The sequence below is a fragment of the Chiloscyllium punctatum genome, chromosome 34 (assembly GCF_047496795.1).
Source record: "Chiloscyllium punctatum isolate Juve2018m chromosome 34, sChiPun1.3, whole genome shotgun sequence".
NCBI lineage: Eukaryota > Metazoa > Chordata > Chondrichthyes > Orectolobiformes > Hemiscylliidae > Chiloscyllium > Chiloscyllium punctatum.
Genome location: NC_092772.1, coordinates 42,199,456 through 42,271,544, shown reverse-complemented (window position 1 = coordinate 42,271,544; position 72,089 = coordinate 42,199,456). Strand labels below are relative to the sequence as shown.

Genomic DNA, 72,089 nt, shown 5'->3' with positions numbered 1-72,089 from the left:
TTCAGAGTCAACCACATTGCTGTGGGTCTGGAGTCACCTGTCAGCCAGACCAGGTAAGGATGGGAGTTGCTTTGTTTCAAGGGCATCATTGAAGCCAATGGGTTTTTCCAAAAATTAATTCATGGTCATCATGAAACGTTTAATTCCAGAGTTTTTTCATTGAATTCAAATTCAACCATAAACTCGACAGGATTCAATGCCAGCTCCCCATTACCGGGCTCTCTGGATTACTCGTCCTGTGGTAATACCTGATCAGGGGCTTTTGCCTGAGACGTCGATTTTCCTGCTCCTCGGATACTGCCTGACCTGCTGTGCTTTTCTAGCACCACTGTAATTTAGACCCTGGTTTCCAGCATCTGCAGTCCTTATTTTTACCTGTGGTAATACTGCTTGTCCATTGCATCCCTTCAGTGTAACTTTGGGCGTTGCATGAATCTGTGCTGTGGAATACCATACCTCAGAGGTTATATCTGGCTGGAAGTATTTGCCACTGTCAAACTGGGTTAACTGTGGGTCAGTCAGCACTGCCTTCATTGGGGATTATCAGGATTTTTGTTAGTTTTGATTTGATCAGTTGTGGGTGGATCACAGTGAGTTGATCACATGCAAGGACGTCTTTTTCTTATTTAACAAATGTAATCCCCTGCAAAGTGGATTTGAGTTTTGAACAAATGTGGTTGTCTTTCAATGAATAGTTTCAAGGAAGGAGCACCAACATTTCCTCATCCCAGTGAGTTAAACATCACCAGGACTGAGTCTTCAACATAATTAGTGATTTGAAATGTAGCATAGATTGGTTTGAAGTTGATTAATCCCATTTCTCAAGAACATCTTCATAATCAATAGTTTGTAAATGCTGTCTTTAAGGATTTGTCTATTATACCAAATGAATACGGGACATAGTTATTGATCACTCTACCTCTGCAACTAAATAAAATCTGACTGGCCAATTCCTCTCCGTTACTCACACTCTCCCCACACGAGAAACCTTCATGGCATGTTGTCTGTGCTCACTGTATCAGAAGACACATACAGAACAGAATAATACACCATTGCAGTTTTATCTCATCTTAGCAGAGATCAGACTTGTAATTATGAAATCAATATTGCATATTTTTAGCACATGATGTACTTTAAGGTGCACAATTCTAATTTAACAACTATCTTTGCAATTAATTGACAGTGCAGGAGCAAATTACATCCATCTGAGAGCTTCCAAATCCTGCTCGAATGCGATCTGCATTTTTTTGTTTCAGTGCTTTGTTGCTTCAAATATCAAACCTTCCCTCACATTTCTCGAAACAATTTGTCTTAATAACTCCAAGTGTAAGCAAGGACAATGTTCTCAAAACTTTCTGATGAAAGTAATTTCTCACGATTGCCGTATCTAATCTACCGTTTTCCATTTCATGATCGCATCCTTTTGTAAGGAAACTTAACTAAGCTATATTTATATAATCATTCTTTGAATGGCTTTAAAGTGCTTTGATTGGTATTTGTCAATGAGCAATTTACATAGGAATCAGGAATGGGAGCAGACCATTCAGCTCCCACTGAAGGTATTATGCCTGAATCGTCAGTTCTCCTGCTCCTCAGATGCTGCCTGACCTGCTGTGCTTTTCCAGCACCATACTCTCGACTCTGATCTCCAGCATCTACAATCCTTACTTGCTCCCCAGTTAGTTTATCATACACCTCGATCAGACTCCCCCTCATTCTTATGAATTCCAGCGAGTACAAGCTCAAATCATTCAAATGCTCCAATTAAGTCAGCCCTTTCATTCTGGGAATCAACCTGATGAACCTCCTCTGACCTCTCTCCAGTACCACACATCCTTCCTCCTTTAGTAAGACAACATCCAATCTCTTCAGTCTGTCCAGATCGTTATAATCTGTCAGTGAGTATTTATTCCTCTATAATGACCTGCAGCTTCTCAAGTGTCAGAGTGCATGATACTGCATTATGGTTTCAGAACTGTACACAGTGTGCTGAGTGACTGACAAATAAGTTGCAGTTTCAATTTTATGCCAAATGTCACTGTTTTTATTAGTTTACTGTCCAAATTGACGGCAGCATTAGGTTTGCATTTTGCTCCATGTGTTCAGAAGCAGAATATGGTGGATGCTGGAAATGTGAAACAAACATGGACAGAAACACACAAAACACATACACAGTTCAGAAGTGGTCGAAATTTTACCAATGTTTCTCTCTCCACAGATATTGTCAGACCTGCTGAGGTTCTCCAGCATTATCTGTGTTTGCTACATACATTGATATGTACATTTACTTTCAACAAAAACTGTGTCTTTGTAATTCATTACATATTTGGTTATGTTACCATTTACTTCCTTGTTTGTAATTTCAATGTCTGAGTTTTTTTTCATGAATTGATCCTTAGTTGCTGTCAACACAAAGTTCATCACGTGGTCAGTATCTCTCCAGAAGCTCAGACTGGTAGATCCCACTTGTAATTTCTTACCTCAGTCCCTGAAACCCCCATTCCTGTTGGAAAGGGCAACGTCCTGACCAGCTGTGTACATTTTCACATGAGCAGTGTCCTGCTTCATCCCTGCTACCAATGAAATGATTGTAAATAACATACTATTTAAATAATCTTGTCACTTTAAGCTGAGGTGTGATTGTGTCCGCCAGTACAGGTTGAACCCATTGAGGAAGAGCTGAAACATGACGTTTTTCCTCCTACTTTGTCAATGTTGTCAATTCGTTCTTTGGTCCTGAATGAAAGTAATCTCAAATTTGCCTTGAAATCCCCCCTCGCGTTCCCACCTTGATTCGTGCTCACCTATTCCCAGCTTTCCCATTTCAGTTTCCATGGTAAGCTACTGACCAATATCTCCCATGAGCTGACTGGTTCTGCTGTAGCTCTGACTCAGCTTCCTCACCTCCCTCACTTCCTGCAAGGAATCTATTTCGTTTGTCCTTTTTTTTTACATCTGAACAGAACCAGCGTCTATTGGACAAACATCTGAGATCCCTTTCAATCTCTTTATCATGTGAAAGAATTATTCTTTATGTCTTTTCTTTTTAAAGGTACACATTGTTAAACTGCTGAACAATCTACTGCTTCTTTTGGTTATCTTCATGTTCATTAATGATCCCATTTATTTTGTACCACATTTCAGTTTCTCAATGGATATCCCTTACCATCCATGTGATCACACACCACTGTCCCACTTTCCAATCCCCAGTTTGAGGTCCCCTCATTGGTAGGTGCTTGGATATAATCACTTTTTAGAGGAGGCCACTGTTCCAAAATTGAGATTATTTTTACATTCTGTTATTATTCTTGACCATTGTATGCTAAAACCTAATCATTGCCATCTCAATTCATATTGAATACTGTTTAACCTGCAATTTCTAAACTAATTTCCGTACTTCCTCTTACAGTTAATGCACTGGCGATTATGATCCTGTCCCTGGGAAAATGTGGGCTTTCCAGGTGCACGACTCATTACCTCGTGGCCATGGCAACAGCAGATCTGATGGTCATCATCACTGATGTTATATTGTATCAGCTGAATAATTACTTTTACCAGGGATCCTTCCTGCAGCGCACATTTGCCTGCATTATGATCAATTTCCTGCTTTTCCTGAGCTCTGACTCTTCTGTCTGGTTCACCGTCGCTTTTTCTGCTGATCGGTTTGTGGCCATTTGTTGCCAGAACCTGAAGCTGAGATATTGCACTGTGAAAACAGCTGCTGTGATTCTATCAACAACCTCCACTCTGTTCTTTGTAAAAAATGTTCCTATTTTCATTACACGGGAGCCTAAGATTGTGGTTGACAATGTTCAGTGGTCTTGTCAAATGAAGCCCAGCTATTTTACCGAACCCAGGTGGATGGTTTATGACTGGCTTGATAAGGTGTTAACACCATTACTCCCATTTGTTTTAGTGTTGCTCTTCAATGCTCTGACAGTCCGATACGTTTTAGTGGCTAATCGGATCCGTAAAGGATTGAGGGGTCAGAACAAGGAAGACCCTGAGATGGACAGCAGAAGAAAGTCAATGATTTTACTGTTCACCATATCTAGTAGCTTCATACTTCTGTGGTCACCCTATGTAATCAATTTCTTATATTATCGAATTGCAGCAATTGATACCAGATCTTACAACAACAGTTGGCACGTATTTGAAAGAATTGGATTTATGCTGCTGAGTTTGAGTTGCTGCACAAATGCATTTATTTATGGAGTAACTCAGTCAAAGTTCAGGGGACAGTTCATTTACGCAGTAAAATACCCACTGATTTCAATCAGCAGAATCTTTACTTTGAAAATGAATTGATGACAATCTCGAAGACAGTACCATATCCACCTGCTTTCATGGGGCAGTATTGAGGAGAAAGCTTCCATCAAATGGTTTGTGTGAACAATGTTTGTTTATGTGAAAATATGAAGAGCAATATTGGCTTATTTTCCATTGGGCATTGTTTTCTTTTGGATTGCCATAATATTGAGATAAGATTTTTAATCTTCAACTGATGGAAGTTTAATATTAATTTGTTCAAAAAGGTATAACATTGCAACATCCACAGAAATAAAGCAAGATTCCGAAAACATCAACGGGTCGTTTGGAATGAGGGAGATTGGATTCCATTAATCTGTGTTGTATTGTAAACGAGTCCACTCACATTTTGTCTGCCTCATTTCAGTTTTATTTCACATTAACCTTTCCTCTCACATCCTTATTTCATTCACCTCAGAAATGATCTACTAGGAACGTGAATGATGTTTCTTCTGGACAACTCAGATTCAAAGCAGCAATCTGGATCAGGTTTATTTTATCTTCTCATTTAACATGGTACCCTTTCATTGAAAGATAAGTGTCCAATTCTGCATCCTTGGTGTTAGCAATGAAACAGGAGAGTCTTACTCAAGGAAACAACAAGAATGACGAAGTACCTCTGCTCTTCACATATAACATCATTTGAAAGTTTTCAAAGCACATGGCAAAAATATACTCCCCACTGTCACAAAGTCATCACATTCCAGTATTCAGGTACCTTGGAGAAAGTTTCATTCTGTATCACACACGCAGCTAACTGTCGACCTCAGTGTCTCATTCACTTTGTCGTCTTGAGAGATTGTTCTTCTTTCCCTTGACACAATTGAGCCTGAATATTCTGAGCATCAAATGACCCTATCTGATTTATAACCGAAGACGTCTCATCTGGAATTTTCTTACAGTAGGATAACTCTGTTTTAAATTGTTCTAAATTAACTCCTTTCTGGAGAAGAATCTGTTAGTCTGCATCCAGTCTTCCTGTCTGCCCATGAATTGTTGCAAATACTTCACCATCTATGTTTACATTGCAGAGGAAAATCTTTCTTCTTCAAAACTAAAAGCCACCAAATGCACGTCAAGGATTGCCTTCATTGATCATTAAATGCTCACAATACAAACTATCTTTCAATATCCCACCAGTGTCGCCCCAATGAGGTAATTTCTGACACACAATGGTATGAAATGATGGCTGCAGAAAGACTAACATATCACTTGTTACCCTTCATGCAGATGGACTTAAACTCATATCTCACTCGTTCAAAAACAGAACCCACAAGTACATTATATTCTAGGGGTAGGTTTGCTCACTGAACTGTAGGTTTGATATCCAGAAGTTTCATTACCTGGCTAGGTAACATCATCTTTGGCGACCTCCAAGTGAAGTGAAGCTGTTGTCTCCTGCTTTCTATTTATATCTTTCTCCTGGATGGGGTTCCTGGGGTTTGTGGTTATGTCATTTCCTGTTCATTTTCTGAGGGGTTGATAGATGACATCTAGATCTATGTGTTTGTTTATGGTGTGGTGGTTGGAGTGCCAGGCCTCGAGGAATTCTCTGGCATGTCTTTGCTTCGCCTGTCCCAGGATAGATGTGTTGTCCCAGTCGAAATGGTGTTTTTTTTTCATCCGTGAATAGGGCTACGAGGGAGAGAGGGTCATGTCTTTTTGTGGCTAGTGGTGTTCATGTTCCTGGTGGCTTCCTGTTGTCCAATGTAGTGTTTGTGGCAGTCCTTGCATGGAATTTTGTAGATGACATTGGTTTTGTCCATGGGTTGTACTGGGTCTTTTAAGTTTGTTAGTTTTTGTTTGAGAGTGTTGGTGGGTTTGTGTGCTACTCGGATTCCGAGGGGTCTTAGTAGTCTGGCTGTCATTTCTGAAAATTGTTTGATAAACAGAGGGGCAGCCGGGAAGGAGAACGGTGAGTATAAATACTCCCCCTTTAATTCACCAACGGTCATTTGAGTGGGAGCAGCGGCCGAGGAAAAACGAACCCGGGAGACTACAGCTAAGGTAAGACAGTTTGTTTCAAAATTACTTACCTGTAGCGGGCAGCGGAAGTGAGGTTGGAGCGCATAGCTGGGCGGGAAGGTAAGTGATTAGTATTTGAGTGGGTGTGTTCTAGACCCCAGGTCCTACTTTCGTAGGGCCTCCCTCCCACCCTCCTCCTCTAACCTAACTTTAAAGTCCACAGGTTATTGACTCAGTGTTCTTGTTTTTGGAGACAGTGTACAGTCATGGCAGCACAGGCGGTGGAATGTTCCTCCTGCAGGATGTTTGAGGTAGGGGTGACCACCGATACTCCTGCCGACTTCGTGTGCAGGAAATGCAGTCAGATCCTGATCCTCACCGAACGAGTTAGGGAACTGGAACTGGAACTGGATGAGCTGAGGATTATTAGAGAGGCTGAGAGGGTGATCGATAGAAGCTACAGGGACATAGTTACGCCAGAGAACAGAGGTAGCTGGGTAACAGTTAGAGGTGGGAAGGGGAAGAAACAGGCAGTGCAGGGTTCCCCTGTAGTCGTTCCCCTAAAAAATAAGTATGCAGCTTTGGAAACTGTTGGGGGGGACAGCCTTGCAGGTGTAAGCTGCAGTGAAGGGGTCTGTGGCTCTGAGATTCAGAAGGGAAAGGGGGAGAAGAAGAGAGCGCTAGTTATAGGGGACTCTCTAGTTAGAGGGACGGACAGGCGATTCTGTGGACATGGGCGAGACTCTCGGATGGTTTGTTGCCTCCCGGGTGCTAGGGTCCGAGACGTCTCGGACCGTGTCTTCAGAATCCTTAAGGGGGAGGGTGTGCAGCCAGAAGTCGTGGTACACATTGGCACCAACGACATAGGTAGGAAGAGGGGCGGGGAGGTCATTCAAGAGCTCAAGGAGTTAGGCTGGAAGCTAAAAGCTAGGACAGACAGAGTCGTCATCTCTGGGTTGTTGCCGGTGCCACGTGACAGAGAGGCAAAGAATAGGGAGAGAGTGCAGTTGAACACGTGGCTGCAAGGATGGTGTAGGAGGGAGGGCTTCAGATATTTGGACAATTGGACTGCATTCTGGGGAAGGTGGGACCTGTATAAACAGGACGGGTTGCACCTGAACCAGAAGGGCACCAATATCCTGGGGGGTAGGTTTGCTAGCACTCTTCGGGGGGGTTTAAACTAATTTGGCAGGGGGATGGGATCCGGACTTGTAGTCCAGCAAGTAAGCTAGCTGTGTGTCAGGATGTCCAAGACTGTAGGGAGGCTGTGGAGAAGGTAGCACTGACAGGGGCTACTTACGGACACAGAGATGGGCTCAAGTGCGTATACTTCAATGCAAGGAGTATCAGAAATAAGGTGGGTGAACTTAAGGCATGGATCGGTACCTGGGACTACGATGTTGTAGCCATCACGGAAACATGGATAGATGAGGGACAGGAATGACTGTTGGAGGTTCCTGGTTACAGATGTTTCAGTAAGATTAGGGAGGGTGGTAAAAAAGGAGGGGGGGTGGCATTGCTAATTAGAAATGGTATAACGGCTGCAGAAAGGAAGTTTGAGGGAGATCTGCCTCTGGAGGTAGTATGGGCTGAAGTCAGAAATAGGAAAGGTGCAGTCACCTTGTTGGGTGTTTATTATAGGCCCCCCAATAGCAGCAAAGATGTGGAGAAACAGATTGGGAAACAGATTTTGGAAAGGTGCAGAAGCCACAGGGTCGTAGTCATGGGCGACTTCAACTTCCCAAATATTGATTGGAAGCTCTTTAGATCAAGTAGATTGGATGGGGCGGTGTTTGTGCAGTGTGTCCAGGAAGCTTTTCTAACGCAGTATGTAGATTGTCCAACCAGAGGGGAGGCCATATTGGATTTGGTACTCGGTAACGAACCGGGACAAGTGGTGGGCTTGTTAGTGGGTGAACATTTTGGTGATGGCGACCACAATTCTGTCACTTTCACCTTGGTTATGGAGAGGGATAGGTGCACACAACAAGGAAGTTTTTACAATTGGGGGAAGGGAAATTACGATGCTGTAAGACAGGATTTGAGGAGCATACGTTGGGAGCATAGGCTGTCAGGGAAGGATGTGGTGGAAATGTGGGACTTTTTCAAGGAGCAGATACGACGTGTCCTTGATATGTATGTACCGATCAGGCAGGAAAGAAATGGTCGTGTGAGGGAGCCTTGGTTGACGAGGGAGGTTGAATGTCTAGTAAAGAGGAAGAAGGAGGCTTACATAAGGTTGAGGAAACAAGGTTCAGACAGAGCAGTGGAGGGATACAGGATAGCCAGAAGGGACCTGAAGAAAGGGATTAGGAGAGCTAAGAGAGGGCATGAAAAATCCCTGGCGGATAGGATCAAGGATAACCCCAAGGCATTCTATGCGTATGTGAGAAACCTGAGAATGACGAGAACGAGGGTAGGTCCGATCAAGGACAGTGGTGGGAGACTGTGTATTGAGTCGGAAGAGATAGGAGAGGTCTTGAACAAGTACTTCTCTTCAGTATTTACGAACGAGAGGGACTGTATTGTTGAAGAGGAGAGTGTGAAACGGACTGATAAGCTAGAAGAGATATCTGTTAGGAAGGAAGATGTGTTGGACATTTTGAACAACTTGAGGATAGACAAGTCCCCCGGGCCTGACGGGATATATCCTAGGATTATGTGGGAAGCAAGAGAGGAAATTGCAGTACCGTTGGCAATGATCTTCTCGTCTTCACTGGCAACGGGGGTGGTACCAGGGGACTGGAGAGTAGCGAATGTTGTGCCCCTGTTCAAAAAAGGGAATAGGGATAACCCCGGGAATTACAGGCCAGTTAGTCTTACTTCTGTGGTAGGCAAAGTAATGGAAAGGGTACTGAGGGATAGGATTTACGAGTATCTGGAACGGCACTGCTTGATTAGGGACAGCCAGCACGGATTTGTGAAGGGTAGGTCTTGCCTTACAAGTCTTATTGAATTCTTCGAGGAGGTGACCAAGCATGTGGATGAGGGTAGAGCAGTGGATGTAGTGTACATGGATTTTAGTAAGGCATTTGATAAGGTTCCCCATGGTAGGCTTATGCGGAAAGTCAGGAGGCATGGGATAGAGGGAAATTTGGCCAATTGGATAGAAAACTGGCTAACCGGTCGAAGTCAGAGAGTGGTGGTAGATGGTAAATATTCAGCATGGAGTCCAGTTACAAGTGGAGTTCCGCAGGGATCAGTTCTGGGCCCTCTGCTGTTTGTAATTTTTATTAATGACTTAGATGAGGGAGTCGAAGGGTGGGTCAGTAAATTTGCAGATGATACAAAGATAGGTGGAGTTGTGGACAGTGAGGAGGGCTGTTGTCGGCTGCAGAGGGACTTAGATATGATGCAGAGCTGGGCTGAGGAGTGGCAGATGGAGTTCAACCCTGCCAAGTGTGAAGTTGTCCATTTTGGAAGAACAAATAAGAATGCGGAATACAGGGTTAATGGTAGGGTTCTTGGTCAGGTGGAGGAACAGAGGGATCTTGGGGTCTATGTACATAGATCTTTGAAGGTTGCCACTCAGGTGGATAGAGTTTGTAAGAAGGCCTATGGAGTATTATCGTTCATTAGCAGAGGGATTGAATTCAAGAGTCGTGAGGTGATGTTGCAGCTGTACAGGACTTTGGTTAGGCCACATTTGGAGTACTGTGTGCAGTTCTGGTCGCCTCACTTTAGGAAAGATGTGGAAGCTTTGGAGAGGGTGCAGAGAAGATTTACCAGGATGTTGCCTGGAATGGAGAGTAGGTCATACGAGGATAGGTTGAGAGTTCTCGGCCTTTTCTCGTTGGAACGGCGAAGGATGAGGGGTGACTTGATAGAGGTTTATAAGATGATCAGAGGAATAGATAGAGTAGACAGTCAGAAACTTTTTCCCCGGGTACAACAGAGTGTTACAAGGGGACATAAATTTAAGGTGAAGGGTGGAAGGTATAGGGGAGATGTCAGGGGTGGGTTCTTCACCCAGAGAGTGGTGGGGGCATGGAATGCGCTGCCCGTGGGAGTGGTAGAGTCAGATTCATTGGCGACCTTTAAGCGGCATTTGGATAGGTACATGGATGGGTGCTTAATCTAGGATAGAAGTTCGGCACAACATCGTGGGCCGAAGGGCCTGTTCTGTGCTGTATTGTTCTATGTTCTATGTATGTGAAGGTGGTTAGAGTTTCTGGCTGTGAATGGTCTGCTTGTCATGGTTTGTTCTTAGGAATCTGTGCACTGTATTTCTTTTTGAGTATCCATTCTTCTTGAATACGTTGTTTCTCCTCTGTTTTCCAAAGTTCGTCTATGCTGCAGTGTGTGGTGGCTGGTTGGAATAGTGTTCTGATACAGCTTTGTTTGTGTGTGTTGGGATGGTTGTTGGCACTCTAACCACAACGTTAATGAATTGGAGGTCAGAACTGATGATTACTAACCAGGTAATGAAAAGTCTGGATATCAAACCTACAGCTCAGCGAGCAAACCTACACCCTAAACTTCAAACTGAGCTACAAACCTTCCCAAACCTTGCACATTATATTCTAGTAACATAAATGGCACCCCTCATGTCATGTGCATAAGTTTTTATTTTGCTGCGCTCATGTTTTATTTTCGAAACTTCCACGTTCTGTTTATTTTGATAAATGATTTCCTGATTTTCTGTTGGGTTTAGTGGCTGGTATTTGCTGAGTAAATTGTTTTGCAGATGTCACGTTTTGGTGTCCATTAAGCTCTCTCCACGTCTGTCTGCCCAGAAAATACAGAATGGAAAGTGACATTGTGGGCGGCACGGTGGCACAGTGGTTAGCACTGCTGCCTCACAGCGCCAGAGACCCGGCTTCAATTCCCGCCTCAGGCGACTGACTGTGTGGAGTTTGCACGTTCTCCCCGTGTCTGCGTGGGTTTCCTCCGGGTTCTCCGGTTTCCTCCCACAGTCCAAAGATGTGCAGGTCAGGTGAATTGGCCATGCTAAATTGCCCGTAGTGTTAGGTAAGGGGTAGATGTAGATGTAGGGGTATGGGTGGGTTACGCTTCGGCGGGGCGGTGTGGACTTGTTGGGTCGAAGGGCCTGTTTCCACACTGTAAGTAATCTAATCTAATCTAATCTAAAATTATTTGGATGCGAGCATAAGAAGTACAGTTAGTTTGCAGATGAGACCAAAATTGGAGGTGTAGTGGATGGTGAAGTGGGTTACCTCAGATTACAACAGGATCTTGACCAGATGGGCCATTGGACTGAGTAGTGGCAGATGGAGTTTAATTCAGATAAATGCGAGGTGCTACATTTTGGGAAAGCAAATCTTAGCAGGACTTATACACTTAATGGTAAGGTCCAAGGGAGTGTTGCTGAACAAAGAGACCTTGGAGTGCAGGTTCATAGCTCCTTGAAAGTGGAGTCGCAGGTAGATAGGATAGTGAAGGTGGTGTTTGGTATGCTTTACTTTATTGGTCAGAGTATTGAGCACAGGAGTTGGAAGGTCATGTTGCGGATGTACAGGACATTTGCTAGGCCACTGTTGGAATATTGTCTCCATCCTATCGGAAAGATGTTGTGAAACCTGAAAGGGTTCAGAAAAGATTTACAAGGATGTTGCCAGGTTGGAGGATTTGAGCTATAGGGAGAGGCTGAACTGGCTGGGGCTGTTTTCCCTCGAGGATTGGAGGCTGAAGGGTGACCTTATAGAGGTTTACAAAATTATGAGGGGCATGGGTAGGATAAATAGACAAATAGCTGAGATGACTGACCCTCCACAACCACAACCATCTTCCTTTGTGCCAGGTATGACTCGAACCAGTGGAATGTTTCCCCCTGATCCCCAGGGTTTCTTAGTGCCATACTTGGTCAAATATGGCCTTGATGTCAAAGGCTGTCACTCTCACTTCCCCTCTGGAATTCAGCTCTTGAATCCAGGTTTGACCCGAGGCTGTACTGAGATCAGGAGCTGGGTGATTCTGGCAAAACCCAAACTGGGGGTCACTGAGCAGGTGCTGTTTGATAGCATGGTTGATGACCCTTTCCATCACTTTACTGATGATGGAGATTAGACTGATTGGACAGAAAGTGGCTGGGTTGGATGTGTCCTGCGTTTTGTTTACGGGACGTACCTGGGCCATTTTTCACGTTGTCGGATAGATGCCAGTTTTGGAACAGTACTAGAAGAGCTTGGTGAGGGGCGTGGCAAGTTCTGTCACATAAGTCTTCAATACTATTACTGGAATGTTATCAGGGCCCATTGCCTTTGCAGTATCCAGTGCCTCCAGAAGTTTCTTGATATCACGTGGAGTGAATCGAATTGGCTGGAGACTGGTATCAGTGATGCTGGGGAACACTGGAGTAGCCCAAGATGGATCAATCACTCGACACTTCTGACTGAAGATTGCTGCGAATGTGTCAGTCTTATCCTTTGTGCTTATGAGCTGGGCTCCTCCATCATGGAGGGTGGGGATATTTGTGGAGCCTTCACCTCCTGTGAGTTGTTTAATTGTCCATCACCATTACGACTGGATGTGGAAGGACTGCAGAGCTTAGATCTGATCCCTTGGTTGTAGGATCACTTAGCTCTGTCTGTGCCAATTGGCATGCCAGTAATCCTGTTTGGTAGCTTCACAAGTTTGTCACCTCATTTTTAGTAATGCCAGATGCTGCTCCTGGCATGCCCTCCTGCACTCTCCATTGAACCAGGCTTGGTGGTAATGGTTGAGTGGGGGATATACCAGGCCATGAGGTTACAGATTGTGCTGGAGTACAGGCCTGCTGCTGTTGATGGCCCACAGTGCCTCATGGATGCCTGGGCTTGAGCTACTAGATTGGTTCAAAATCTGTTCCATTTAACACGGTGACAGTGCCACACAATACGATGAAGGTTATTCTCAATGTGAAGGCGAGACTCCATCTCCACAAGGACAATGCAGTGGTCACTTTTACCTGTACAGTCATGGACAGATGCCTCGGCAGACGGCAGATTAATAAGGATGAGATCAAGTATGCTCTTTCCCCCACCCCCACCCCCTTTTTGGTTCCTTCATTACCTATCACAGACCCAGTCCATCAGTGAAATCCTTTAGGACCAGACCAGCTCAATCAGTAATGTTGCTGCCGAGCCACTCTTGATGGTGGACATTGAAATCCCTCAGCCAGAGGACGTTTTACACCCTTGCCACCTTCAGGGCTTCATCCAAGTGTTGTTCAACATGGAGGAGTACTGATTCATCAGCCGAAGGAGAACAGTACATGATAACCAGTAAGAGATTTCCTTGCCCATGTGCTGGGTCTGTCCTACCAGTGAAGGGGTGGTAATGGTGGTGTCTGGGGTGTTATGTGTAAGGTCTAATTCCGTAAGAATGACTGTGTCAGGCTGTTTCTTGACTGGTCTGTGAGACAGCTCTCCCAATTTCAGCACTAGCCCCCATTGTTGACAGGGCTGTTTGTGTTTTTGCTGTTGTCTTTTCTGGTTCCACGGTCGATGCCAGGTGGTCCGTCTAGTTTCGTTTCTTTGTTGTTTTTTTCTCACGATTGATGCAACTGAGTGCCTTGCTGGGGCATTTCAGAGGGCAGCTGAGAGTTAACCACATTGCTGTGGCTCTGGAGTCACATGTACGCCAGACCAGGTAAGGATGGCAGATTTCCTTCCCTAAAGGGCATTAGTGAACCAGTTGGGTTTTTTCGACAATTGACAATGGTTTCATGGTCATCGGTTGACCCTTAATTCCAGATTTTTTAAAATTGAATTCAAACTCCCCCATCTATGGCAGGATTCATACACAGGTCCCCAGAACATTATTCTGGGTTTCTGGATTAATAGTCGAATGATAAGACCACTAGGCCATGACCTCCCCATAGCCTTGATTAGTCAAGGCATAGAGCTTCAGAGCAGGGAGGTTATGTCAGAATCATAGAGAGCCTTGGTGGGGCCACAGCTAGAGTATTGTGTACGGTTCTGGAATCCATATTATAGGAATGATATGAACAGGAGAGGGTGCATGGAAGGTTTTACAGGATATGCTGGAGAATGGTCACTGGACTCAAAACGTTAACTCAGCTTTCTTTCCACAGATGCTGCCAGAGCTATTGAGATTTTCCAGTAACTTCTATATTGGTTTTGCAGGATTATGGAATCTCTACAGTGTGCAAACAGGCGATACGGCCCAACAAGTCCACACCGACTCTCTGAAGAGTATCCCACTCAGATCCATTCCCCTACCCTACGACTTGACATTTCCCCTGACTAATGCATCTAGCCTACACATGACCGGACATTATGGGCAATTGAGCATGGCCAATTCACCCAACCTGCACATCTTTGGACTGTGGGAGGAAACCCATGCAGATACGGGAAGAATGAGCAAACTCCACACAGACCGTCACCTCAGGCTTGAATTGAACCCAGGTCCCTGGCGCTGTGAGGCAGTAGTGCTAACCACTGAGCCACACTGCTGCCCCTAGGCCGTTGGCACTCACAAGGATGTTACCGAGACTGGAGGGTTTGAGCTATAAGGAGGGACTGGATAGACAGACTCCCACTAGTTCTTCCTTGGAGTATCAGAGGCTGATGGGGGACTTTATAGAGGTTTATAAAATCATGAGGGGCATGGATAGGTTGAAGAGGTGAAGTCATTGCTCCCGGGTGTAGGGGACTCCTAAATGAGAAAGCATAGTTTGAAGTTGAGAGGAAAAGATTTGAAGGTTTAAATTTGAAAGAGCGGCAACTGTTTCACATGGAGGGGTGGTGTATGTTTGAAATGAGCTGGCAGAGGAAGTAGTCTAAAGATGTGCAGATTGGGTGAATTGGCCATGCTAAATTGCCCATAGTGCCGAGTGATGTGTAGGCTAGGTGCATTAATCAGAGGTAAAGACACAGAATAGGGAGTGGAATTGGTCTGGGTGGAATACTCTTCAGGGGTAGGTGTGGTCCTATTGGGTCATATAACCTGTTTCCACACTGTAGGGATTCTATAATCCTGGTAAACCAATACAGAGGAAGAGGCTCATTTAAAACTCATTTGGATGGGTCCATGAATAGGAGGGGTTGAGAGGGATGTGAGCTAACTGCTGGCAAGTGGGACGAGGTCGGAATGGGACGTCTAGTTAGCATGGTGGGGTTGGACCGAAGGTTCTGTTTCCATGCTTTATGACTGTTGACTCAATGATTTCTCCAATCCATCACTCACAGGGATTGTCCTATTATTGGGTCACTCAAGCTGCAAGGCTTCTCTTTGGTGTTTTCCTCTGAGGTCTCAGAACTGAAACATTCTAATTTGCGACTTAATATCTCTGTGGGAATATATGTTCCCAACCAAAACTGAAATAGCAATGATCCAACTTGAAAATTCCCCTGGGAATCTGAAACAGTATAACACCATGTCCCTGAATAAAGCAATACTGTGTTTAATTCAGAGGTTTTGGCTTCAACACCCAGGAATAGATCCTTCATATGCAAAATGCTGGAGTTGTTCACCATTGTTGATAAAGTATATTACATCAGAATTGCTGCTATCGGTGTCCCTGGTAAGGCATTTTAAAAATTTGTTCATGGAATGAGAGCCAGCATTTATTTCCCATCCCTATTTGCCCAGAGAGCAGTTTCAGAGTCAACCACATTGCTGTGGGTCTGGAGTCACCTGTCAGCCAGACCAGGTAAGGATGGGAGTTGCTTTGTTTCAAGGGCATCATTGAAGCCAATGGGTTTTTCCAAAAATTAATTCATGGTCATCATGAAACGTTTAATTCCAGAGTTCTTTTCATTGAATTCAAATTCAACCATAAGCTCGACAGGATTCAATGCCAGCTCCCCATTACCGGGCTCTCTGGATGACTCGTCCTGTGGTAATACCTGATCAGGGGCTTTTGCCTGAGACGTCGATTTTCCTGCTCCTCGGATACTGCCTGACCTGCTGTGCTTTTCTAGCACCACTGTAATTTAGACTCTGGTTTCCAGCATCTGCAGTCCTTGTTTTTACCTCTGGTAATACTGCTTGTCCATTGCATCCCTTCAGTGTAACTTTGGGCGTTGCATGAATGTGTGCTGTGGAATACCATACCTCAGGAGGTTATATCTCGCTGGAAGTATTTGTTACTGTCGAACTGGGTTAACTGTGGGTCAGTCAGCACTGCCTTCATTGGGGATGACCAGGATTTTTGTTAGTTTTGATTTGATCTGTTGTGGGTGGATCACAGTGAGTTGATCACATGCAAGGACGTCTTTTTCTTGTTTAACAAATGTAATCCCCTGCAAAGTGGATTTGAGTTTTGAACAAATATGGTTGTCTTTCAATGAATAGTTTCAAGGAAGGAGCACCAACATTTCCTCATCCCAGTGAGTTACACATCACCAGGACTGAGTCTTAAACATAATTAGTGATTTGAAATAGAACATAGAACATAGAACATTACAGCGCAGTACAGGACCTTCGGCCCTCGATGTTGCGCCGATCAAAGCACACCTAACCTCCACTAAGCCACTATCCTGCATATACCTATCCAATGCCCGCTTAAATACCCATAAAGAGGGAGAGTCCACTACTGCTACTGGCAGGGCATTCCATGAACTTACAACTCGCTGAGTGAAGAACCTACCCCTAACATCAGTCCTATATCTACCCCCCCTTAATTTAAAGCTATGCCCCCTTGTAATAGCTGACTCCATACGTGGAAAAAGGTTCTCACTGTCAACCCTATCTAACCCCCTAATCATCTTGTACACCTCTATCAAATCACCCCTAAACCTTCTTTTCTCCAATGAAAACAACCCCAAGTGCCTCAGCCTTTCCTCATAGGATCTTCCTACCATACCAGGCAACATCCTGGTAAACTTCCTCTGCACCCGTTCCAGTGCCTCCACATCCTTCCTATAGTATGGCGACCAAAACTGCACACAATATTCCAGATGCGGCCGCACCAGAGTCTTATACAACTGCAGCATGACCTCAGGACTCCGGAACTCAATTCCTCTACCAATAAAAGCCAGTACGCCATATGCCTTCTTCACTGCACTATTTACCTGGGTGGCAACTTTCAGAGATCTGTGTACATGGACACCAAGATCCCTCTGCTCTTCCACACTACCAAGTATCCGACCATTAGCCCAGTACCCCATCTTTTTGTTACTCTTACCAAAGTGAATCACCTCACACTTAGCTACATTGAACTCCATTTGCCACCTTTCTGCCCAGCTCTGCAGCTTCTCTATATCCCGCTGTAACCTGCCACATCCTTCCTCACTGTCTACAACTCCTCCGACTTTCGTATCATCTGCAAACTTGCTCACCCAACCTTCTAACCCTTCCTCCAGGTCATTTATAAAAATGACAAACAGCAATGGTCCCAAAACAGATCCTTGCGGAACACCGCTAGTGACGGCACTCCAAGATGAACCTTTGCCATCAACTACTACCCTCTGTCTTCTTCCAGCCAGCCAATTCCTAATCCAAACCTCCAACTCACCCTCAATGCCATATCTCTGTATTTTCTGCAGTAGCCTACCATGGGGGACCTTATCAAACGCCTTACTAAAATCCATATATACCACATCTACCGCTTTCCCTTCATCTACCTCCTTAGTCACCTTCTCAAAGAATTCAATAAGGTTTGTGAGGCACGACCTGCCCTTCACAAAACCATGCTGACTATCCTTGATCACATTATTCTTATCCAGATGTGCATAAATCCTATCCCTTACAATTCTCTCTAAGACTTTGCCCACAACAGAAGTGAGACTCACTGGCCTATAGTTACTAGGATTATCCCTACTCCCCTTCTTGAACAAGGGAACCATGTTTGCTAGCCTCCAGTCCTCTGGCACTACTCCTGTAGACAAAGAGGACACAAAAATCAAGGCCAATGGCTCTGCAATCTCCTCCCTTGCTTCCCAGAGAATCCTAGGATAAATGCCATCAGGCCCAGGGGACTTATCTATTTTCACCCTTGCCAGAATTTCCAACACCTCTTCTCTACATATCTCAAAGCCATCCATTCTACTTATTCGTGCCTCAGTATTCATATCGACAACAATGTCCTGTTCCTGAGTGAATACTGACGAAAAGTATTCATTCAGTGCCTCCCCAATCTCTTCAGCCTCCACACGCAGCTTCCCATTACTATCCTTGATTGGACCTATTCCTTCCCTAGTCATTCTTTTATTCCTAACATACCTATAGAAAGCCTTAGGGTTTTTCCTAATCCTACCAACTAAGGACCTCTCATGTCCCCTCCTTGCTGCTCTTAGCTCTCTCTTCAGGTCCTTCCGGGCTACCTTATAACTCTCAATCGCCCCTATTGAACCTTCACGCCTCATCTTTACAAAGGCCGCCCTCTTCCATTTAACAAGGGATTCCAATTCCTTATTAAACCACGGCTCCCTCACACGACCCTTTCCTCCCTGTCTGATAGGTACGTACTTATCAAGGACACTCAATAGTTGCTCCTTGAACAAGTTCCACATATCAATTACGCTCTTGCCTTGGAATCTACTTTTCCAATCCACACATCCTAAGTCATGCCTCAACGCATCATAATTTCCCTGCCCCCAGCTATAACTCTTGCCCTGTAGTACACACTTATCCCTCTCTATCACTAGAGTAAAAATCACCGAATTGTGGTCACTGTCCCCAAAGTGCTCACCTACCTCTAGTTCTAATACCTGGCCTGGTTCGTTACCCAGAACCAAATCCAGTATGGCCTCACCTCTTGTTGGCTTATCTACATATTGTGTCAGGAAACTCTCCTGCACACATTGCACAAACACTGACCCATCTAACGAACTGGAGCTATAGCTTTCCCAATCAATATCAGGAAAGTTAAAGTCTCCCATAACAATCACCCTATTACTGTCACTCTTCTCCTGAATCATCTTCGCAATCCTTTCTTCAACGATTCTAGGACTATTAGGAGGCCTGTAAAAGACTCCTAACAGGGTGACCTCACCTCTCCTATTCCTAACCTCAACCCAAACTACCTCAGATGGCAAATCTTCGTCCATCTTCCTTTCCACCGCTGTAATACTATCTTTGACAAGCAAAGCCACACACCCCCCTCTTTTACCCCCACCTCTGACCCTACTAAAACATTTAAACCCTGGAACCTGCAACAGCCAATCCTGTCCCTGATCTAGCCATGTCTCCGTAATAGCCACAACATCGAAGTCCCAGGTACCAACCCACGCTGCGAGTTCACCTACCTTATTTCGTATACTTCTGGCATTAAAGTATACACACTTCAAACCACTCTTCTGTTTACAGGCACCCTCCTTTAAGATTGATGCCATATTCCTAACCTCCCTACACTCCAGGTCCTGCACCCTAAAGCTACAGTCTAGGTTCCCATGCCCCTGCAGAGTTAGTTTAAACCCCCCCCCAAGAGCACTAGCAAACCTCCCCCCAAGGATACTGGTGCCCCTCAGGTTCAGGTGCAGACCATCCTGTTTATAGAGGTCCCACTTTCCCCAGAAAGAACCCCAGTTATCCAAGTACCGAAATCCCTCCCTCCTGCACCATCCCTGTAGCCACGTATTTAACTCTTCTCTCTCCCTATTCCTCGACTCTCTATCACGTGGCACGGGTAACAAACCAGAGACAACAACTCTGTTCGTTCTAACTCTGATCTTCCAACCTCGCTCACTAAAAGCCTGTCTAACATCCTCAGCCCTCCTCCTACCTATGTCATTGGTGCCAATATGGACCACGACTTCAGGCTGCTCCCCCTTAAGGACCCGGAAAACACGAAATGTAGCATAGATTGGTTTGAAGTTGATTAATCCCATTTCTCAAGAACATCTTCATAATCAATAGTTTGTAAATGCTGTCTTTAAGGATTTGTCTATTATACCAAATGAATACGGGATATGGTTATTGATCACTCTACCTCTGCAACTAAATAAAATCTGACTGGCCAATTCCTCTCTGTTACTCACACTCTCCCCACACGAGAAACCTTCACGGCATGCTGTCTTTGCTCACTGTATCAGAAGACACATACTGAACAGAATAATACACTATTGTAGATTTATCTCATCTTAGCAGGGATCAGACTTGTAATTATGAAATCAATATTGCATATTTTTAGCACATGATGTACTTTAAGGTGCACAATTCTAATTTAACAAGTATCTTTGCAATTAATTGACAGTGCAGGAGCAAATTACAACAATGAAACTAATTCCCATCAACCTTCCTTCTGTTGTTGTTTACTTCCATCTGAGAGCTTCCAAATCCTGCTCGAATGCGATCTGCATTTTTTTGTTTCAGTGCTTTGTTGCTTCAAATATCAAACCTTCCCTCACATTTCTCGAAACAACTTGTCTTAATAACTCCAAGTGTAAGCAAGGACAATGTCCTCAAATCTTTCTGATGAAAGTAATTCCTCGCGATTGCCGTATCTAATCTACCGTTTTCCATTTCATGATCGCATCCCTTTGTAAGGAAACTTAACTAAGCTATATTTATATAATCATTCTTTGAATGGCTTTAAAGTGCTTTGATTGGTATTTGTAAATGAGCAATTTACATAGGAATCAGGAATGGGAGCAGACCATTCAGCTCCCACTGAAGGTATTATGCCTGAATCGTCAGTTCTCCTGCTCCTCAGATGCTGCCTGACCTGCTGTGCTTTTCCAGCACCATACTCTCGACTCTGATCTCCAGCATCTACAGTCCTTACTTGCTCCCCAGTTAGTTTATCATACACCTCGATCAGACTCCCCCTCATTCTTATGAATTCCAGCGAGTACAAACCCAAATTATTCAAATGCTCCCATTAAGTCAGCCCTTTCATCCTGCGAATCAACCTGGTGAACCTTTCTCCAGTACCTCACATCCTTCTCCTTTAGTAAGACAACATCCAATCTCTTCAGTCTGTCCAGATCGTTATAATCTGTCAGTGAGTATTTATTCCTCTATAATGACTTGCAGCTTCTCAAGTGTCAGAGTGCATGATACTGCATTATGGTTTCAGAACTGTACACAGTGTGCTGAGTGACTGACAAATAAGTTGCAGTTTCAATTTTATGCCAAATGTCACTGTTTTTATTAGTTTACTGTCCAAATTGACGGCAGCATTAGGTTTGCATTTTGCTCCATGTGTTCAGAAGCAGAATATGGTGGATGCTGGAAATGTTAAACAAACATGGACAGAAACACACAAAACACATACACAGTTCAGAAGTCGAAATTTTACCAATGTTTCTCTCTCCACAGATATTGTCAGACCTGCTGAGGTTCTCCAGCATTATCTGTGTTTGCTTCATACATTGATATGTACATTTACTTTCAACAAAAACTGTGTCTTTGTAATTCATTACATATTTGGTTATGTTACCATTTACTTCCTTGTTTGTAATTTCAATGTCTGAGTTTTTTTTCATGAATTGATCCTTAGTTGCTGTCAACACAAAGTTCATCACGTGGTCAGTATCTCTCCAGAAGCTCAGACTGGTAGATCCCACTTGTAATTTCTTACCTCAGTTCCCTGAAATCCCCATTCCTGTTGGAAAGAGCAACTTCCTGACCAGCTGTGTACATTTTCACATGAGCAGTGTCCTGCTTCATCCCTGCTACCAATGAAATGATTGTAAATAACATACTATTTAAATAATCTTGTCACTTTAAGCTGAGGTGTGATTGTGTGAGCCAGTACAGGTTGAACCCATTGAGGAAAAGCTAAAACATGACATTTTTCCTCCTACTTTGTCAATGTTGTCAATTCGTTCTTTGGTCCTGAATGAAAGTAATCTCAAATTTGCCTTGAAATCCCCCCCTCGCGTTCCCACCTTGATTCGTGCTCACCTATTCCCAGCTTTCCCATTTCAGATTACATGGTAAGCTACTGACCAATATCTCCCAGGAGCTGACTGGTTCTGCTGAAGCTCTGACTCAGCTTCCTCAACACCTTCACTTCCTGCAAGGAATCTATTTCGTGTGTCCTTTTTTTTACAGGCGGTGCTGAGTTCGAGGGATTTGACTGAGACAAGGTGGGGGAGGGGAAATGAGGAAACTGGAGAAATCTGAGTTCATCCCTTGTGGTTGGAGGGCTCCCAGGCGGAAGATGAGGCGCTCTTCCTCCAACCGTCGTGTTGCTATGGTCTGGCGATGGAGGAGTCTAAGGACCTGCATGTCCATGGTGGAGTGGGAGGGGGAGTTGAAGTTTTGAGCTAGTGGGTGGTTGGGTTGGTTGGTTGGTCCGGGTGTCCCAGAGGTGTTCTCTCAAATGTTCCACAAGTAGGCGGCCTGTCTCCCCAATATAGAGGAGGCCACATCGGGTGCAGCAGATGCAATAGATGATGCGTGTGGAGGTGCAGGTGAATTTGTGGCGGATATGGAAGGATCCCTTGGGGTCTTGGAGGGAAGTAAGGGGGGAGGTGTGGGTGCAAGTTTTGCATTTCTTGCGGTTGCAGGGGAAGGTGCTGGGAGTGGAGGTTGGGTTGGTGGGGGGTGTGGACCTGTCGAGAGAGTCACAGAGGGAGTGGTCTTTTCGGAACGCTGATAGGGGAGGGGAGGGAAATATATCCTTGGTGGTGTGGTCCGTTTGGAGGTGGCGGAAATGACGGCGGATGATACGCTGGACATGGAGGTTGGTGGGGTGGGAGGTGAGGACCAGTGGGGTTCTGTCCTGGTGGCGGTTGGAGGGGCGGGGCTCAAAGGCAGAGGAGCAGGAAGTGGAAGAGATGCGGTGGTTCAGGGTGAGGACCAGTTCAGTCAGTCAAAGGAGGGTGTCAGTGGAAGGGTACTGGTTGGTGCAGCGGGAAAGGAAGAAGCGGAGGGCTTTGAGTCCTTCATGATGGGGGATGGAGGTGTACAGGGACTGTATGTCCATGGTGAAGATAAGGCGCTGGGGACCAGGGAAGCGAAAATCAATATCTTTCAATATCCCACCAGTGTCGCCCCAGTGAGGTAATTTCTGACACAATGGTATGAAATGATGGCTGCAGAAAGACAAACATATCACTTGTCACCCTTCATGCAGATGGACTTAAACTCATACCTCACTCGTTCCAAAACTGAAGCCACAAGTACATTATAATCTAGGGTGTAGGTTTGCTCGCTGAACTGTAGGTTTGATATCCAGACGTTTCATTACCTGGCTAGGTAACATCATCTTGGGATGGTTGTTGGTTGAGTTAAGTATTTGGTCAGTGTTTGTTGGTTTTCTGTATACGCAGGTTTGTACTTCTCCGTTGTCCGTTCTTTCGATCGTGACGTCCAGGAATGCGAGTTTGTTGTCAGTCTCTTCCTCCTTGGTGAACTTTATGCCGATGAGGGAGTTGTTGATGATGTTAAATGTCTCTTCTATCTTGTTTCGTTTTGTGATGACAAAGGTGTCATCTATCAGGATTCATAGCAGAAGCGGTAATGCAAAGACTAGAACAAACAGCCCTACCAACCATCAAACCAAAAATCTGGGTCCGCTACTTAACTACACCAGCAACCATCCCAACACACACAAACAAAGCTGTATCAGAACACTATTCCAACGAGCCACCACACACTGCAGCACAGACGAACTTCGGAAAACAGAGGAGAACCACCTATACAACATATTCAAAAAGAACGGATACTCAAAAAATACAGTCCGCAGATTCCTCAAGAACAAACCACGACAAGCAGACCAAACACAGCCAGAAACTCTAACCACCTTACAATACATCAAAGAAGTCTCAGAAATGACAGCCAGACTACTAAGACCCCTCGGAATCCGAGTAGCACACAAACCCACCAACACTCTCAAACAAAAACAAACAAACTTAAAATACCCAGTACAACCCATGGATGAAACCAATGTCATCTACAAAATTCCATGCAAGGACTACCACAAACACCACATAGGACAAACAGGAAGAAAGTTAGCCACCAGGATACACGAACACCAGCTAGCCACAAACAGACATGACCCTCTCTCCCTCATAGCCCTACACATGGATGAAAAAAAAAACGCCATTTCGACTGGGACAACACATCTATCCTGGGACAGGCTAAGCAAAGACATGCCAGAGAATTCCTAGCGGCCTGGCACTCCAACCACCACGCCATAAACAAACACATAGACCTAGATGTCATCTATCAACTCCTCAGAAAACGAACAGGAAATGACATCACCACCATACCCAGGAACCCCATCCAGGAGAAAGATATAAATAGAAAGCAGGAGACAACAGCTTTGCTTAACTTGGAGGTCGCAACTGATGATGTTACCTAGCCAGGTAATGAAAGTCTAGATATCAAACCTACAGCTCAACGAGCAAACTTACACCCTAAACCTCAAACTGAGCTACAAACCTTCCCAAACCTTGCACATTATATTCTAGCAACATAAATGGCACCCCTCATGTCATGTGCATAAGTTTTTATTTTGCTGCGCTCATGTTTTATTTTCGAAACTTCCACGTTCTGTATATTTTGATAAATGATTTCCTGATTTTCTGTTGGGTTTAGTGGCTGGTATTTGCTGAGTAAATTGTTTTACACATGTCACGTTATGAATGTCCATTAAGCTCTCTCCATGTCAGTCTGCCCAAAAATACAGAATGGAAAGTGACATTATTTGGATGCGAGCATAAGAGGTACAGTTAGTAAGTTTGCAGATAGCACCAAAATTGGAGGTGTGGTGGACAGCGAAGAGGGTTACCTCAGATTACAACAGGATCTTGACCTGATAGGCCATTGGGCTGAGAAGTGGCAGATGGAGTTTAATTCAGATAAATGCGAGGTGCTGCATTTTGGGAAAGCAAATCTTACCAGGACTTATACACTTAATGGTAAGATCCTAGGGAGTTTTGCTGAACAAAGAGATCTTGGAGTGCAGGTTCATAGTTCCTTGAAAGTGGAGTTGCAGGTAGATAGGATAGTGAAGAAGGCGTTTGGTATGCTTTCCTTTATTGGTCAGAGTATTGAGCACAGGAGTTGGGAGGTCATGTTGTGGCTGTACACATCATTGGTTAGGCCACTGTTGGAATATTGCCTGCAATTCTGGTCTCCTTCCTATTGGAAGGACGTTGTGAAACTTGAAAGGGTTCAGAAAAGATTTACAAGGATGTATCCAGGTTGGAGGATTTGAGCTATAGGGAGAGCCTGAACTGGCTGGGGCTGTTTTCCCTGGAGCGTCGGAGGCTGAGGGGTGACCTTGTAGAGGTTTACAAAATTATGAGGGGCATGGATAGGATAAATAGACAAAGTCTTTTCCCTGGGGTCGGGAAGTCCAGACCGAGGGGAGATAGGTTTAGGGTGAGAGGGGAAAGGTATAGAAGAGATCTAATGGGTACTTTATTCACGCAGAGGGTTGTATGTGTATGGAATGAGCTGCCAGAGGATGTGGTGGAGGCTGGTACAATTTCAACATTTAAGAGGCATTTGGATGGGTATATGAATAGGAAGGGTTTGGAGAGATATGGGCTGGGCGCTGGCAGGTGGGATTAGATTGGGTTGGGATATCTGGTCTGTTTCCATGCTGTATATCCCAATGACCCTATGACTCTGTGACATTATTGGGTATCGTGAAATGACTATCGATTTTAGTAAAATCCCATTTGGTTCACCATTGCAGTTTGAGGAAAAATAAACAAAATCTTGTTTTGACCCACATGTGACTCCAGACCGAAAGGACTGGCCTATGATCAATTACTGATGGGCAAGAAATGTTGGTCTAAGAGGCAGCACCCATTTCCAATGAACTATTTTATTTTAAGGAAAGCATCATTTTAAGATATCTGTCTGTCATCTTCTGCATTTGAAGAAAGATTTTGAATTTAAACTGATGACTGTGGTCCCTCATTTCAGATATTATTAAATAATGTTTGAAAAAAATAATATTGTCTTCAGTCAGTTTCTCTATTCTCACTCACAAAGTTAATGACTCAACCTCTCTTGATTACAAGTCTCAATGGCTGATCTTTTCTGTGTTTGCTACTCAATAGGAACAGTACCTTCCAGAACTGAACCATTGATCCCTCTCCATCCTGTCGCCAGTCATTGAAAGCTAAAATTCATATTGATAGTTTTGCTCCTTTAAACTTGACTGTTCCTAGAAATTCTGGACACTATTGAGAATGTGAGGACTGCAAATGCTGGAGATCAGAGTCGAAAAGTGTGGTGCTGGAAAAGCACAGCCAGTCAGTCAGAATCCGAGGAGGAGGAGAATCGACGTTTCGAGCATTACCTCTTCTTCAGGAATGAGGGGTTGGCCCGAGGGGGTTGAGAGATAAATGGGAGGGGGTGGGGCTGGGGGGAAGGTAACTGGGAATGCAATAGGTAGGTAAAGGTGGGGTGTGATGGTGATAGGTTGGAGTGGAGGATGGAGCGTATAGGTGGGAAGGCAGTTGGACAGGTAGGACAGTTCATGAGAGCAGTGCCGAGTTGGAGGGCTGGATCTGGGATAAAGTGAGGGGAGGGGAAATGAGGAAACTGGTGAGATCCACATTGATCCCGTGTGATCCAAGGGTTACGGAGATAAGGCTGGAACAGGATACTGATTGGGAATGATCAGCCATGATCATATTGAATGGCGGTGCAGGCTCGAAGGGCTGAATGGCCTACTCCTGCATCTATTGTCTATTGTCTATTGTCTATTGATTGGACGGTCCCAGTATGGAATATAAGGTGTTTGTCATCCAGGCGTCAAGTGGCTGGAGGTTGGCGGTGGAAGAGACCCAGGACTTGCATGTCCTTGTCTGAGTGGGAGGGGGAATTAAAGTGTTTGGCCAATGGGTGATGGGCTTATTTAGTGTGCGTGTCCCAGAGATGTTCCACAAGTTGGCGCCCTGTCTCCCCTGTGAGAGGAGACCACGTCGAGAGCAATGGACACAGTAGATGAGGTGAGTGGAAGTACAGGTAAATCTCTATTGGATGTGGAAGGATTATTTGGGGCTTTGGGAAGAGGTGAGGGAGAGGTGTGACACAGGTTTTGCACCTCTTGTGGTGGCAAGGGAAGGTGCAATGAATGGAAAGAGTGATGGTAGGGGGGCGTGAAACTAACGAGGGAGTAGTGAGGGAAAGGTCTCTGCAGAATGCAAATGGGTGTGGGGAGAGAAACATCTCCCTGGTGGTGGGGTCTGTTTGTAGGTGGCAGAAATGCCTGAGGATGATGCGTTGTATCCGACGGTTGGTGGGGTGGACTGAGGACCGGGGCGTTCCATCCATGTTGTGACGGGAGGGGTGGGGTTCAAGGGCAAAGGTCTGGGAATTGGAGGAGATGCACTGGAGGGCATTGCTGACCACTTGGAAGGGAAATTGCAGTCTTTGAAGAAGGAGACTACCTGGAATGTTCTATAGTGGAATTGGTCTTCCTGAGAACAGATGCGGTGGAGGCGGAGGATTTGGGAATAAGGGATAACATTTTGAAAGGAGGCAGGATGGGAGGAGGCGTAGTCCAGGTAGCTGTGAGAGTCGGTGGGTTTGAAGTAGATGTCTGTGTTGAGTTAGTCGCCAGAATATTTTTTATATTCGTATATGGAATGAGGATATCGTTGGCTCGGCCAGCATTTATTGCCCATCCCTCATTGCCCAGCGGGCAGTTCAAAGCCAGCCACATTGCTGTGGGTCTACAGTCACCTGGAGGCCACCTGGCAGCTTCCTTCCTTGACGGGCACTAGAGAACCAGGTGGGGTTTTCTAACAATCGACAATGGATTCATGGTCATTATTAAACTCTTAATTCCAGATTTTTGTTGAATTCAAATTCCACCATCTGTCTTGGCAGGATTCACACCGGGCTCCCCTGAACATGGCCTGGGTCTGTGGATTAATATTCCTGCGATAATACCAGGAGGCCTTCACCTCCCGAGACAAGGCCATCATCTCCCCATAGAAATGGAGATGGAGAAGTCCAGAAAGCAAAGGGAGGTGTCTGAGATGGTCGAGGTGAATGTGAGGTCAAGGTGGAGGATGTTCGTGAAGTTAATGAACTGTTCAATCCCCTTATGGGAACATGAGGTGACGCTGATACAGTCATCGATGTAACGTTAGGAAAAGGTAAGGAATGGTGCCAGTGTAGTTACAGATGGACTGTTACACATAACCAACAAAGAGGTAGGCATAGCTGGGGCCCAATGTGGGTGCCCATGGCTACCCCTTTGGTCTGGAGGAAGTGGGAGGATTGGAAGGAGAAATTGTTGAAGGGCTCATGTTCAAAACATCAACTCTCTTGCTCCTCAGATGTTGCCTGACTGGCTGTGCTTCTCCAGCACCATACTTTTTGATTCTGCACAGTATGTCATGTTCCATCACCATCAAACACAATTAAGAAAGAACACAACTAAATTTAAACTGTATTGGGATCTTTGACTCGGTTAAGATAACTTCAGCTTAATCCCAGATGAGATGCTGCGAGACTGGTTGGCATGTGGGATTAATGATGTAAATATGAAAAAGCACCTTCCAGCTGAAGGCCAACTGGATCTTCAAACAGGGCACTACAACTGACATTAATGATTGGGAAATGTGACAAGTGGAGGAAATGAGTTGCAGGGTATTCTGGTGGAAGTGGATACCCTCACTAATTTGACTGAACTTGCAGAACACCATTTGTGTGAAGGTAATTGTCGAGCCACACTCGGGGCGTGTTCTGAACAGAGGGACTCAAGGTCAGCCCACTGCAAAACGCCAAAACAAAGTCAAGCCTTAGCCAAATGATTAATATTTTCTTCAGGACCTTGGCTGGCAAGTCATTGTAGTTGTTGTTGGTATGTGGACTTGAGAAAGCAAAGGAGCCCTACTACGCCTAAATTGAGTAAGAGGTCTCATAGGCCTCGTAGACCTGTATCTAGTAGAGCACACACCCTGCAAAGTCCACCTATTTATGAATTGGAACAGGTAAATTGCTTAGCAACATCCACATCAAGTGGAGTTGCAGGTGAACAGGATAATGAGAAAGGTTAGTGGTATGTTTGCTTTTATTGGTCAGAACTTGAGTATCAGAGGTGGGAGGCCATGTTGGATCTGTACAGTACATTGGTTAAACCACTTTTGGAATAATGCGTTCAATTATGGCTTCCCTGTGATACAAAAGAATGTAACATGGTTCAGTCAAATATTTCCAGCCTTTTGGAAATCTTTTTGTTACCAGGATTGGAGGATTTAAGCTATAGGGAGAGGCTGAATCGGCCTGGGGCTGTTTGAGAACGTAGAACATAGAACAATACAGCACAGAACAGGCCCTTCAACCCTCGATGTTGCGCCGACCTGTGAACTATTCTCAGCTCATACCCCCTAAACTATCCCAAAGTTATCCGTGTGCTTATCTAAGGATTGTTTAAATCTCCCTAATGTGGCTGAGTTAACTACATTGGCAGGCCTTATCACTCTCTGAGTGAAGAATCTGCATCTGACATCGGTCTAAAATCTAACACTGATTATTTTGTAGCTATGCCCTCGTACAATCTGACGTCATCATCCAAGGAAAAAGACTTTCACTGTCTACTTTGTCTCATCCTCTGATCATCTTGTATGTTTCTATCAAATCCCCTCTTAGCCTCTTCTCTCCAGTGAGAACAGACCCAAGTCTCTCAGCCTTTCTTCATAAGACCTTCCCTCCAGACCAGGCAACATCCTGGTAAATCCCGTCTGCACCTTTTCCAATGCTTCCACATCCTTCCTGTAATGGGGCGAACAGAACTGTACACAATATTCCAAGTGTGGCCGCATTTTGTATAGTTGCAGCATGATATTGCAGCTCCAGAACTCAATCCCTCTACCAATGAAACCTAACACACCGTATGCCTTCTGCACTATCCACCTGGGTGGCAACCTTCAGGGATCTATGTATATGGACTCCAAGATCCCTCTGCACATCCACACTGCCAAGAATGTGTCACTCCTACTCCCATGTGGTGGAATGCACTCCCATGTGCATTACTGTCAACCACTAATCACCTAAAGGGCAGGTCAGAGTCAGCCACACATTGCTGTGGGTCTGGAGTCACATGGAGCCAAGACCAAGTGAAAAAGGCAGTTTGCCTTCCCTGAGGAACATTCATGACCCAGATGGACATTCCAGTCAATTCAGAGTTGTTGTGTGGTTAGTTTTTTTTATTGCAGTGTTTTTATTTTCAATTTACATTTCACCATCTGCCGTGTTGACACTTGGATGATTACCTTGGAGTTCCAGTGAACAGAGCACAATGCCTAGTCCACCACCACCCTCAACCTTCGAAGACAGGCAGTTTGTCTGAATAAGGAAAGGTTTTACAGGGAGAAAGAAGAACTGGACAAGAGAATCCAAACTTTTGGGCAAATCCTATTTTTGTTTGTGTCTGTTATTAGTTTGAAACGTACAGTTTAAGACGGGAGATTCCCACATTTAAGGAAGATTTGACAAGATCTCCGCGGGGGATAAAGTTGGAATTGGCCTTATTTCCTTAAAGGAACAGCTCCTCTAAAACTGTGCCTGATGGATCCCTTCTGTTCGGAGCAGATGAATCTTGTCAACTGAGTGCAATTGATTGTAAACTTTATATTAATCTAGCAATGAGCGTAATCTTTTTAAAATGGTGAAAACAAATGTAAATATAACATATATGTGGGGTTATGGTGTGGTTTGTCATGTTATGATGCAGAAAATAAAATGTGACATGGAGTTAGTGACAGACATCATCAGCTTGACCTTGTTCTCTTGTTCTTCCTTCTTCAATCCATGGATTTTCCAGGGTCGACTACAGATTTCCTGGATCTCTGTGACTGGCCTGGAACAGTGTGCTGAATGGACTACTCCAATTCACAAGAGGAGCTTTCCCCACTGCACTGCTACCATGGGTTGAATGCTGCATACTGAGGTCCCACAGGCCAACTCTCCTCCTCACTGATTGAAGACACTCACTAGAAACAGGTTGTGTCTCATAGGTTAGCCTGGAAGCATTGAATCTGTATCAGTGAATGAAGGCTGTACTCAGGAACAGAAATGAAATAAACTTTCTATCCGAGCAAAAGAATGCAGGTGCAACAGGTAATTAAGAAGGCAAATGGGATTTTGTCCTTTATTGCGAAAGGAATTGAGTTTAAAAGCAGGGAGCTTATGTTGCAGCTGGATAGGGTGCTGGTGAGGGCACACCCGGAGTACTGTGGGCATTTTGAGAAAGGATGACAGGAAATGACATCACCATATGACATGACATCACCATGGGAAATGATATCACCAACCCAAAGAAACCAAAATACATGAATAGAAAGCAGGAAGATCAGCAATGCTTCGTCCAGAGGCACACTGATGTTGTTACCAAGTATGGTGACGAAACGTCTGAACATGAACCTTCCAGTGTAGTGAGAAAACCTGCATCCAGAACCTCAACCTGAGCTACAAATCTTCTCAAACCTCAGTAAAGACTATACGGACACTACGGGGGTGAAGGGAGGAGGTGAAAGTGTGGTAGGAGGAGGGCAGGTGCTGAGGAAAGAGACGTGGCTGTAGTACCGGGTTTGATTCAGGACGTGGCTGAAGATTGGAACAGAGGAGGTTCACTGGGTTGATTCTGGAGTTGAGGGGGATCGCTTATGAGGAGAGACTGAGTAGACTGGGATTATATTCATTGGAACTTAAAAGAATCTGGTGGGGGAGATCTCATAGAAACATATGAAATATGAAGGGAATCGATCAGCTAGAAGTAGAAAGGATGTTTCGACTGGCGGGTAAAACTCAGCCAGGAGGGCATAGCCTCAAAATTATAGGAAGCAGATTTAGTACCGAATAGAGAAGGAATGTCTTCACCCAGAGTGTTGTGAATCTGTAGAATTCCCTGTCCAGTAAGGTAGTTGAGGCTTCCTTAGTAAATGTTTTTAAAGCAAAGATAACTAATTTTTTGAACAGTAAAGGAATTAAGGATTATGGTGGGAGGATGAACTTCAAGTGAAGTTGAAGACACAAAAAGATCAGCCATGACCTTATTGAATGGCCAGACAGCCTACTCCTGCTCCGAGTTGGTGTATGTTCTCATGTTCTTGTCTGAGGTGAAGTCTGAGGGGAATGAAGGCAGAGGGGAACCAATGACATTTTGAGAATTCTGGAGGAGCTCACTGAACGGCATCTCTGAAAGTTAGAATCGGAAAAATGCTGTTCTGCATTGTAAGAGTTTAAGGTGAATCATAGTTACATGGAGATGGCAAACATAGATTCTTTCAAAATTGCCTTTGAGCGAGAAAGGAAGAAACAATCTCGATTTGTTCATCCAGTTGTAATACTGTGATATTGTGAAGACTTTTTCCTCTAGCATCCCTAACCCTTCAGGTTTGATGCACTGTGTTCAGGTTCAGAAAAACCTCGTCGTTCGGACAAAGTAAGCCCATATTTTTAAAGTTTGTTACAATGTGCTGTTACAACAACTACCCGATGAAGGAGCAGCGCTTTGAAAGCTAGTGCTTTCAAATAAACCTGTTGGACTTTAACCTAGTGTTGTGTGATGTTAAACCTGTTACAACATGGTGGTGAACCCCTCTGTTATTTCAACCAAACACGCAGAAAAGTTTACCTCATAATCTGTTAACGTATGAGTGACAGAGAACTCCTCAAATTCCACTATTAGATTAGATTACTTAGATTGGATTAGATTACTTACAGTGTGGAAACAGGCCCTTCGGCCCAACGAGTCTACACCGACCCTCCAAAGAGCAACCCACCCAGACCCAATACCCTATATTTACCCCTTCACCTAACAATACGGGCAATTCAGCGTGGCCAATTCACCTAACCTGCACATTTTTTGGACTGTGGGAGGAAACCAGAGCACACGGAGGAAACCCACGCAGAAACGAGGAGAATGTGCAAACTCCACACACACAGTTGCCTGAGGCAGGAATTGAATCCAGGTCTCTGGCGCTGTGAGGCAGCAGTGCTAACCACTGTGCATATCAATTTAAGCATTAAAGCATATCAATTTATTCTTTAACTCTAAAAGTGAGCATAAAACAACAACCACAAGGTGTATTTACAACGCTAAAGCTCCTTTCCCTTAAATACTTGTTATCTACCACTCACATGATAACAACGTACTGGTCCAATAAAAGCCCTTGTTAAAACTACAGCAACTTAATTTTCAAAACCAGACAGCGGTTGTTGTCTCTGGTGTCTGTCTTCCTCTGGCTGTGGATCTCCCTGGCTCATCATCCATCTTTTGCAACAAAGATGTTTCATATGAAAAAGATACCTTTGATAAGGAGTGTTTTGAATGGCAGGTTGTCACTCCAGATGTCAGGTTGTCATTCTCTCTGGCTAATTCTCAAATGCCTCCTTATTTATATCCCAAACCTCGGATATTGACAAAACAGTAAAATTCAAATTAGATTGGGTTTTCGTCTCCTGGGCCATAATTTAGACTGATGGTTTAAAGTCAACTGCTGGTCAAAACAACTGAGGTATCTAGTTTACAGGCAACTGTTGCGTATTTTCAATTTTCCAGTCCATTTTGAGACTGCTAGTCAGTCACATGACAGTTGCCTGCATTCTTTCACTGCCAAAACACCTTTCACTCTCTCTTAAAGGTACAGTACACACCTTCAACTTCACAACAGTGAAGCCAAACAAACAAGAAATGATATTCTCCACTTCTACATTTTCAAGCTGCCAACAATCCTTTATGTGTTAATTCTCCATATACCTCCTGTCCATTGTCAAAAGTAAATTGGAGCATGTATTTGTCTGGGTTTACATCTTTTACTGGGCACTGGATATTATTTCTCAGTAAAGTTCCAACAGTGTCCTGGTTACATTGGACCCTCTGATATTCCATTGGTTTGTAGTTTCCTGACCCAGCTGAGAGTCCGTACAATTGAATTTTGAGCTGTTAGTAGGTAACTAACCAGAGGCCTGTCTACCAAACATGCACACAAGAAACAAGAGGAGGCCATTTGGCCCTTCGAACCTGCTCGCCATTCTGTAAGATCGTGGCTGATTTGAGTTTAGATGCAACTCTACATTCCTGCAAAATACATTGCCTCACACTTCCCCACATCTCTATAGCTACATTCATATTCACTCTGAAGAAGCCCCACCTAACAATGGATCTCCTCTGGACCTTGAATTGAATGAAATACTGACCTACATTTGTATGAGGGCAGTCTCAGTCAGTAATAGAGAGACCACAGGGAGCCTTCCCTTTGCCTGCCTCAGCCTGTTTTGGGATGGTCTGGAGTAGTTGGAACAGATGCAACAACTTGAAATAACATAGCGACCAGTCCGTGAGAGAATTTCAAAGGAGAGCTGAAAATTTCAAGAAGGGGCTGCAAAAAGAAAAAGAAAAGTCCTGGGAACTATCACTCCGTGAGCTGGATTGGAGTGTATCAGCTAGAACAGGTTTCACAACTTCCTTTTTTTTCAAAGGAGTACAGAGGCTGATGGGTGACCTGATAGAAGTACATAAAATTGTGGGTAATCGGAGTCCTTTCCCCTGGGAGGCAATGTCAAACACTAAGAGGTATCGTTTTAAGTGAGAGGTGGAAACTTTAAATAAGATGTGAGAGACAAGTTCTTTAAACAGAGGGTGTCTAGAACACGCTGCCTGGAGAGGTTGGAGAAGTGGATACAGTAGCAACGTTTAAGAAGGGTAACACCATGAGCAGAGAGATGGAGTTGGTTGCCATGGCATCATGCTTGGTACAGATGCAATGAGTTGAAGGCCTGTTCCTGTGATGTACTGTTCTATTCTCTATGATTGGCAGGTTTCCAATGTAACACCTTCATTTAAAATAGGAAAAAGATTATGTTACAGATGGAACAAATATAGATTGGATGGCAAGTGCACAGGGGAACAGATAAGTTAACTAAGTGGGCAAAAGCATTCCCGATAAAATGTAATATGGGAAGATGTGATGTCATGCACTTTGACAGGAAAAATGGACAAGCTGAATATTACTTAAATGAAGAAAACAAGGTAACATCAATGTTCAGCAAGCACTAACAGAAGCAAAGAAGCACTGGCCAATTTTTGAAAAGAAATGGAGTATAAAAATAGGTCGATCTCACGATAATTATATCAGGTACTAATTAGATGACAATTGGAATATTGTGAAATGCTATGTGCCCCTTCTGTAAGGAAGTACATATTGGCATTGGAGACAGTCCAGGGAAGGAACACTGGGTTGAACCCAGTTATGAAGAGATTATCTGATGAGGAAAGGTTGGGTAGGTGTGGACCTATACACACTGGAGTTGAGAAGAATGAGAGACTACCCTATAGAAACCTCTCAGAGTCTTAGGACACATTACAAGGCAGATGTGGAAATATTATTTCTCATTCCAGGCAGTTATAGGGTCAGTAGGTGTAATCTCTGCAAGGTGTTTCCTATTTAAAACAGAGATGAAGAGGGACTTCTCCCCTGTCTCTGAACCACGAGGCCCTGGTTCAACTCCCACCTGCTTTAGAGGTGTGTCTTCACATTGCTGAGCAGGTTGGGTAGAAAATAGGTTTAAAACAACTAGACTACAGCTAAGGTAAAGCAGTTTTTAAAAAAATTACTTACCGGTAGCGGACAGCAGTGTTTTCCCTTTCATAGAAGGAGCGGGAGCAGCGGGGGAAGTGACGGGGACCAGAGAGGCAGCCAGGAAGGAAAGCAGTGACCATATATATCAGCAAGGTGGCTATGGGTGGAAATTCGGAACAGCAAGGGAGTAGTCACCTTGTTAGCGGTTTACTACAGGCCCCTCAATAGCAGCAGGGAGATGGAAGAAAGCATAGGTCGGCAAATTTTGCAAAAGTGTGGTGGTAGTAGGATTGTTGTAATGGGTGACTTTAACTTTCCCGATATTGATTGGAACCTCCTTCGAGCAGAAGATTTGAATGGAGCTGGTTTTGTAAGGTGTGTTCAGGAGGGTTTCCTAACTCAGTACGTTGACAGGCCGACGAGGGGAGAGGCCATTCTAGACTGAGTGCTCGTAAACGAGCCGGGGCAGGTATCAGATCTTGTGGTGGGAGAGCATTTTGGTGATAGTGACCACAATTACCTCACATTCTACATAGCTATGGAGAAGGAGAGGATTAGGCAAAATGGGAGGATATTTAATTGGGGAAGAGGAAACTATGATGCGATTAGACATGAATTCGGAAGCATGGATTGGGAGCAATTGTTCCATGGTAAAGGCACTACAGACATGTGGAGACTGTTTAAGGAACAGTTGTTGCAAGTGATGAATAAATATGTCCCTCTGAGACAGACAAGAAGGGGTAAGATAAAGGAACTTTGGATGACGAGAGCGGTGGAGCTTCTCGTCAAAAGGAAGAAGGTAGCTTACATAAGGTGGAGGAAGCTAGGGTCAAGCTCAGCTCTAGAGGATTACAGGCAGGTGAGGAAGGAGCTCAAAAATGGTCTGAGGAGAGCCAGGAGGGGGCACGAGAATGGCTTGGCAGAATGGATTAGGGAGAACACAAAGGCATTTTACACTTACATGAGCAATAGGAAAATGGTCAAAGAAAGAGTAGGGCTGATTAGGGATAGCATAGGGACTTGTGTGTGGAGTCTGAGGAGGTAGGGGAATCTCTAAATGAGTTTTTTGCTTCTGTCTTTATGAAAGAAATGAACTTTGTCATGAATGAAATCTTTGAAGAGCAGCTGTACATGCTGGAATGGATAGAAATAGAGGAAGCTGATGTGCTAAAAATTTTTTCAAACATTAAGATTGACAAGTCACCAGGGCCAGACCAGATTTGTCCTCAGCTACTTTGGGAAACGAGAGATGCAATTGCTTCGCCACTTGCGAAGATCTTTTCATCCTCGCTCTCCACTGGAGTCGTACCTGAGGACTGGAGAGAGGCAAATGTAATTCCTCTCTTCAAGAAAGGAAATAGGGAAATCCTTGGCAATTACAGACCAGTAAGTCTCACGTCTGTCCTCTGCAAGGTGTTAGAAAGGATTCTGAGGAATAGGATTTATGACCATCTGGAAGAGCATGGCTTGATTAAATGCAGTCAACACAGCTTTGTGAGGGGCAGGTCATGCCTCACAAACCTTATTGAGTTCTTTAAGGATGTGACTAGAAACGTTGATGAGGGTCGTGCTGTGGATGTGGTGTATATGGACTTCAGCAAGGCTTTTGATAAGGTTCCTCATGGTAGGCTCATTCAGAAGTTCAGGAGGAATGGGATACAGGGGAACATAGCTGTCTGGATGCAGAATTGGCTGGCCAACTGTAGACAGCAAGTGGTAGTTGAAGGAATGTATTCTGCCTGGAAATCTGTGGTGAGTGGTGTTCCACAGGGATCTGTCCTTGGGCCTCTACTGTTTGTAATTTTTACTAATGACTTGGATGAGGGGATTGAAAGTTGGGTCAGCAAGTTTGAGGACGACACAAAGGTTGGTGGAGTCGCTGACAGCTGTTGTAGGCTGCAGCAGGACATTGACAGGATGCAGAGATGGGCTGAGAGGTGGCAGATGGAGTTCAACCTGGATAAATGTGAGGTTACGCATTTTGGAAGGTCGAATTTGAAAGCTGAGTACAGGATTAAGGATAAGATTGTTGGCACTGTGGAGGAACAGAGGGATCTTGGTGTGCAGTTACATAGATCAATTAAATGGCCACCCAAGTGGACAGGGTTGTTAAGAAAGCATATGGTGTTTTGGCTTTCATTAACAGGGGTATTGAGTTTAAGAGTCGTGAGATCTTGTTGCAGCTCTATAAAACTTTGGTTAGACTGCACTTGCAATACTGTGTCCAGTTCTGGTCGCCTTATTATAGGAAAGATGTGGATGCTCTGGAGAGGGTTCAGAGGAGGTTTACCAGGATGCTGCCTGGACTGGAGGGCTTATCTTATGAAGAGAGGTTGACTGAGATCGGACTTTTTTCATTGGAGAAAAGGAGGAGGAGAGGGGACCTAATTGAGGTATACAAGATAATGAGAGGCACAGGTAGAGTCGATAGCCAGAGACTATTTCCCAGGGCAGAAATGACTAACACGAGGGGTCATAGTTTTCAGCTGGTTGGAGGAAAGTATAGAGGGGATGTCAGAGGCGGGTCCTTTACACAGGGAGTTGTGAGATCATGGAATGCGTTGCCATCAGCAGTTGTGGAGGCAGGGTCATTGGGGACATTTAAGAGACTGCTGGACATGCATATGGCCACAGAAAGTTGAGGGTGCATACATGAGGATCAATGGTCGGCACAACATCGTGGGCTGAAGGGCCTGTTCTGTGTTGTACTGTTCTATGTTCTAAGTTCTAAACAAACTTCTCTCAGAGTGTATCTGTGGAATTCTTTAATGTAGAAGGCTGCAGAGTCCTCGGTGTCTTTTTTTTTATGGTTCATTTAGAGATCAATAACTTTAGTTCCAATACTTTGTAACTAATGGCATAGTCCAATTATGCAAAGAAATGCTCCTTTAATCGCAAATAATCAATATACATTCAGCACCATTCAGTTTGAACAGGGTTATGAAGTATATGGAAATTTAAGATAATCAGATTTCTAATTAATAAAAGGTTAATGGGGTCAGTACTGCAAACTGTGTGGTTAACGATTATCACTGCAACCATGAGGTTATTGAAGGAAGAAAGAGATTCAATTGGCTAAATTGTCTACTTCTTCTCCTTCCCCGCAATGGTCTTATGGTCTCAATAGCGATAAAAGAAACACGATATTGTGATGAAAAGAGTCCAACCATCCGACAATTAATAGCAGAACCACTGCCTTCCAAAGGCAAGACACAGCATGAAGATATAAATGTTGGCTTTCATGCTTCAGGTATTTTTAAAGGGTCATTTGGAGATATATAACTTGAGTTCACATAATTTATAACAAACAGTATGGTCCAATTATTCAACGAATTTTCCTTTATTCAAAATTCAGCAACCATTCAGATTGGGCAGGTTTCTGGAAGATAAAGTATCACCTGTAAATGTGAGTTAAGGACATTTGTGTGAAAGACAGAGCCACCACTTAGAATGACTTTCAGAAACAGAACAGGTAAAGGAGGGAGGTTATGTGCAGATAGAAACACTTTTGAGTCTTCACTTTGCTGAACAGCCAAGTCATCAATAAATATCAAAATACATACATGATTTATTTGCATCTGTGCAAAATTGAAACAGAAAAGAGTTGAAGTTATATTATCATAATAGAACATCAGTGTCAGCTGTAAATTAGAGTTTATACCTTTGGTTCTCATACTGCAGAAAGCAAAGATAAAGAACCACTGGAAAAAGCAGAATAAAAGATTTCCAAGATGACAGCATATCAGAGAGTTCACAGCTATCTGAAAAGATTGCAAATGTTTGTATTTGGTCCCTTGTTTTCGAAAGTGAGACACCAGAATTACAAGATGATGACTAATAGATACAATAGAGCACTAGGAGAAAAATGTTCCATTAGCCAAGAGGTTACAAAGTGGAACTCACTGCCACGTGGTATGATAGAAACACATAACTTTCAATTCATTAGCAGAAAGTTGGAAATATATGGACAAGATCTAGAAAATGGTAGAATTGGAGTATTCTATAGACCATTGACAAAAGCATGGAATAATAGAACAAAGTTTCCATAATCTGTTATAAAAGTGAAAGTGCTGACAAAACTCAGCAGGTCTGTGAATGCCTGTGGAGAGAGAAAAATAGAGTTGACATTTGGAGTCTAATATAACTGTCCTTCATAACAGAAGAACTGCACATTTGTCCTATACAGCCAAATTCTACATTGTATGTATCTGGTGATTTACAACTCTGAACTGTAACTCAGATGTATCTACCTAGCAAGAGATGAATTAATTACAAAAGGAATGGGAAATCCATTTCAGTACAAAATAGCTGAATCAGAGAGCAAAAGTCACAATGTCCTTCCACAAACAAAATGGTATAAACATTATTAAAGAACATCATGCTGTTTCCTAAACCATGCAATTGTTCTGCTATTGTTCAACATTTCAGAATACTAGTAATTCCTGGTATCACTCATTCTGTGGAATTGAGCTACACATTTCATTCAATGACTGGAAACAACAGGACACTTTGTGCTCAGTTCCTTATTTTATTGATTAATTCAACAAATGACAACAATGGATATTTCAGTGCATTCATGAACTGCTCTCTGAACTTTGACTGAATCACCCCATAAATAAAAGTATTGGTGCAGCAACTCAAACTCAGCAGCATAAATCCAGCCTGCTGAAATAAATACAATGAGCCCTCATAATGTTCTGGATTTGTTCCTGTAATATTATAGTACAAAAAATGTAGAACAGCCACTGACCACAGCAGTATGAAGCTGGCTGATATAGTGAAGAGTAGAATTGCTGATTTCCATCTGCTCTCCACCTCTGGGTCTTTATGATTTCCTCCTTTACACTGCCCTCTCAGTCGCTTACGGACTCGACTGGCTACCAAGATGTGTCTGACTGTCAGTGCATTGAGCAATAAAATTAAAGCAAATGGAAGCAATGGGGTTAAAACTGTGGCAAACCAATCAACACCCACCCATCCTGGCTCAGTATAATAGCTTGCTTTTGAATCACAAAACCATGACACATTGTCTATTATTTCTTTGGGTTCAATTACAAAATACAAAGGAATATTTTTTAAACTGAGCAGAATCAAGGTTGATGCTAGAATCACAGCTGCAGTTCTGTTTGTACAATATTTAGTTTTCAGCTTCTGGCAACAAATGGCAACAAATCGGTCAAATGAGAAAGTGATGGTGAACCAGACTGAACAATCTATTGATGCATGAACTAGAAGAGTGAGAAAACTACACACAGGAGTGATTTCAAGAAAAGATTGTGGAAAATAATAATGGGTCACCTGTGACAGTATGACATCAGTTATAATGACCAAAAGATCTGCAGCTGCCATAGCCACGAGATAATATGTAGTACACGTGGATAGTCCACATTTCCCTTGGGACAGGATCATAATCGCAACTAAGTTAACTGTAAGGAAGACAAGAGGAAAGATGCACTAAATTACTTATAAAACAACCACCACATCTGAGTCCAGAGACTAGATTACCCTTAAAATTCATTGATTTGGGAGGGTAAAGAGAATCTTTTTAAAATTTAAATTTCCACACTGGCATGATACAACTTTCTTTCTTTTCCTTTTAATAGTGTCAAGATGCAATGTTATTGAAAAGGATAATTGGCTGCATTATTTCAATGTGACTGACACCATGCAAGGTAACCTTTCGCTGTGATCTACCAGCACTCACTGACTTTGAAAACTGGGTTACTGAAGAGATGCAGAAACAATTTTCCTCACTATTTGAAACTTCAAGGATGGCCAGACAATGAAGTGCCAGACTAAAGTAAGGTTTTTTTCATAGATATTCAGTGCAATTTTGTTCGAGATCCAGCAAAAGAAAATGTAAGCATAAGTAGGTTTTAGAGCAAAACTGGAAGGGGAGAGGCAGTTGCTGAAGGAATAAGGATCATGTGCTGAAGGAGCATATAATGGCCAACAACTCAGTCACTGAATTTATGTCTAGACTTGGCAAATGCACAGGAGACCTCTTCAGGACTAGAGAAGTGAACATAATAAATTCATAGAAGTAGAATTACTTAGTTATTTCAACTAGAAGGATTTTGTGACCTGGGCTCCTGGACAGGAAGGAGGTGAACATTTACCCAAAGTTAACAGAAGGAACTATAAAAAAGAGTTTGTTCTCCAACAGGGAAGTTCTGATTCCACTAATATTAAATTATGTGAATACAAATCGTAAAGCAACAATTAACATCATGGTGTTCATGTTACATACTTTCTTTCCTAATTGGTAAGACACCACACATACAGGTCACGATTTTAACTGAGTTTGGGGATAACGCTAAAACATTCAACAAGCTTCTTGTTAACATTTTATTTTGCAAATTGCTGAATGAGGATAAATGGAGTTTCATCAAAGTTGGTATTGGGACAATATTTGCTCACCATTAGAACAAACAGATCACTCAAGCAGTTGGATGTATTAAAATAGTTTATTCAATGAACCAAGCATTTCATTATTAAGAGTTTACCATTATCATTTATGGCTCTGGGACTCACATCATTATTGTGAAAAGACAGCACATTTGTACTTCAGTTACACATTCCTGAACTCAGAAGGACACTTCATTGAGTTATACCTGAAAGATTGAAAGGCTACATGAAGGGTTGGTTGAATCCTATTTAAGGACTGGTTTATCCAATCTTACTTCCAGAAGTGGAATGAGCAAGAAATAAATCAAAAACTTCACTCAACATATTAGTGAGAGAAAAAGATACACTTATGGCTGAGAGATTGGAGCGTCTCCATGTGCATAAAAAAAGATAACATTAGTATTTAATTAGATTAGATTCCCAACAGTATGAAAGAGGCCCTTTGGCCCAACAAGTCCACACCAACTCTCCAAAGACCAATCCATCCAGACCCATACCCATAGCCTATATTAACCCCAGACTAATACACCGAATACTATGGGCAATTTAGCATGGCCACCTGACCTGCATACCTTCAGTTTGGGGGAGGAAGGGTAGTAATGAAGGGTATGTTGATGAGTTTGATCTTAGAGTAGGATAGAGTAGCATTGATGGCTGAAGGGTCTGTACTGTGCTATACTGTTCTATATTCTTAGAATCACTGTTACTTTAATATTTTTGCTAATAAGCGCATTAAGGGATTCAATGTTAACTACTCACTGGCAAGTAAAACATTCAGGGCAATACCCATAGGAAGCCCACACAGACACGGGAAGAATGTGCAAACTCCACACAAACAGTTGCCAGAGGCTCGAATCAAACCAGGATCCCTGGCACTGTGAGGTATCAGTGCTAACCATGCTGCCCCTATACTGGGAAAAACATGTCATTGCATGGGTAATTTGACTACTGTAAGAGCACTGAATGTGGTGCTGGAATAGCACATTATTTCAGCAGCATCCAAGGAGCAGGGGAATCGATGTTTCGGGGTTTGTCCTGCTCCTCGCATGCTGCCTGACCTGCTGTGCTTTTCCAGCATCACATTTTTAACTCTGATTTCCAGCATCAGCAGTCCTCACTCTCTCCTACTATAGGAGGTTTGCCCTGAATGTTTTAATTGTCAGTGAGTCGTTAACATTGAATCCCTGAATGCGCTTATTAGCAAAAATATTAAAGTAACAGTGATTCTAAGAATATAGAACAGTATAGCACAGTACAGACCCTTCAGCCATCAATGCTACTCTATCCTACTCTAAGATCAAACTCATCAACATACCCTTCATTACTATCATCCAAGTGCCTCTCCAAGAGTCGCTTAAATGTCCCTAATGTCTCTCGCTCTGCTACCACTGCCGGCAGTGCATTCCACTCTCTGTGTAAAGAATCTACCTCTCACATCTCCCCTAAACCTTCCTCCAATCACTTAATAATTACACCCCTTATGATACACATTTCCTCCTGGGGTAAGTGTCTCTGGCTATTCAGTCTATCTATGTCTCTCATTATCTTGTACACCTTTATCAAGTCTCCTCTCATCCTTCTCCGCTCAAATGAGAAAAGCCCAAGCACCCTCAGACTTTTTTCATTTGATATATGCTCCAGTTCAGGTAGCATCCTGGCAAATCTTCTCTGCACTCTCTCTAGAGCTTACACATCCTTCCTATAATGAAGGGACTAGAACTGACACAAATTTCTAAGTATGGTCTAACCAGGGCTTAATAGAGATGCAGCATGACCGCATGATTTTTAAACTCAATCCCTCTGCTAATGAAAGCCTACACCCCACACCCCTTCTTAACAACGTTATCAACTTGGCTCACAAGTTTTAGGGATCCATTATCCCTCTGTTCCTCCACACTGCCAAGAATCCTGCATTTAACCTGTACGCTGTATTCAAATTTGACCTTCCAAAGTGAATCACCTCACACTTCTCCAGGTTGAACTCTATCCGTCAATTCTCAGCCCATTCTGCACCCTGTCAACGTCTCCCTGTAACCTACAACAGCCCTCCATACTATCCACAATTTCACCAACCTTCATGTCATTGGCAAAATTACTGATCCACACTTCCCCTTCCTCATCCAAGTCATTTCTAAAAATCACAAAGAGCGCAGGCCCCGAAGAGATACCTATGGAATACCCTGGTCACCGAGCTCCAAGCTAAGACCATAAGACCATAAGACCATAAGACATAGGAGTGGAAGTAAGGCCATTCGGCCCATCGAGTCCACTCCGCCATTCAATCATGGCTGATGGGCACTTCAACTCCACTGACCCGCATTCTCCCCGTAGCCCTTAATTCCCCAAGACAACAAGAATCTATCAATCTCTGCCTTGAAGACATTTAGCGTCCCGGCCTCCACTGCACTCTGCGGCAATGAATTCCACAGGCCCACCACTCTCTGGCTGAAGAAATGTCTCCGCATTTCTGTTCTGAATTTACCCCCTCTAATTCTAAGGCTGTGTCCACGGGCCCTAGTCTCCTCACCTAACGGAAACAATTTCCGAGCATCCACCCTTTCCAAGCCATGTGTTATCTTGTATGTCTCTATTAGGTCTCCCCTTAATCTTCTAAACTCCAATGGATACAATTCCAGGATTCTCAGCTGTTCCTCATATGTTAGACCTACCATTCCAGGGATCATCCGTGTGAATCTCCGCTGGACACATTCCAGTGCCAGTATGTCCTTCCTGAGGTGTGGGGACCAAAACTGGACACAGTACTCCAAATGGGGCCTAACCAAAGCTTTATAAAGTCTCAGTAGCACAATGGTGTTTTTATATTCCAACCCTCTTGAGATAAGTGACAACATCGCATTCGCTTTCTTAATCACAGACTCAACCTGCATGTTTACCTTCAGAAAATCCTCGACTAGCACTCCCGGATCCCTTTGTACTTTGGCTTTACGAATTTTCTCACCGTTTAGAAAGTAGTCTGTGCTTTTATTCTTTTTGCCAAAGTGCAAGACCTCGCATTTGTTCACGTTGAATTCCATCAGCCATTTCCTGGACCACTCTCCCAAACTGTTTAGATCCTTCTGCAGCCTCCCCACTTCCTCAGTACTACCTGCCTGTCCACCTAACTTCGTATCATCTGCAAACTTTGCTAGGATTTCCCCAGTCCCTTCATCCAGATCATTAATATATAATGCGAACAGCTGCAGCCCCAACACTGAACCCTGCGGGACACCGCTTGTCACCGGCTGCCATTCTGAAAAAGAACCTTTTATCCCAACTCTCTGCCTTCTGTCAGACAGCCAATCCTCATTCCATCCCAGTAGCTCACCTCGAACACCATTGGCTCTCACCTTGCTGAGCAGCCTCCTGTGTGGCACCTTATCAAAGGCTTTTTGGAAGTCTAGATAGACCACATCCACTGGGTTTCCCTGATCTAACCTACTTGTCACCTCTTCAAAGAATACCAACAGGTTTGTCAGGCATGACCTCCCCTTACTAATTCCATGTTGACTTGTTCTAAAAAGACTCTGCTCTTCTAAGAATTTAGAAGCCTCATCCTTAATGATGGATTCTAGAATTTTACCAACTGAATACGTTCCATCTGCTATTACACTCTGCCTTCTATGGGGCAGCCCATTCTATATCCAGCTGGCTAACTTGCCCAATATCCCATGCCTCCTTACTTTCTGAATGAGCTACATTGGGGAATCTTATCAAACGCCTTGCTAAAATCTATATACACCACATCCACTGCTCTCCCTTCATCAATGTCTTTTGTCACATCCTCAAAGAATTCTGTACGGCTTGTGAGGCATGATTTGCCCTTCACAAAGCCAAGCTGACTATCTCTAATCAAGCTTTGCCTTTCCAAATAAACATAGATCTTGTCTCTCAGAATCCTCACCAATAATTTATCCACCACAGATTGGTGGTTAAGACTGACTGGTCTTTAATCCCAGGGTTATCCTTATTCCCTATCTTGAACAAGGGAATAACATTTGCCACCTTCCAATCATCTGATACTACTCCTGTGGGCAGTGAGGATGTGAAGATTATCAGCAAAGATGCAGCAATCTCTTCCCTTGCTTCCGGTAGCAACTTTGGTTATATCCCGTCTGGCCCAGGTGACTTAAATATCCTTATTTTTAAAAGCATTTCTACCACATTCTCCATCTTACCATCAACATGTTTGAGCATATCAGCCTGTTTCACACTGTCCTCACAAATGACAAGGTCCCTTTCACTAGTGGATACTGAAGCAAAGTATTCATGAAGGACCTCCCCACCTCCTCCGACTCCAGGCATAACTTTCCTTCATTATCCCAGATCTGGCCATCTACTGTAATTCTGGCTATCCTCTTGTTCCTCACAAAAGTATAGAATGCCTTGGGGTTTTCCCTAATGCTACCCGCCAAGGCTTTTCATGTCCCCTTCTAGCACTTCTTCAGCTCTTTCTTCAGTTCCTTCCTGGTGACCTTGTAAGTCTCTAGAGCCCTGTCTCATCCCTTGTCACCCAAGGTTCCTTCACCCTACCAACCTTTCCTTGCTGGAGTGGGACAAACCTATCCAGCACTCACAGTAAGAGCTCCCTAAACAACTTCCAGATTTACGTCCTGCATTTCTCGAAGGACAACTGTTTTCAATTTATTCTCCACAGCTCTTGCTTAATATCACTATAATTCCCCCTCCCCTAATTAAATACTTTCCCAAGCCATCTACTCCTATCCCTCTCCATGACTATAGTAAAGGTCAGGGAGTTGTGATCACTATCACTGAAATGTCCTCCCACCGAGAGAGCTGATGCCTGACTTGGTTCATGGCCAAGCATTCAATCCAATATGGCCTTCCCTCTTGTTGATTCCTTCCTGAACATACCTGACAAAATCTGCTCCCATCCAAACTATTTGCACTCAAAAGGTTCCAACCAATATTCACGAAGTTAAAAATCACACAACACCAGGTTTTAGTCCAACAGGTTTATTTGGAAGGACTAGTTTTCGAGGTGCTGCCTCTTCATCAGGTGGTTGTCACTTTTTACCTTTGTCCACCCCAGCCCAACCCAACTCCTCCAAATCATGAATATTAGTGAAGTTGAAGTCACCCACAACAAATCTATTACTTCTGCACCTTTCCAAAATCTGTCTCTCCATCTGCTTCTCCTGGTCTCTGTTGTGATTTGGGGGTCTGTGGAAAGCTCCCAACAAAGTGACTGCTCCCTTCCTGTGTTCTGACTTCCAGCCTCTTTGATGATCTCCCTTTCTGCTGCTGTGATACTATCTCTGATGAGCAATGCCACGCCCCTCTCTCTTTTACCTCCCTCCTTATTCCTTTTGAAACATCTAAGCCCCAGACCATCCAACAACAATTCCTGTCCCTCTGATACCCAACTATTAAAGTAAAATCTTGAATTGCCCATTGTTACCTTCATTGAGCAAGAATGAAAATCTGTGGATGAGAAATCAATCATCTGCAACCTGGTACCATCGTAACCTCATTTCTATACTGAACCAAGCACTATTGGAGAAATAGAATCCATTTCACACCAGTGGGTAACCTGCACACAGTACTGTTCGACAAAGGGAAATGTGGTTAATACACAAATACTATTGCAAGGTGTTCTCCTCCTGTTGGCCAACCACACTCAATATAATTTGACAGGAACAAAAATTCTCAGCTATTCCTTCATCAAAAGGGCTGACTGAGCTAAGATCTGAGTCAACGATGCAAAATGTTTCAGCACAGGCAGAAGGTTATTCAGTATACACAGGAAGTTAACAAAAAACAGAGTTTTATATTCACTAGAACATAATTAAGAAAAAACCTCTATTAGCAATTCAGGACACTTGAGTTCAAGAAAAAATATTTTGCTGAATGCATATACAAAGCTGGTCAGTGGAACACCATGTTCCAGTATAAATCTGAAAAGTAGGGATAATCTTCACCCACTACACTTCACACACACACACACAGGCAGACACACACGGACAGACGGACCCACACAAACAAAAGCATGTTTAAAGACCATCAATTATTACCCACACATACCAGGAACACCAATAACAGCAATAATGGTGTTGTACATTTTTTCAACCTGTTCAAGTGTATCAATCATTCTCTCCTGCCAATTCTCTGAAATCCGTTCTGAAGGTATATATGCCTGCAACTGGTAATTTATGTACAGTGGGTTCGACATGGGCCATTGAGTTTACATAGAGGCGTAAAAATTAGATTGTTTCTGTCTAACTGAGCGGATGACGACAGCCTAACTAAATCCCTTCTGTGATTCATAATGATGAAGCAATTGAATTGAAAATTTAAAAAAAACAACAGGCTGGAGAATTCTGTTTGCACTTGTCAGGTAATGATAATTGCAGCATATGTTTTCCAGCAATGGCTCTGTCCTTTGTAATATGACCAGTGTCAATTCTAGATTTCATTGTTTCAGGGTTGCCTTCACTGTATTGTGTATATTAATTAAGTGATTATCAGATCACAGAGCCCCCTCTTTGTCATATGACACTGAGTACTTCATGTCTATGGAAACTTTTATTGATATGAAACCACGACATATTACAATACCTTGAGCGAACAGATTTGACTGATACAGCATCTCAGGTTAACAGAATTGCAAAAATAAAAACTAGCATTATGGAGCCATTATTGCGAGGGTTTCCCTGTCACTAAAGAAAGAATAGGTTGCTGATTGTTTCTCTAAGAAATAGAAGGCAAAAGGGTGGCCTTATACAATCAATATGAACACAATATGAAAGTGTGTGATGGGGCAAGGGAGGACAATATGGTTTCTGTTACAGGCAGGACTAACATGCACAGCCATAAATATTAAATAGTCATTTCAAAAAGGAATGGAAGATTACTCAGGGAGTGGCTATTGTGGCAATTCTCTTTCATCACTGTCAATGGATACAGGAGCATTGTGCCATCATGAGGAAGCATATCAGGAACAAGCAGATGAAAAGATTATTTACCCCCTTTGACCATGTTCCACAATGTAAGTTAGTTACAGCAATTCTGCAGCATTCCTTAGGTTGGCTGCCTTTGCCTCATATTCCTTACTGCTTGTGCTGATTAAAACAAAACTGACAAACATAGTTCACATGGATCAATTAATCTTGGATTCATTTCTGATTGGTGGCAGAATGCACTAAACATTTTGATGGGTTAAAATGTTTCCAAATTTCCTCCCTGTAATACCTGTTTGCAGATTTTTAGATTATTCTCCTGAGTTTTAGATTCTGAGCAGATGGAACTTGTTGCTCACTCCTGAAGAGATTATAATGCAGAAGGACAGATGGACTCCGTGGAATCTGAGTTCCCTGATGGGGCTGTTAACCTGGTCCAGTCAAGGAGTCCTGGCTGACAGATATAAACAGGAATGCGAGGGGTTCTGCTCACTCTAGGCTCTGAGCTGACTGGGTCAGTGTCATGTACTGTGCATGGGTCAGTGTTATAAATGGGGAAATGTGTTGTTTTTGTAGATATAGAAAAACCAGAGTGTGCTATCAGAAAACTACTAACTCAGCAAGTATTTCGGGAAATTTATCCTTATCTTTAGTGTATAATTGTGGTTAATTAGGTACTAACTTTGGTGCATAATTATTAAAGCAAGTAAGATCTTTTAAAATTTTGGTTTCAGGAAAATAGCTGAGATAACTGAAATGCTTGAGCGAGGCAAAAAGAGGTATGATTGTATGTTCAAGAATGGAATGTACCACAGAAGTTGTTACAAGATGTTAAACTCGTATCTTGATGTCCTTTTAACAAAATATTCCTTGTGTCAGCACTTACAGAGAGGAGGGTCGCCAACTTGGGGAAGGGGGAAGTAATAAGGGCAGAGCGCAGCTGGGTAGTGGTATGGCGCAGTAATAGAGATTGGGTAATTAGGAGTCTGGAGAGATGACATCACGCAGCTCAAAGGTATCGCTGTATACTAACCTGAGTTCTAATTTGCTCATTTGCTTATGCAATTGAAGCCCTCACTTGCAAGTTCGTAATAAATTGTCTTGTTTCCAGATTTATTGGTCTCGTCTAAAATTTTATTAAGTTTGTTTCTTACAGATTTGGGGGCTCGTTTGGAATCCCAAGCTCTGGTCTCTTCGCATTTTTGGGAAAAATGGAGTAGGTGCACCTCGCCAATTTTGGTGGTCTCTTGTTTCCCTCATTGTTGCAGCGGCTTGGACAAGCGAGATCCGGGCAGGGAGACCCTGGAAACAAGGCAGACAGACGCGGCAGGTTCGGTCGGGTAACTCTTGTGCACAAGACCCAGGTAAGGAAAGGTCTTAAAGGTCTGGGCGACTGGGGTAGGCAGCGGGTTTTTTTTTTGTTGTCAGTCTTTGCCATGGGACAAGGTGCACTGAGACGCGGTGGTTTGGTCGAGTAACTCTTATGGACTTAAGACTCGGGTAAAGGTAAATTTCGGGCAACCGGGATTGGCAACGGTATTTGCTGCCAGCTTTTGCCACGGGATGAGGCACACTGAGACGTAGTGGTTTCGGTTGGGTAACGCTTACGTACACAAGCGATCTAGATTGGCAGCGGTATTTGTTGCCAGTCTTTACCACGTGAAACGTGGTGGTTTCGGTTGGGTAACTCTTGTGTACATAAGACCCGGGTAAAGGTAATTTTTGGGCTACCTATTTTGGCAACGGTTTTCACTGTTAGCATTGCTGTGGGAAGGGGCGCGCTGATACGACCAGGTAGCTCTTGTGCACAAACCAAGGTATGAAAATTGACCTTTAAGCATTGTCTCGGTGGTTGGATGCATACAAGAAGTACAGGGAATTGGCAACTTTGAAAATAAGGTCTTTAATTGGCTAGATTAATCTAGCGAGGGAAGTGTCTACCTGATTCGATCACCCAGCCTTAGCTTGGTTGTTAAGAGGGGAGATCCCCTACACCAAGGTCAGGACCCTGACGTGAGTGTGTAAGAAGGTGACACCGGACCTCAGTGAGGTTAAGTAAATTACATAAAGAAACAGCCGAGTATTAAAATAGGAAATAAGAATAGTGGGTTTAAGTGTCGAAGAAGACATGGAGGAAAAATGTTAAGAGATTGAAAGTACAATCCTCGGACGCGAGGAAAGGATAAAAATGATAAAATGTCAATGGAAAACAGCCTTACAGTCAGGAGAAATCAGATTATGCTTTGTGTCAGAAGGGCTAGTAGCTGAAGGGCTACTGAGGGTTCACTGCATAACTAACTTATAGCCAGACATCCAGAAAAATATTCAAAACCTTGAGGAGTCATTGCGGGAATCTCAAAGTGTCTGTCTGTCTGTGTGTGTGTGTGCGAGAGAGAGAGATAGAGAGAAAAGAGCTGTACAGCTCGGAGAAAGTTTAACCCTTTGTGATTCAGTATGAATGCACACTTGTTTGTTGGTGATTGAATGTTCCCTGGAGCTTGAGATTCGGGACTGTTTTGAATCTGACTTCTATTATGGAAATTTTAACATGATTTCTTTTAAGGTTAAGGATTTTGCTGATGATAAAATAAAATGTTAACTCCTGCTCTTTTTATAGGTCATGACAGCCTTACTATTAGTTTCTAACTAATCTCTTTTATCCTGACATAAAAGCGATTTGTGGAGAACAGTTAAAGCCTCAGTTCAACATTAGATTGTAATAAATCAAAAAAAAGTCCTATGGTTAAAATCGGTGACCTTGGATTCGGCCATTATTCGTGCATTAGAAGTTTTTTTTAAATGACCTGTAGCATTATAATTGAGCAATGACTGGTCAGGACTACATAAGAAAACTAATTTTGGATTTAAATCAAGGGACTAAAACCTAAAGGGGTAATTATAGTGGATTTCAAAGTTGGGAACTGTATGCATTTTACATTTTAAATATTAATCACTGAATAAATGAATATATAAATATATAAATTTATATAATATATAAATATACTTGTGTATATGTATATATATATATATATATATATATATACACAAGTAAGATTCCTAAATGTATATTTAAGAACAGCCTTTAAAGTTAGACAAGCATAAATTGATATTTGAGATTACAGGGAGCAAGAAATATTGCAATATTTCTTTTAAAAATCAAGGTCTAAACAAAACATTGGGTGATGAGGAATGGCCATGAGGTTGCCCTAAAATTGTTCAGTTGGTTAAATCGGCTCAGCAATTGATCTGGCAACATAACATGAGAAGCAGAAACAGAAGGCAAAATTAATGATAAGCCACGGTTAATGGGGTAATAAAGAAAATGACAAAAATAAAAGGAGAAGGAAACCGGAATGGTGGCGGGAAGTATGTTGAAAATAAAGGGAGGAGAAGGGATCGGGGAGGAGATGTTAAGGGGTCTGGTAGACAGGAACAAGGATCAAAGTGGAAATCCCCACAGGCGGGATGTTATTACTGTGGAAGGACAGGTCACTTTGAGAGAGAGAGTGTCCAGATCTGAAAAAGGAAGCAAAAGCAGTGCCGTTCATGAACCTTGATGAAAAATAGGGGTGTCAGGAGTTCCTGTTCACGTGGACCCACCAGGAACCCTTAATAAATTTAAAGGTGGGACCTTACAAAGAGGACGTAGTTTTCCTCGTCAATACGGGGGCAGCAAGGTCATCCTTAAATTTTAAGCCCAAGGGAGCGGGAACGAAAAAAAAAGCTAATTGGATTATGGCAACAGTTTTGTGATGAGAGGCACGAAGAATCAGTTTTGTGTTCATGACGAGATATTGGCACCAAATTGGGGATTAAATTAACTGCAAATGGTGCTATGGAATCTGTTGAGTTTCTTAAAAATGAATGTGCTCGAGCAAAACAATGACAGAAACAGAATGAGGCACAGAAAGTGTATGTAAAAAGAGAGGACGAGAAACAAAAACAGAAAGTTAAAATAATGGTTGTAGCAGCTGAAGAGATTATGAAGAAAAGGATAGAATCAGAGAGCAACAGGGGAGGACAAGATAGACAAAGAACAGATTGTCGGGAAGAAGGCAACCGGCAGGATGTTATTACTGCAGAAAAATAGTGCATTTTAAAAAGGATTGTCCAAAGTTGGTACGACAAAAAGAGGCAGTTTCATTGATGACTTTTGAAGAAGAATAGGGGAGTCAGGGGTTCCTTCTTCCTGTGACCCACCGGGAACACTTGATAAATCTAAATGTGGGACCTGAAGGAGAGGAAACAGTGTTTTTAGTGGATATGGGAGCACCACGATCATCCCTAAACTTTAGACCTAGCGGTGTTAAATTAACTAACAAAGGTCTCAAGGTTTCTGGAGTAAAAGGTGAAGAATTCTTAAATCAGAAAGCAGGACAATGGCTCACAGACTCTAGGATCTTGAAATATGACACAATTTTAATAGAACAGGATGACCTTGTGTTAGTCACAGGTAGTTGCTTGTACCCAGTTGCATTTCTGTGGCAGAGAGAAGGGGGGTGGCCCTTGGCAATCCTGAACATGACTGCCTTGATATTACTGAGTATCAGACTAAAGTGTGACTGAACTTAAGAGACGTACCCTTGCATGCGAGAGCTCGGTTGTTTATCGACGGGTCCTCCCGGATGATTAAAGGTAAAAAGCACAATTAATATATTGCAGTAGACGGGAGAGAGGGAAACATTATCGATGATGAAACTCTGCCTAACGGCTGGTCAGAGTTCAATGGTAAGTTTTTAAAGAACTATATTGTGGCGTTCGGCTCTTCTTTGTCTATTCTTAGGAATAAAGGCCTGTTGGTACAGATATCACCACTCGAGTTTGCCGTACATCGAATACAACCGGGTGATTGGGTCCTGATCAAGACCTGGAAAGATACCAAACTGCACCCGAGCTGGGAGGGGCCATTCCTAACCCTCCTAACTACTGAGACAGCTATTCGGATTGCTAAGAAAGGGTGGAGTCATTACACTCACGTTAAAGGTCCTGTGAACGCCCCATTGGTGGAGTGGTACACTCATCCTACGGACAACCCTCTGAAAGTTAAGCTGAGAAAGAAAGAATGAACTGAGACAAAAGGCTCTTTTAAAGTTTAATGATATATGTTGTTATTGATTGGAAGGGCTGTCTGGACTCACCTCTCCCTGCGCCTAAAGGATTAAGACAGATAGGTAGAAAGGTAGACAGGGGTTAGAAATGGGCGCCTATTATAACACTAGTAGTACTAACTATTCAAGAAGACAGGGAAAATCACTTTACTACATTATGCCAAAACTATGCTGAACAAGAGGGACTTACCAACTGTTGGGTCTGTGCAGCGGTCCCACACCATGGTGAGTCTGGGATCCCCACCTAGGTAATACTGCTCACCAAAAAGGAAGTGCACGATGGATCACAATTTGACTCATGCTGAAATGATACAAAGTGGAAATCTGACAATGGTAAATATAACTTTGCGGGATGGTTCCCCAGACGAGCCCTGAAAAACTCATGGAATTATCAGTGGCCTTATAATTTCCCCACCGAAAGGAGCAGTGAATACCACCTGTTTTTGTAATCAGAATGATGCCTTCCAGTTAGGAAAATCATCTTGTGTCTACACCAGCCAAGCTACTGCCACGACCGTTCCCCGAATATTGAACGGAACATATTGGGTATGCAGCTGGAAAGCCTATCCATTTATTCCCGGGGAAAAATACATTTGAGTGGCCGAATGTATAGGAATAAATGCATGTTTTGATGTTGATGAATCACTGCCTCAAAGCCAGAAAGGCTGGAGTGGCTGCTGTTACCTCGCTGATATAGTCCCTCACCTCCGATTAGAAAAACATGAACACAACCTGAGGAAGGAAGGGGGAATAAGATGTAAGGCCCGAGAGGTCTCTGACCGTCTGTTGTGGACACTATTCCCAAACTACGGCACTGCAAGGGCAAAGGTAGAGATCATAAACTGGCGGCTGCCCTTGAGAAATTAATTAATAATACCGAAGTAATGGGAGAAACTCAATCCCAAATATCGACCATAGCCACCGAAATAATTGCCACAAGACTAACAGCCTTACAGAATTGAATGGCTTTGGACTACCTCTTGGCCGAAAAAGGGGGAACCGGTGCACTGATTGGTAAGGAATGCCGCACCTTCATCCCAGACACCTCTTCCCTAGTGGAAGATAAGGCAGAAATAGTAAAGGAAAAGATAAAGAATATAAAAGAAATTGAGGATAAACTTCGAAAAGATGAGAAATAGGGACTGACCGGTTGGGGAAAATAATTAGCTAATTTAGGCATTTATATATTACTGATAATAGTAAGTTTAATAATAGGATTTAACGTGTTAAAGTGGATAATGAGTAAGTTAATAATGTCCTTCGGAGGACAACAAGCAATGATGGTCATGACAAAAGTAAGCGCACAAGAAAGAGAGAGTAATAGATTACTCTTAGAGTTTGAAAAAAAAGACAGACTCAAGAGAGCAGAAATGGCAAGTTTGTGAACCTCTACACCTCAGGGTGAAAAGAGGGCAGAAAATAAAAATTGCAAAAACAACAAATGGTAAAAGAAAAGAAATGGGGGAGTTGTTAGAAATGGGGAAATGTGTTGTTTTTGTAGATATAGAACAACCAGAGTGTGCGTAAAGAAAAAGGGGTACAGCAAGAAAACTATTAACTCAGCAAGTATTTAGGGAATATCTTTAGTGTCTAATAGTGTCTTTATCTTTAGTGTCTAATTGTGGTTAATTAGATACTAACTTTGGTGCATAATTATTATAGCAAATAAGTTCTTTTAAAATTTTGGTCTCAGCAAAATAGCTGAGATAACTGCTTTCAGCTAGGCAAAAATAGATACAATTCTATGTTCAAGTCTCTTAAATGTCCCCAATGACCTTGCCTCCACAACTGCTGCTAGCAACGCATTCCATGCTCTCACAACTCTCTGTGTAAAGTCCCCATCTCTGACATCCCGTCTATATTTTCCTCCAACCAGCTTAAAACTATGACCCCTCGTGTGAGACATTTCTGCCCTGGGAAATAGTCTCTGGCTATCAATCTCTATCTATTCCTTTCATTATGTTGCATACCTCAATTAGGTTCCCTCTCCTCCTCCTTTTCTCCAATGAAAAAAGTCCGAGCTCAGTCAACCTCTCTTTATAAAATAAGCCCTCCAGAGCAGATAGCATACTGGTAAACCTCCTCTGAACCCTCTCAAAGCATCTACATCTTTCCTATAATAGGGCAACCAGAACTGGACGCAGTCTTCCAACTGCAGTCCAACCAAAGTTTTATAGAGCTGCAACAAGATTTCACGACTCTTAAACTAAATCCTCCTGTTAATGAAAGCCAAAACAACGCACGTGTCTTAACAACTCTGTCCACTTGGGTGGCCATTTAATTGATCTATGTACCTGCACACCAAGATCCCTGTGTTCCTCTATGCTGCCAAGAATCCTATCCTTAATCCTATACTCAGCTTTCAAATTCGCCCTTCCAAAATGCATCACCTCATATTTATCCAGGTTGAACTCCATCTGCCACCTCTCAGCCCATCTTTGCCTCCTGTTAATGTCCCGCTGCAGCCTACAACGGCCCTCTATACTGTCAATGACACCACCAACCTTTGTGTCGTCTGCAAACTTGCTGACCCATCCTTCAATCCCTTCATCCAAGTCATTAATAAAAATTACAAACAGTAGAGGCTCAAGGACAGAGCCCTGTGGAACATCACTCACCACAGACTTCCAGGCAGAATATTTTCCTTCTACTACCACTCGCTGTCTTGTGTTGGCCAGCCAATTCTGTATCCAAACAGCTAAGTTCCCCTGTATCCCATTCCTCCTGACCTTCTGAATGAGAAGTTCATTCATGGGGAACCTTATCAAATGCATTGCTGAAGTCCATATACACCACATCCACAGCTCGACCCTCATCAACATTTCTAGTCACATCCTCAAAGAATTCGATAAGGTTTGTGAGGCATGACCTGCCCCTCACAAAGCCGTGTTGACTGCATTTAACCAAGCCATGCTCTTCCAGATGGTCATAAATCCTATCCCTCAGAATCCTTTCTAACACCTTGCAGACGACAGACGTGAGACTTACTGGTCTGTAATTGCTGGGGATTTCCCTATTTCCTTTCTTGAAGTGAGGAATTGCATTTGCCTCTCTCCAGTCCTCAGGTACCACCCCAGTAGAGAGCGAGGATACAAAGATCTTTGCAAGTGGCGAAGCAATTGCATTTCTCATTCCCCAAAGCAGCCGAGTGCAAATCTGGTCCGGGCCTGGCAACTTGTCAATCTTAATGTTTGACAAAATTTTCAGTACATTACCTTCCTCTATCTCTATCCATTCCAGCACGCACACCTGCTCTTCAAAAGTTTCATTCACTACAAAGTTCATTTCTTTCGTAAAGACATCAACAAAAAAACTGATTAGGGCTTTACCTACCTCCTCAGACTTCACACACAAGTTCCCTATGCTATCTCTGATCGGCCCTACTCTTTCTTTGACCATTCTCTTATTCCTCACGTAAGTGTAAAATGCCTTTGTGTTCTCCCTAATCCTTTCTGCCAAGCCTTTCTCATGCCCCTTCCTGGCTCTCCTCAGACCATTTTTGAGCTCCTTCCTCACCTGTCTGTAATCCTCTAGAGCTGAGCTTGACCCTAGCTTCCTCCACCTTATGTAAGCTGCCTTCTTCCTTTTTACGAGAAGCTCCACCACTCTCGTCATCCAAGGTTCCTTTATCTTACCCCTTCTTGCCTGTCTCAGAGGGACATATTTATTCATCACTTGCAACAACTGTTCCTTAAACAGTCTCCACATGTCTATAGTGTCTTTACCATGGAACAATTGCTCCCAGTCCATGCTTCCTAACTCATGTCCAATCGCATCATAGTTTCCTCTTCTCCAATTAAATATCCTCCCATTTTGCCTGATCCTCTCCTTCTCCATAGCTATGTAGAATGTGAGGCAGTTGTGGTCACGATCACCAAAATGCTCTCCCACCATAAGATCTGATACCTGCCCCGGCTCGTTTCCGAGCACCAAGTCCAGAATGGCCTCTCCCCTCGTCGGCCTATCAACGTACTGAGTTAGGAAACCCTCCTGAACACACCTTACAAAAACAGCTCCATTTAAATCTTCTGCTCGAAGGAAGTTCCAATCAATATTGGGAAAACTAAAGTGACCCATTACAACAACGATACTATGTCCACATTTTTCTAAAATCTGCCGACCTATGCTTTCTTCCATCTCCCTGCTGTTATTGGGAGGCCTGTAGTAAACCCCTAACAAGGTGACTGCTCCCTTGCTGTTCCTAATTTCCACCCATACTGACTCGGTAGGCAGATCTTCCTTGACAATGAAGCTTCTGTAGCTGTGATGCCCTCTCTGATTAGTAGTGCGACACCCCCTCCTCTTTCTCACCCCTCCCTATTCTTTTGCAAATGTTCTAAACCCTGGAACATCCTGCAACCATTCCTGCCCCTGAGAAACCCATGTCCTTGTTATGGCCACAACATCATAGCACCAGGTACTGATCCATGCTCTAAGTTCATCACTTTTATTCCTGACACTCCTTGCGTTAAAGCAAACACACTTTAACTGATCCCTTGGTTTCTTCCCAGGAAAATTCTTCCCACTTTTAGATGTATCATTTCAGTTACACCAAACTGTAAACTTTTGCTCTAAATTCTGTCTTACAATTGTGTCCTCCACAACCACCTGATGAGGGAGCAGTGCTCTAAATGCGAGTGCTTCCAATTAAACCTGTTGGACTATAACCTGGCGTTGTGTGGTTTTTACCTATGGACAGGCTGGGCAGGCAACACTGAGAATCAAGTGTGTACCGTCCTCAATCCCAGGGAGCCTTGGAAAGATGGTCTCAGACCCTGAAGATCATGTTAACAGCGTGCTGTAAGGATAATTAGAATGATTGAGATGACGGCATCCCATTCACATTGTTTACCATTCGAGGTGCCCCAAACAAATTGACTGAGTTTACTCATTTTGAATGAATACTCGGACATGAAGTTTTGGGACCTTTGAAATTAGGAGGGTTATTGAGTTACAGACCTGGGGGGGTATTCCAACCAAGTTCTGGCCGTCACTGTCTCTTTTAACCTGTGGACCGAGCACGAGGCTGGGGTCGGGAGTGGGTGCAGAGTCGGAGGGGAGAGCTATCTGTGTGTTTCTGTCTGTCTCTGCATGAGAATTTGAATCTCAATCCTGGTTTTGATCCTTTTACCTCACTCCCTCCCTGAACAGCTCTCCTAAAGTAAGGCCCTGGGGTACAGTCTGTCGCTAATTGGAAAGAGTGGGTGTGGGAGACCATCGAGAGACATGGGGCCATCTGGACAGATGACTCTCACCTCCTTAATCTCTCCGTGTCATCCTGTGACTCGCCCTTGTATCTGTCGGGGATAATTCCTCTGCCATCTCTTACCTCCGTCTCACTCACTTTCTACTTGTCTCGCTCTCTCTCTCTCAAACTTTCTCTCCTTTACTGAAAACCTTTCATTTTGTCTTTTTTCTCTTTGATCTCTTCTCTCTACTTTTGCACATGTTCCTTCCTTCCATCCTCTCTCCCTCCCTGAGTCTACAACCTCAGCCGTCTCCAGAATATGTGTTGGACGTCTTTCCATGAGGAATAACGGTGGGTTACACAGAGACTGTGGACACAGAAAGACTCTGTCCTAGCAAGACTAAAACAGCTGGTGGGAATGGGGAAAATGGAAGGGCCAACAACCCGGGTTGAAACCTTTGTGCAGCCACCAGACCAGATCACTGCAGAGGGTGACATACTGGGGAACAAGACTGACTGTTCCAGGCAAAGGTCACCACCAGATACAGGCTGAAATCAACCAGGGTCATCCAATGGTTTCCAAGATATCTTGGGAAGAAGCTATGTCTTGTGTCCAGTGCTGGATACCGACATAGCTGCATTGGTGGGCAGTGCTCAGAGTGCCAACAAAGACAACAATCGTCACCGGTGGCTCCCACCCCACATTCACAGAAACGACCGTGTTAATCCTGAATTCGGTGACATGTTGTCTATGCCTGTCCTTTATGGGCACAATGTCCCTGGTCAGGTTGGATGTCCATTCAATGTTGTTGGATCTGCACGTTTGAGAAGCGAAATAATCTATTTCTGTTCATAAACGTCATGTTCACATTGAAACTATTAGGAGCCTCTCGGACGTAATACAAAAAGGCATCATTGAAAAATTAGGGCCAGACAGTTCAGGTGCAATGTTTGGAAATATTTCAACATCCACAGTGTGGTAGGTGTTCACTTCCACATATGGCAGTTGGTGGTAAATCAGTTGTTAATTTTAAATCTGAGATTGATTATTGCTGGTCAAAAACATAAAGGGACATGGCCAAAGGCAGATAGATGGATTCAGTCATGATCTCATCGAATGACAGAACAGGTTCCGGGGCTGAATGTCATACTCCTCTTTCCAAGAAACAGCTTGTTCATTGTAAGGTATACTTCTTCAGCCAGGATTCTCGCCCACCCACTGACGACCCCTTCTCCCGCCTCCAACACACCCCATCCACCTAGACACCCCGTGCAGGCCTCTTACCCACCCTCGATCTCTTCATAGCCAACTGCCGCCGTGACATTAACCACCTCAACCTGTCCAACCCCTTACCCACTCCAACCTCTCACCCTCGGAATATTCAGACCTCCATTCCCTCCGCTCCAACCCCAACCATCAAACCAGCAGACAAGGGAGGCACGGTGATAGTTTGGCACACCAATCTTTACATTGCTGAGGCTAAACGCCAGCTCGTGGACACCTCCTCCTACTGCCCCCTTGACCATGACCCCACCTCCCATCACCATCTCCCAGACCATCCATAACCTCATCAACTCAGGGGATCTCCCATCCACCACCTCCAACCTCATCGTCCCACAACCCCGCACCGCCCGTTTCTACCTCCTGCCCTAAATCCACAAACCTGACCGACTCATTGTGTCAGCCTGCTCCTGCCCCACCGAACTCATCTCTGCATACCTCGACACGGTCCTGTCCCCTTAGTCCAAGAACTCCCCACCTACGTTCGGGACACCACACACGCCCTCCACTTCCACCATGATTTTCGCTTCCCCGGCCCTCAATGCCTCATCTTCACGATGGACATCTAGTCCCTATACACCTCCATCCCCCATCACGAAGGCCTCCAAGCCCTCCACTTCTTCCATTCCCGCCGTACCAACCAGTACCCTTCCACCGACACCCTCCTTTGACTGACTGAACTGGTCCTCACTCTAAACAACTTCTCTTTCCATTCCTGCCACTTCGTCTAAACCAAAGGAGTAGCCACAGGCACACACATGGGCCCCAGCTATGCCTGCCTCTTCGTAGGATATGTGGAACAGTCCATCTTCCGCAGCTACACTGGCACTACCCCCCACATTTTCCTCCGCTCCATCGATGATTGTATCTGCACTACCCCTTGCTCGCACGAGGAGGTTGAACAGCTCATCCACTTTACGAACATCTTCCACCCCGACCTCAAATTTACCTGGACCTGGATCGTCTCAGACTTCTCCCTCGCATTCCTAGTCCTCTCAATTTCTATCTTGGGCGACTGACTCAACATGGACATTCATTATAAACCGACCGACTCCCACAGCTACCTAGATTACACCTCCTCCCACCCTGCCCCCTGTAAAAATGCCGTCCCATATTCCCAATTCCTTCGTCTCTGCCGCATCTGCTCCCAGGAGGACCAATTCTACTACCGAACAACCCAGATGGCTTCCTTCTTCAAAAACCACAACTTCCCCTCAGACGTGGTTGACGATGCACTACACCACATCTCATCCACTTCCCGCACCTCCGCCCTTGAACCCCGCCCCTCCAATCGCCACCAGGACATAACTCCATTGGCCCTCACCTACCACCTCACCAACCTCCAGGTACATCGTATCATCCTTCGTCATTTCTGCCACCCCCAAACAGACCCCAACACCAAGGATATATTTTCCTCCCCACCCCAATCAGCGTTTCGGAAAGACCACTCCCTCCGTGACTCCCTCATCAGCATCACACCCCCACCAACCCACCCTCCACTCCCGGCACCTTCCACTGCAACCACAAGAAATGCAATACTTGCGCCCACACCTCCCCCTCTCACTTCCCTCCAAGGCCCCAAGGGATCCTTCCATATCCGTCACAAGTTCACCTGTACCTCCACACACATCATTCACTGCATCCGCTGCACCCGATGTGGCCTCCTCTATATTGGGGAGACAGACTGCCTACTTGCGGAACGTTTCAGAGAACACCTCTGGGACACCCGCACCAACAAACCCAACCGCCTCGTGGCTGAACACTTTAACTCCCCCTCCCACTCCATCAAGGACATGCAGGTCCTTGGCCTCCTCCATCGCCAGACCATGACAACACGATGCCTGGAGGAAGAGCGCCTCATCTTCTGCCTAGGAACCCTCCAACCACAAGGGATGAATGCAGATTTCTCCAGCTTCCTCATTTTCCCTCCCCCACCTTATCTCAGTCCCAACCCTCGGACTCAGCACTGCCTTCTTGACCTGCAATCGTCTTCCCGACCTCACCGCCCCCACCCCCTCTCTGGCCTATCATCCTCACCTTAACCTCCTTCCACCTATCGCATTCCCAACGCCCCTCCCCCAAGTCCCTCCTCCCTACGTTTTATCTTAGCCTGTTTGGCACACACTCCTCATTCCTGAAGAAGGGCTTATGCCCGAAACGTCGATTCTCCTGCTCCTTGGATACTGCCTGACCTGCTGCGCTTTTACAGCAACACATTTTTCAGCATGTGGAATTATATGCAATGTTGACAGATTCCCTTATGGCTGAAGATATTATTATTTACTGATCTGAAGAACTGAAATAAACGGACAAATAAACATATTTTTCAAATGCTCTCTGAACTTGGTCTGGGTGACAGCATAAATAAAAGTGTTTGTGCAGCAGCTCAGGAGCTGCAACATTGAACCCAATATGTCAACAAAACTGTCCAGATAAATCATCACATTTCCAAAATACAGCATTCTCCGCCATATGGAATACACCATATATATTGACCATAAAAGGATGAAATTTGCAGAGAGTGCAAACATTAAAATAATAGATTTCCTTCGACTGGCCAACTCTGGATCTTTGGGACATTCCCAACTGCCCTGAACCCGGAGTCGTCTCCGTGCTCTGCTGCTCCTGAGAATGTGTCTGACAGTGAAAATATTTAGCAGCAGGATCAGAATGAATGGGACGCCAGGGGTCACAAGATGGTGAAGGAACTGAATTATTATCCATAAATGTGATGACTGATTTGTGCCTGATATGTGACAAAATGAACTAAGGCTCAAGAAAGTATATCGATCTGTTAGCATAAAATACCAGTGAATGTTCTTTATACAGCTGAGGGCAGTCACTGTTCCCAGCACCACAGCTGCAGTTCTCTCAGTGCAATATCTATTTTTCAACTTCTGACAGCAAATTGCCACAAATCGATCAAAAGTAAAAGCCACAGTGAACCAGACAGAAGAATCACTGGCTGCATAACTCAGGACGGCATGAATATTACACACACGAATGGAGTACCGTAGCTGATAAAATTCTTCGTGAAAAGTCCATGGGATATGCTGCAGTATCACGTCCAGGATAATCACCAGAAGGTCTGCCACTGCCATGGCCACCAAGTATCGAGAAACACATTTGGAGAGGCCACATCTTCCCTGGGTTAGGATCACAACAGCTATCATGTTAACTGTGCAAGGGAAATAAACAGAGACATTTGAACGTGAGAAAAGCCACCGTGCTATTGGGACCTGGACAGAGATTTGCAAATGTGCTATTGTATAAACTGATTGTATCAGTTACAGTGTATCACATTGTTAATATAGGGACAAGGCTTGCCATTCTTTAGACACTGGACTTCAATAAAATAAATCAGAATAATGAATTGCAATGCATGAACTTGCACAGGTGTCAGTCTCCATTCAATCGTTGCTTTCCTGAGATCAGCAGAGTCATCCAAATGATGCAGTGCCAGGCAGCAAAGCAAGACAGATGGGCTCAGACAGAGCAGCAGGGATGGAGTAACAAAACTGGCATTTATTGAAAGGGAAATCTGGAATGTGTGCTGAGCATCGAGAGAGGCAGCACATCGAGACTGGAAAGGAGATCCATGGGGACACCAGAATAAGGGCAAGAATTAGAGAAGAACAAGTTGGTTAGTTGTACATGAAAGACACTGAGCAGCTGCATATTCCACACCTTATTTCAGAGCAGAGGGAGAGAATTGTGTGATTCTGAACAGCTCCAAACCCAGCAGTGAAAGGGACAGACACAAGCATATATTTTAGGAACTTTATCCAAATGCACTGATTGTCAAGTGAGAGACGAACACGATGATCAACAGAGAGAGTGAGAGTGAACACAGAGTGAGACATCAAGACGAACATCAGTGGAGAGACAGCACAGAGAATGAGTGACCAAGAGTAACATCAGCAGAAAGATGAAGTGCGATGTGAGTCAAGTGAAACGTCACTATGGAAAGTGAATACACAGTGAGACCAAATGAATGTCAGTAGAGAAAGGGAGTGCACAGTGAGAGGCCAACAAGAACGTCAGCAAAGGGATTACGTGTAGAACGAGAGACAACAAGTCACATCAGCACATGGGATCGACAGTGAAATAGGGGCTTCACAGGAACATCAGCAGAGACGGAGAGACAGAAAGGGAAGGAAACAGAAACAGTGGGAGGAGTCAGTGGGAGATTTGGAGGATCATCATTCAAGATCAGAAGTGCAAAATGAGAATCAGGAGATAAATCAGGAGAACAAGTTAGCAGAGTGAAAGATTAACGGAAACATCAGCAGGAAGAGTGAGTGCAAAATGGGAGACTTGATAAATCAGTAATGAGAATGAGTGGATGATGAGAGATAAAAAACACTTCCACATAGAAAATGGGGTCAGATTGAGAACAAGCAGAAAATCAGCAATGTTAGTGTAGAGTGAGAAACCAAGTGGAATATCAACAGAGGGTTTGAGTGTTGAAGAAGAAATAATAGCGACCATACGTGTAAAGGGAGAGACCAAGAAGAAACATGAGCAGAGCCAGTCAGTGTTGACTCAGAGACAGAGAAGAACATCAGCAGAGAGAGTAAAGAAAAGTTAGTGCCCAAAGATTACATTCACCGAGAGTGGGAGTCAGTAGTGAGAGACAAATGGGAAAATGATCACAGTGTAAATGATGGCTGAGTGATCGAGAGGAAAATCAGGAGGGGCATGGAATGTACAGTGAGAGAAACGGAAGAATCACTGGAGGCTGATAGGTCAAGGGCATCATGAGCAAAGACAGTGACTGCAAAGGACCAGATGAAGAGGAACAGCAGAGGGATTGAGTGACTAGTGAATGTGGAGTGAGACACCAAGAGGAAAAGGAGCAGAGAAATTGAACTTATTTGCGAGGCAGCTGGAATTTCAGCAGAAAGATTGAGGGTAGACTGGAAGACAAGGATGAAACATCAGCTGAGTAACTGAGTGCATTCTGAGGGACAAAAGCAACATGAGCAGAGAGTGTCAGTGCAGAGTTAGAGACCCAGGAAACCAAGAATAAAGAGCTAGTGAGGAATGAGAGAGGAAGTGGAAGATTAATAGAGAGGTGGAGTGAACAGAGGGAGAAAGAGTTAGCTTGGACAGTATGTCAACAGTCTTACCAAGAGGATCATCAGCACAGAGACTGAAGTGTTGAATGAGGCCATTGACCCTGAGAAAGGGCAGTACCAGTGGAGAGGGTGAGTCACTGGGATAGGGAGAACTCAGCAGGAAAGATGATGTAACAAAGAGATTCTGCTGTGCAGAGGCATGGAATCCCAACGACCGATTGAAAACCAATAATAGGCAAGTTGTGTATGAAGAATGATGCTAAATGTGACAGAATTTGAAAAGACCAGCTACTCAAGGCTACCGAAGCAGAACTGTACTGCAGTGCAATCTACAACCTCAGGATCCAGCAGATTCCCAGTTACCATTCCAATTAAGGCAGGAGATTTCCCTGGCTTTAATGGAGAGTGCAGGAGAGTATGCCAGGAACAGCACCAGGCTTGAGGTGTCACCCTGTCAAGCTACCAAACAGGACTACGTGCTTCACAAACAGCACAAGCAGCAAGTGATGGACAGAGTTAAGGGATGCCACAACGAATGGACCAGATCTAAGCTTTACTAAGCAGTCCCGCTGTGTCCAGTTGTGAAATGTGGGGGACAAGTTTTAAAAATCTCATTGGAGGAAGATGCTGCACAAGTATCCTTATCCTCAATGATGGAAGAGCACAACACATCACGGAAAAAGATAAGACAGAAGCATTTGCAGCAACCTTCAGCCAGATTGGCAGCAGGTAATACAGTGTCCTCCAGTGGTCACTAACATCACAGGTAACAGTCTTCAGCAAATTTGATTCACTCCACGTCATATCAAGAAACTATGGGAGGCACTGGATAGTGTAAAGGCTGTGGGCCCTGACAATGTTCAGAGTCAGAGAGTCACTCAGACATACACCATGGAAATGGGCATTCCAGTCCAACTCACCTATGCTGACCAGTTATCCGAAATTAATCTAGTAACTTCAATCTGACTGAAGACTTGTATTCCAGAACATACTCCTCCCTGAGTCAGTCTATTCCAGTGGAGCTATCACACTGGGATCGAAAATTGCCAAGGTATACAAAAGACACGATTAATCCAACCCAGCCAAATAGTGCCCCATCAGTCTCCTCTGCATCATCAAGATGATGGAAGTTTCTATCAAGCAGCACCTGCTCAGCAATAAGCTGCTCAGTGATGCCTAGTTTGGGCCCCTCTCGAGCCATTAGGTCTGGAACTCATCAGAACCTTGGGTAAAACAAGGACAAAGAATTCCAGAGGCAGGGTGAGTGGAACAGCTCATAACATCAAGGCTTCATTTGAATGAGTGTGGCATCAAAGGAATCTTGGCTAGACAGGAACCAATGGGTATCATGGGGCAAATTCTCTGCTGGTTGGAGTCTTGGTCGAGATTGCTTTGGCTTATGCCTAAAATATTGATTCTTCTGTTTCTCGAATGCTGCCTGACTTACTGTGCTTTTCCAGCACCATACTCTCGAATCTGATCTCCAGCATCTGCAGTCCTCCCTTTCTCCTGGTTAGAGTCATACCTCACCCTCCAGGAGAGGAAGGCAGGTGGTACACCAGTCTCCTGTGAATATTCCCCTCTCTAACAGGTTTACTGTTTTGGATACTGTTGGGAGGGATAGCCTTTTGGGGGGAGGATAACAGCAGCAGCCAGGTCTGGGGCACTACAATTGGCTCTGCTGTAAACCAGGGTTGGACAGAGTCCAAGGGAGTGATAGTTGGAGGGGACTTGCTAGTTCGGGGCACAGACAGGCATTTCTCTGGCTGTGTTGGAGACTCTAGGATGGTGTGTTCCCTCCCTGGTGACAGGGTCTCTGAGCAGCTGCATGACATCCTTAAAGGGGAGGGTCAGCAGCCAAAGTCATTGTGCACATGGGTAGGAAGAGGGATGGGGTCCTGAGGAGTGAGTACAGGGAGTTAGGAAAGAGGCTGAAAAGCAAGACTTTGAGGGTAGTAATCCTTGAGATCGTACCAGTGCCACATCCTAGTGAGGCAAGGAATACAAGATAGGATAGAGGAATGTGTGGCTAAGTTGCTGGTGCAGGGGACAGGGTTTCAGGGTCTTTGATCATTGGGACCACCTCTGTGGCAGGGCTGACCTGTACAAGAAGGATAGGTTGTATCTAAACTGGAGGGGAACCAATATTCTCGCAGGGAGGTTTGCTAGTGCTACTCGAGGTTTCAACTCGAGTGGCAGGGGGCTAGGAACCAGAACAGCAGGTCAGGAAATGGAAGGATTGGGGAGAAGGTAGATGCTAGGACCAGGAAATCAGAAAGGAAGGGCAGGCAGAGACAGGTAAATGAACACGATGGGACTGATGGGCTGAAGTGTGTTTATTTCAACATCTAGGAGCATCATAGGGAAGGCAGATGGGCTTCGAGCCTGGATCAGTATATGGGACTATGATATAGGGGCCAATACTGGAGTTGGATGAGGGAGGGGCAGGACTGTCTGCTCAGCATTTTAGGGTTTTGTTGTTTTAGACAAGATAGAGAAGGAGGTAGAAGACACAGAGGAATGACATTACTGATCATGGAGAATGTTGTTACTCTGCACTCAGAGAGGACATAGTGGAGGCTCATCCACTGAGGCAATATGGGTAAAGCTCAGATATCACTCTGATGGACCTTTTAGTAAGAGAGCATTTTGGAAACAGTGATCAGAACTCCTGCCACTTGACATTCAATGATGTTCCAGTAGCTGAATCAACATTGTGGGCTCACCACATAAACACAATGGCTCCAAGAGCAGGGCAGATGCTTGGAATACTGCAGTGAGTAATTCTGTTCCTGACTCCCCAAAGCCTGTCCAAAGAACGAATCTGGAGTGTGATGGAATACTCCCCACTTGACTGGATGGGTGCAGCTCCAACAACCCTCAAGAAGCTTGACACCATTCAGGAGAAAGGGGCCCACTCGATTGCTCCACATCCACAGGGATCCACTCCCTGCACTATCAACATTCAGTCGCAACAGTGTGTTCCACTTACAAGATGCATTGCATAAATTCGCCAAGATACTGAAGCAGCACCTTCTAAACCCATGATCACTTCCCACTAAAACCACAAGGGCAGCAGATACTTGGGAAACCCACTCTTTGAATGTTTCTCCCCAGCCACTCACCGTCCTGACTTGGAAATATTTCGCTAAAATTCCCTGTCTCTGATTCACATTCCAGGAATTCCCTCTCTAAGTGCATTGTGGGTTAATCTACTGCATGTGACCTGCAGTGGTTCGATAAGGCAGCTCAGCACCATCTTTTCAAGGGGAACTCAGGAGGTCAATAAATGCCGTCCTGTCAGCAATGTCCATGTCCCATGGATGGATAAAAAAATGAGACTTGGCAGGACATTGTAACAAGGATTGCACTGAGAGGCAGGAGGGCAGACAGATAAGATCAATCTCAGAGCAGGCCCAGAAATAGATTGTGAGCTGAAGATTACAAACAGCTGTGCAAACCCGGGTCAGACACTAATATGAAAGTTGAGTCCTGGGGGAAATAGTCAGCAGGTCTGTAGAATCAGACCAGGAGATGTATGACCAACACGAACATCTCGACCAGAGTGTGACCGGGAAAGCAATAACTTGCTGTTTATAAAAATAGGAATTTCTGGAGAGACTGGGCAGGTTTGGCAACATCTGTAGAGAGAAAGTGAAGGTAATGTTTCAAATCCAGTGATCTACCATCAGAACTGGTATTAGCTAGGAAAAGATAGATTATATGCTGAAGGGAAGGATGGGGTAAGGGAAAGGGGAAACATTCAGCAAATAAGTGAAGATGATCCACAGAGACCGAGAATTGACCTGAGAGCACGGAATGCAGCCAGTTCAGAGGGAGAGAGGTTTCGGCTGGTGGGGCAGCGGTAAATTTAGGTGGCTAATACAACATAGAGAATCCTCAAAAGAAAAAAAAACTAGTTTGAGTGACACCAAAAGGCCAGATGGAGGAGACCAAGTGGAGTGAGAGTATTGGAGGCGAGTGAAGGGTTGGAAGAAGAACCTGACTTAAACATTTGGACACAGAGGCAAAGAATATGAAGTTAGAATAATTTAGCATCATATCATGGTCAAAGGTCACTCCATGAAGAGGGAGAGGGGGAGAGTGGGAGAGGAATAAAACTAAGACATTTTCTCAGTACAAAATGTTCTGCATCAGAGAGAGATATTTGACTGTTCAATGATCTGTGTTTACGGGTGTCAGGGGATAGCACTGACAGAAACAGCTCATTCCCACTGTCAGTGGAATAAAGATTGGTCATACTGCAGTCACAACAGTCTGCCCCAGGGTCAACAAAAGCAAAGAACAGATGAGAAATAGGCAGTGAGTGTGAGGGAAGGTATGAATATAAGAAATTAAAGAGCAGCAATGGAGCAAGGTGGCAGGGTGGACACGGAAATGAAAGTGAGGTGAACCAGGTGAAATTGAGGATAAAGGCATCAAGCAGACAGTAATTAAACATGTTTAAAATATCGAACACTTGAATTTCTCTAAACTAAAAGAAGCAATGACAAGAAAGTAGACAAATTAACTGCATTTTCACAGAGAACACTCAGGTACATGGAATTGCAAAGAACAGGCACATCAACAAGGATGGCACCATAAATGGTAAGATCTGTCAATTTGTTCATCGTGGTTTACAGAATTCATTGTGAGGCACAGACTTACCCAGGGACACCAACAAGGCCAAGTATGGGATAGTAAACATAAGCAAAAATCTGAAGTGCGGCTTCGATTCGGTAGACTAACTTTATCCAATCATCATCCCCGTAAAGGAAGTAGAGCCAGCCAGAGATACTCCTTCCCATCACTGGATTATTCCAATCCTTTTTCCTCTGATTGTCACTAATTGCAGTGGTATTCCACTCTAATGTTCTCCGATACCAATACCATCGCTCCATATCTACAGTTGTGCTGATCTCTGATTGCTGCAGAGATATTGCTCCTGCTGTCATTCTGTGATAAGTAATTGAAGGGAATCCCTTAATAACCAACTGATGGAGCAGCTCACAGCTCCCCCAGGGACACAGTTAATTTCAGTGAGTCAGACATGAATTCCAGTCAATGAACAAACAGTTGGAGTTAACCCCTTTGAATCAAATCAGTTTTGTACCACAATAGATAAATACATTGATCTGGTCCATGTTGGGATTTAATGTAAACAACATGGAGAAATAATTCAAGTAGTTTGCAGGTTTTTTTTAAAATAAAGGTGTAATTGCTTCGGATTCAAGGTTTGCACATTTTAAAAAAGAAAGTAAGATTTAAATTGACAAACGATGCCAACTGACATCAGTGATGGCAACATTTGGAAGAACATAATTCAGAGCAACAATCCTCACTGTTTGAAAATAAGAAAATAAAGAATGATAATTCAATGATTGAAAATAAATAAACAAGCCACATAGATAAACATGTATCAATCACAAAGGTGAGGCAGTGGAGAAATAAAGATTAAGCATCATGGATAAGTCAGCGGAAAACCATGTCAAATTTAGAAAATCTGATTGTCTGATGACAAATCTGCTGCGGTGGATTTTGGGGAACACACGTTGTCATTTACATACGCCTCTGAAGGAAGTGATATCAAATATTTCAAAGGAGTCTAATTGGAAGTAAATTCATGTCTGTATTGTTCGTCTCAAAATACAGAACACGTTTGTACATAATTTATTATTTGATGATAAATTTGTAAGATGGACTTGGAAGAGGAAAGTGAATGTATTGCAGCCAAATTTTCAAACAACACACAATGAAGTTGGAAATGCAGGTTGTGAGAGGCAGAGATAAAATTGATTTGTTAAAGAAAAGAGCAGACAGTTGGCAATGGCATCTCCTGTGGGAAAATGAGACATTGTCAATTTCAGTCAGAGGAATAAAAGAACAGGATAATTATTCAAATGGAGAAAAAACTGCAGAAAGCTGTAACTCAACAGGACTTGGTGTGACATGTACATGAAACACAAAAAGCTAACACTCAGGTACAACAGGTAATCAGGAAGCTCATGGAATATTGGTCATTCTTTCAAGTGCGTCAAAAGTACAAGAGGAGAGAGGTCATACTGCAAATGTACAAGATGCTGTTAAGACCACATATCGAATGCTGTGAATAGTTTCGGTCTCTTTATTTCAGGAAAGATCTGATTTTATTGAAGGCAGTTCAGAGAAGATTTACCAGAATGATCCCTGGCTTGGAGAGATTGAGTCATAAAGTAGTCAGGGTAGTACCAGAGAGTAGTAAGGGTATGGAATGCTTTGCCTGCAACGGTAGTAGATTCACCAACTTTAAGTACATTTAAGTCGTCATTGGACAAGCATATAGACGTACATAGATTAGTGTAGATTAGATGGGCTTCAGATTGGTACGACAGGTCGGCGCAACATCGAGAGCTGAAGAGCCAGTACTGTGCTGTAAAAAAATGTTCTATGTTCTACGTTCTATGTCTCACAACATGGAGAGAGACTCTACAGT

At 43.8% G+C, this 72,089-nt stretch overlaps 1 protein-coding gene across 1 annotated transcript; it reads right to left on the bottom strand.

Annotated features, from left to right (window-relative positions):
• Positions 1-40,148: 40,148 nt before the first annotated feature.
• LOC140458726 (probable G-protein coupled receptor 139) lies at positions 40,149-48,231 on the bottom strand. The gene is made up of 2 exons (XM_072553388.1): positions 48,084-48,231; positions 40,149-41,059 (listed from the first exon to the last, which is right to left on the bottom strand). Exons 1-2 carry the CDS (start codon positions 48,229-48,231, stop codon positions 40,149-40,151), a joined length of 1,059 nt encoding a protein of 352 aa, XP_072409489.1.
• Positions 48,232-72,089: the final 23,858 nt, after the last annotated feature.

Coding starts and splice junctions, on each gene's coding strand:
- LOC140458726 (XM_072553388.1), bottom strand. CDS start 48,231: ATGTCGAACCCACTGTACATAAATTACCAGTTGCAGGCATATATACCT. Junction 41,060..48,083: donor TGCTGTTATTGGTGTTCCTG/GTATGTGTGGGT, acceptor TCTTCCTTACAG/TTAACTTAGTTGCGATTATG.